The sequence below is a fragment of the Gymnoscopelus braueri genome, assembly GCF_963280865.1.
Source record: "Gymnoscopelus braueri genome assembly, chromosome: 21".
NCBI lineage: Eukaryota > Metazoa > Chordata > Actinopteri > Myctophiformes > Myctophidae > Gymnoscopelus > Gymnoscopelus braueri.
Window position 1 is genome coordinate 38546360 of NC_137623.1, and position 72089 is coordinate 38618448.

Below are 72089 nucleotides of genomic sequence, written 5' to 3' on the forward strand. Positions count from 1 at the left end.
ACAGACAGACAGACAGACAGACAGACAGACAGACAGACAGACAGACAGACAGACAGACACACACACACACACACACACACACACACAGAGACAGGGCAGGGTTCACTTATTACATTAAATTAGATTAGATTGAATTAGAATTAAATTAGAATTAAATTAACACTCAAGACTGTGTAATAAGCAACAAAACACCAGGGCAGTGTATATAGACATTTGAAACACTCGAGGAAGAGGCCCAGCGAGAGGAAGCACAATTTCTTTCATAAATGAATTAATTCATCAGCCAGTGATATCGTGATAAGTCTTACCCAGCTGGATTGTATTGAACGTGGCCGCAAAAGCATTTAATATTGGATACAGTAGCCGACTACGCATAAATAAATGTTACTAAAAATTACAAAAAAGATGCAGGATTTAATTTATAATGCTGTGCACTCATGCTGTACTGGTATTTCTCCAGCTCCAGCAGGCTAACACGGAGAGAATGCCCCATCAATGCACGGCTTCAGAGGCCGAAATGAAGCGCTTTCAGTGTTGGAAGAAGTACTCTAATGTTTTACTTAAGTAAAAGTATTAATACCACAATGTAGAAATACTCTTTTACAAGTACGGTATTCAAATGCACTTGAGTAAAAGTACAAAAGTATTGGCATCAAAATATACTTAAAGTACAAAGAGTACAAGTACTTATTACGCAGAATGTCAAAATTCACACCTTTTCTAAATGTATAGAAATCTACAAGTATCTACACGTTATGAATTTGTAGATTCAAATAGCCGAGGTATATAAAGTGCTGAGTGGTTAATGTATGTTTTGTAATCTAAAGTAAAAATACCTCAAAATTGTACTAGCTAAGAGGGCTAAAAGTTGTATGTTTTAATTTATACACATTAATTTTGGTCATTAAAAGCTGCATTCTACTTGTACGAACGAACACGTATGCGTGTCAGGAGGGTTGGTCCTGAAAAGCAGGGGGGGAAAGTATAAGGAGCCAAGTGCATATTTTCCCAACGTACAGTCATGTCAGTGTGCGTGTAAGTGTGAAGGTATGGTAGAATGGTGGTTTGGCAAGAGACCTCACCTCACTAGACCCGGTCTGCATTAGTCATTGACATACATTAGAACATTGGTTCTCAAAGTGGGGTCCGGGGACCCCAGGGGTCCTTGGGGGGGTACCAGGGGGTCCCCAGCAAAATGTGTTAATATAGTGTCACAATCATTTGAACCACTTTAATCATATGTTATATTTCGGCTATTCAAAAATAGCAGATATACAAGTTCATAGCGCGTCACTTCATGCCGTGCTATGAGCTTGTAGATCTGCTATTTTTGAAGAATCTTGAAAATGTGTGCAAATCTTTGAATATTCATTTTTAAAAGTGAATTTCTTTTGAACACAAATCTTTGTTTCTGGGGGTCCCTGGCACAAAACCTTTTTCAGATGGGGGTCTGCGGCCAAATACAGACCAAACTGGGGGTCCTTGACTTGAAAAAGTTTGTAAACCACTGCATTAGAAACCCAGTTAACTCTCTTCTGACATCTTCTGGCCACTGTGAGTTACTGCGGGCATGTTCAAACAGGAGGAATTTCAGTTGGCGGTTGCTCTGTGTGTCTATGGGTTTACACACAGTATCACAAAAGAAGAAACAGTGTCAGTACTAAACAGAAAACAAAACAACATAATATGAAGTTTGGGACACCCTGACAGCTGCTCATTTAACATGTCAACCAGACAACAACCACATATCACAGCTTTCCAGATATTTTTATGCTTAATTTATGCTCCATTGTACGACAGTGTCACATGCTGAAAATAGCAGATCTACAAGCTTACAGCGTGTTGCATCCACGACAAGTTTTGAGCTTAATTGTACGTATTTTCGGCACACAACGCTGCATAATGACGGAACAAAATTGTGAAAATTGATCGTTGCATATTTACAAGGTCTGGGAAAAAAAATGACACATGGAATAATACACAGGAATTCACATATTCTAATCTACAGGATATCTCTAGCCTGGATCCAGCCACTGAATTGCTAGCCACACCCATTTAAAAGATTTATGGGCGTTTTATCTCTCTCTGCGCCCCCACCAATCTGTAGCTGTGATGATAACATCTCTAAAACCTCTTTGTTTTGCAGGCCTGAATACTGTTAGAAAAACCTCTCTAGGGGCTGAGATGAGATGTCCAGATGAACGCCATGGCTTGTTCCTCAGCGTTAGAGATGTTGTGATATAGACCAGTACAAATGGCTCTATTTTAATTTTGCGAATACTTTCGAGATTTTCAAGTGGGCCCTGATCCAGAAAAGGTTGAGAAACACTGTTCTAGATAATGAGCTATATTACATCCCTGTCCCTTTGGGGTTTGCCACAAAAGGCTGAAATTGGGACACGTGTCATAATAGTTTGATAGAATTCTGAGTTGAAATGTGAGGTCAAACACACACGTACTGTACTGCACCATTGGAAATGACTCCACACTGTTTGTGTGTGTGTGTGTGTGTGTGTGTGTGTGTGTGTGTGTGTGTGTGTGTGTGTGTGTGTGTGTGTGTGTGTGTGTGTGTGTGTGTGTGTGTGTGTGTGTGGTGTGGGTGTGTGCGCTCAGAATCAGAATCAGTTTTATTGTCACATCACAGGTTTACAAGGTAAAAAAGTGGGTGAAATTCTTTTTTGTACATCGTTCCCATCGCAACGTTAGTTTCCATAGAAAGAAGAGGGGGGGGGGGGGAGAAGAAGATGGTGGGGGGCAGGTGGGAAGGAGATCAAAACAAGAGAGCAACAGAAGGCCAGACAAGTTATCTACATATTTACAAATTACCTGAGATAATAAAAAAAAAACTAAACAAACTAAACTAAGGTGCCTGAGCATAGCAGCAATGTATTGTATACTGTGCATGTTATACTTATACTGTGCATGATAGACAATGGACGTTAAGGTGCTTAGAGGAAAAGGAGCACAATAAAAAAAGACCCAAAAAAAGTCAGTGCGTTATACAAGGGATTAAGGTGCAAAAGGTCAGTGCGTGTCCACCTAGAGTGGACTGACCCTAGTATAATCCGCAAGTAGCTCCATGAGGGAGTGCAACAAAAAGTCATTAGTACCTGGTGTAGTCCACAGGTGTGTCCGAGGGGGGGGCTAAAGTCCAAGTCATTGTCCCTGGTATAATCCACAGGTGTGTTCAGGAAGAGCCAGAAAAGTCTGCGCCGCCTGCTGTCAGGCTGCTGAACTCATCCAGGCTTATGCCCCATTCAGCATTCTGACAGCAGCTGGATTGAAACTACACCAAAACCTGGTGGTGGAACTCTTGATACTGCGGTAGAGCCCCTTGCCCGGTCGCGGTCGTTGTAGGGGGTTGAACAGTCTGTGACTTGGGTGGTGCTTGTCCTTGATGATGCGCTTGGCTTTGACCACGCACCGCTTTTTGTACAGTTCCTGGAGCGCTGGGAGCTCGATTCCCATTATCCGCTCTGCCGATCGCACTACTCGTTGTAGGCTGATCTTTTCTCGGGCAGTGCAGTTCCCGTACCAGGCCGTGACACAGCCTGTTAGGATGCCTTCAACAGAACTGTTGTAGTATAGCCTGAGGATGCGACGTCCTACTCCGAGCTTCTTCAGGCGGCGGAGCCAGTACAGTCGCTGCTGAGCCTTTTTCCTCACGTGTGTGGAGTGCGTCTCCCATTTGAGGTCCTCCTCGATGTGTACTCCGAGGAACTTGAACTCGCTGACCCTTTCCACTGCAGCACCGTCGATGAGGATGGGCGCATGGTCTCTCCGCGGCCTCCTGAAGTCCACGATCAGTTCTTTGGTCTTGTCGACGTTAAGAGAGAGGTTGTTCTCGCGGCACCAGTGTGCCAGTGATTTGATCTCCTCTCTGTAGTCAGACTCGTCGTTGTTGACGATTCGGCCTATCACTGTCGTGTCGTCCGCGTACTTTATGATGGTGTTGGAGACATGTGTGGCTATGCAGTCATACGTGTACAGGGAGTAGAGGAGAGGGCTCAGCACGCATCCCTGGGGTGCTCCGGTGTTGAGGGTCAGGGGGTCGGATGTGATGCTGCCCATTCTCACCACCTGATGTCGGTTGGACAAGAAGTCCTGTATCCAGTCGCACATGCTTGTGTTTAGCCCTAGGTGTCTGAGCTTTTTGTCAAGTATTGCTGGGACAATGGTGTTGAATGCTGAGCTGTAGTCCACGAACAGCATACGTACATATTTGTCCTTCAGCAGCTTGTTGTCCATGTGCGAGAGGACGGTGTGGAGAGTCATGGCAATAGCGTCGTCGGTGGATCTGTTTTTGCGGTATGCATACTGCCACGGATCCAGCGAGGCAGGTAGCGTGGAGCTGATGTATTCCCTCACCAGTTTCTCGAAACACTTGCTGACGATCGGGGTGAGAGCAACAGGTCTCCAGTCGTTCAGGCATGTCACTTTGGCCTTTTTGGGAATGGGCACAATGGTTGACATTTTGAACCCTGCAGGGACCACAGCCAGGGAGAGGGAGAGGTTAAAGATGTCAGCGAAGACACCCGCCAGCTGGTCTGCACATGTCTTAAGGACCCGGCCTGGAATCCCATCAGGTCCGGCTGCCTTGTGGATGTTGACCCGTGTGAAGGCTGTACGCACTTCTCTCTCCGAGATGGTTAGAGGGTTCTTCTCTGCTGGTGCTGCTGATGGCCCCGCTTGGCTGCCGCGGTTGGAGCTGATCTCAAACCGGCCGTAGAAAGTGTTCAGTTCGTTGGGGAGGGAGGCAGGCGGGTTCACCTCGCTTCTGGTTCTTGTTTTGCAGTCTGTCAAGGTGTGTACTGCCTGCCATGTGCTCCTGATGTCGCCATTGCTGAGTTTGTCTTGCATCTTTTTTGTGTAGGCCTTTTTCGCCTTCCTGATGGCGCTGTTTAGGGCCGCGCGCGTCGTGTTGCGCGTTTCCACGTCGCCAGATTTGAAACCAGCATCCCGTTCATGCAGATGTGCACGTACTCCGCTGTCCATCCATGGTTTCTGATTGGGATAGATCCGAACTGTCTTTTTTGGGACTATGTCATCTATGCACTTGCTGATAAAGCCAGTGACTGAGTCTGAGAGTTCGTTGATGTTATTCCCAGCGGCGTTCTTAAACATCCCCCAGTCAGTCTGGTAGAAGCAGGATTGTAGCATAGCGTCTGTGTCCTCAGACCAGATTCGGATTTCCTTCTCAACGACCGGCTCCCTTTTTAGCCTCTGTTTGTAGGCAGGTAGCAGCTGGATGGCGTCGTGGTCAGAGCTTCCTAGCGGTGGGCGGCGGAGAGCTTTGTATCCATCCTTGAAGGGCGTGTAGCAGTGGTCAAGAATATTGTCACCACGGGTACTGCAGGCGACATGCTGGTGGAATTTGGGAAAGACCTTTTTTAGGTCTGTCCGGTTGAAGTCGCCTAGGCAGATGACTGCGCAGTCCGGGTGGCGATTTTCTTGTGCACTGATCGCCTGGTGTAATTCCCTCATAGCTGTGTCCTTATTAGCTCCAGGATGAATGTAAACAACGGCTACAATCACAATGCTGAAGTCGCGTGGTAGGTAGAAAGGACGGCAGGCTATGATTAAAAGTTCAAGGTCTGGTGAGCAGTGACTATCTAGGATTTTAACATCTTTGCACCAGTTGTTGTTGATCAAGGCACAAACTCCCCCCCCACGTTTCTTACCGCTCAGTACAGGGTCTCTGTCCTTCCTATACGCGGTGAAGCCAGGAGGAGTGATAGAAGAATCAGATGCTAACTCCGTTAGCCACGTCTCTGTTAGAACAACAATGGACGTGTTCCTTGTCTCACTGTTATACTTTTACGCGCGCTAGTAAGTCGTCCATAGTGGCTCGGGCGCGTGTGTGTGTTATTAGACCCTGTCTTGTTGTATCAACTTTCCATTCAGCTTTTCAAATGTGAAATGTGTCGCAACAATGATAGAAAATCAGGTAGCCATGGGAATATGGATAGTAAATAAAGGATTGTGTCTTGTGTGTGTGTTCCTCTACAGTGCAGCGGGCGGTGAGATCTACTTCCAGTGTGTGGCAGACCGAGGCGACGAGGAGGCCTTCAGTGAGAAGGAGGTGAAGAGGTTAATGAGACAGATTCTGGAGGGAGTGGACTTCCTGCACCGCAACAATGTGGTCCACCTCGACCTCAAGGTGTGTTGAGGTCACACACACACACACACACACACACACACACACACACACACACACACACACACACACACACACACACACACACACACACACACACACACACACACACACACACACAGTAATGACATTCCTGCAGCTGTGGGCAGTAATGTGTTATGTGTAATGTGTGCAAAGATTAATGATTTTTCTCCACTTGTGTGTGTCAGCCTCAGAACATTCTGCTGACCAGCGACGCTCCTGTGGGAGACATTAAGATTGTGGACTTTGGTTTGTCCAGAATGGTTAACAATCACAAAGAACTCCGAGAGATCATGGGCACCCCAGAGTATGTGGGTGAGTAACACAATTAACTCTAGTCAGTCTGTCTGTCTGTCTGTCTGTCTGTCTGTCTGTCTGTCTGTCTGTAATTAGCACCACTGGATTCCTTGGTCCTGAAAATGTAGGTTTCTCTTCCAGAATTATGACTCTTTTTTATCTGTAAGCTGAGATTTGGGAAATGTTAATAATCACCTATACCGGTGTGATAATGATCAATAAGAGGGTAGATGTGTTCATCTGGCGTTCTACAACTGTTAAAGTGATTTGACTTTAGTTGATATTGGTCACAAAATGGTGGGAAATACAATTGTAAGTTGTGTCTGTCATCCATGTAGAGGAAACATGGAGATACTGAACTTTTCCCGTGGTATTTGACTTTTCCCTGTCCACTTACAGGCGAATAGATAAAAAGAATGAGGCGTGTAGGCAGATTTTGGAGGCTGTTGGAATCCCTGATGAATCTACTCATGTAAACTGATGTAGATTCTCTATTTGAACAGTTCATCTGGTTTGAATGGTAACAGACGGACAGCAACACCCGCGGGCAACAGCTAAACAAGGCCTTGACATTGTCATAATAACCTAGAGCCCTGTTGTTAGCTGCACTAAAAACTATCTTAGGTTACAGTATGTGTTTGACGTGTTGTTTTCTTTTTCTATTTTTCACAGCTCCAGAAATCCTGAATTATGAACCCATCAGCACAGCAACAGATATGTGGTAAGGCTGGTTTCACCACTAAACATGACTGTTCAAATCAGTCAAACGGAACTAAAACGCTAGAATTCGGCTGAAGATGAGTCGAATGGCATGAAATAAAGTCTTGGCTTTCATTGTGTGTTAATATCGTCAGCCTGTATGGACAAGAAATGTCATTTTGAATCTTGTAAATGTAGGGTAGCATGAAAGTGTTCAGAAATGTGTTCAATGACAAATTATTTGGACTACTACTTGAGTTGTGCAAGTAAAATATTATTCAATTCAACATTCAATGAAACATTGGCCAAATTGTCAAATATTATTAGAGGAAAAATAGACGATCTACAAGCACACTGCGAGGCGTTGTGTGCTTGTAGATATTTATCTGTTGTACCGAGTCAAACTAAATGTTATGCCTCAACTCCTACAATTCCAGGTGCTGGTCAGGGTGCGGGTCCACAGGTCAAATATGATTCTTTTGGGGGCCACGGCCTGGAAAGGTGGAGAACCACTGGTCTAAAGTGACTAAAAGTGTCTGTCTCCTCTGTTGCGTGTTTACAGGAGCATCGGGGTGTTGGCCTACGTCATGCTGACGGGCATCTCTCCGTTCCTGGGCGAGGACAAGCAGGAGACCTTCCTCAACATCTCCCAGCTCAACGTCAGCTACACAGACGAAGAGCTGCAGCACCTGGACAGGCCTGCTCTGTCCTTCATGCAAGCTCTGCTCCGAAAGAAGCCACAGTGAGTTCCACATTCTTTTCTTTTCTGTCCTTGTCAGCTAAATATGATTAACATCTAATAAACTACAGCAGTGGCTCTCAAACTTTTTTTGTGCCAAGGACCCCTAAAATTGTATATCTAGCTGCGGACCCCCATCTGAGAACGTTTTGTGCCAGGGACCCCCAGAAGAGAAAACTTTTTTTTAAATATATTTTTCAAATATTTTCAAAAATAACAGGTGTACAAACTTGCAGCGCAGCACGAAGTGACGCGCTGTGAGCTTGTAGATCTGCTATTTTTAAATAGCCAACATATAAATGGATAAAGTGGTTAAAAGGATTATAAAGGACCCCTTTGAGAACCACTGATCTAACAGTACTTCATCATCCCAGTTCGACGAGGAAAACTATATTCACACCGTTGAAAAGCTGAGGCCTAATTACTGAAATACTGAGTTTGGTCAATAGTAAACAAGTGTACGGAATATTGTTTTTGTGCTCTCTATCCAGTGACATATTTAAACACGCACATTTAAAAAAAATGCTTTTCCATTCTTAAATAAATGGAAAGATTGTATGTATCTCTAGCTGCACAACGTTGCCGATCTACAAGCGAACGTGGCGTGTTGTGAGCTTGTAGCTCAGCTATTTTCACCAAATGTTTGCCCCAGAATAGGGACGATATATTTCATGCATATTTAATCCATTAAAACTGGGAAAGCATCTGTGTCATCTTAGATTTTTGCATTGGCTATTCAAAAATAACTGATTTACAAGCTCACAGCGCATCACTTTGTGCTGCGCTGCAAGCTTGTACATCTGCTATTTTTGAAACATTTTCGAAAACTCTTGAAAGTGTGAGAACTACTGATTTAGCAGGCATTTGAGACATTTCTCACACTCCGTCTCTCTCTGTCTCTTCTCCCCACCAGGGAGAGGGCCACGGCAGAGCAGTGTCTCCATCACCCCTGGCTCCAGACGCAGGACGGCCAACCCGCCGCGGAGCTCCAAGAAGCATCCGCTTCCAGCATCACCCACAACAGCCTGGAGTCTCCAGCCAAGGAGGAGGAAGAGGAAGCAGCAGAAGAAGCAGAAGAAGAAGAGGCGCACGAGGAGCTGATGGTCATGGCCGCCTACACGCTGGGGCAGTGCCGTCACACCTCCTCCGAGAAGGAGGTCCTGGCCGCCGCGGTGGCCGCCGCCGGCCAGCAGAAAGCCATCTCCAAGCGCTTCAAGTTCGAGGAGCCCTTCGGCGGCCTGCAGGAGATCCCCGGGGAGTTCATCTGCTGACCTCGCCCTTGACCCCCACTGACAGCCCCGCCGTCCAATAGGGGGGAAAGCGTGAAGCTGGACCCCACCTGCAAATCAACTCCTCACTTTTTAGATGTGTTTTAAAGGGAAAGTTCACCCAAATAAAATCTTTTTTTCCTATCGAGACTTGAATTCATGGATTTTTTTTGTTTTTTGTCGCATTCCTAAGGCAATAATTTGATGACCAGCGGACCGGGTAGGCAGCGGTTCCGGTAGGAGACACAAATGAGACTCTTTGTGTCTCCTACCGGAACCGCATCATCAAATTATTGGCTTAGGAATGCGACAAAAAACTTCAAAAAATCCATGAAATAAAGTCTCCATGGGGTGACTAATCGATAGGAAAAAAAGTCATTTTGGGGGTGAACTATCCCTTTAACCACATGAAACCTACAGCGTCACCTATTCTGGGGTGAACGTTCTTGCGAAAATTGCCGTTCGATAAGCCCACAACGCGTTGCAACGCAACGCGTTGTGAGCTTATCGATCGGCTATTTTCTGGCTAAGCTTTCCCCACAATAGGGATGCCGTGGTTTAAGTGGTTATGTGGTTAAATGTGTGATGGAGTTACTTAAGTTAAAGGAGTCATTCTTGGACTCTAATGCTGACATCTTTCAGCCTGCTATACAGACTACAGCTACAGACTCTTTATGCACTCGTCTCCATTTTTGCAACTAACGTCCGTTCGACGTGACGGGGATGGAAGCTGACATCCTTGAACGACTTCACTCAATGTGAGTGAGTGGGGGGGATAGGAGAAGATTTTTTGGAATATGTGAAGGAGGCTTGTTCCAGGTAAACAAGGTGTTTAGTTGCTATCTAAGAAGACTGAATCATTTCTTTTTGGAGCATTTCTGCTTTGGTCCTGGGGGAAAAAAAGGCTCAGTGCTTATTTTTATTAATTGGTGAAAGGAGACGTATTGACAACATGGCTTTAGCCACTTAAAACCCTAGTGTCTCTATTTTGGGGCAAACATTAAGCCAAAATAGCAGATCTAAAAACTCACAGTGTGTTGTGCTGCGACTCGTTGTGAGTTTGTAGATAGGCTATTTTCGTCAAAGGTATTTAGTATAGCAAAATAAAGGGGGGTTCTTAATATAGAGTAAAATTTCAGTAGCACTCTATACCTCTGGAGCTCATAGATTCCGCAGGGTTGGGTTGGTGTGCTTACAGCTAACTGCATGTCAGCTAATATGTCAACAGCTGAGCATTGTCTGTACAAAGTGAAATCATGGCTTGTTAATAAAGATGCATATCCACCCGTCATACATCTGCAAATATATCTACAAGTAAAGGAGCTGATTTGCACTTGGAACAGTCTGTAGTACTTCTCACAGTATACGAAATAAAAGTGAACGAAACAGACATCTCTCATTCTCTTACCAGTGTCAAAACACATAACACAAAAAGCCAAACCATCTTTCTTTTTTGTCCATTTTTCTCTCTGTGCTGCTTCAGAAACCAGATCCTCGTACAAAAGACGTGTGTGGTTCCTTTTCTTCCATTTCATTTTTTATTTTTATTTTTATTTCATTTTCTCTTGGTGCCATGCTTGGAGAAAAGGGCAATGATTTGTGGGCCATAAGTGGAATTGCATTACTATTTTTTTATTTTTGTTTATTTGTTATATATTATAGATCTTGTTTAAGACCAAGTTTTCTAATTCAAATGTACTATATGAAGCAAATTTTTAATTCTTAAGACTTTTATGTTTGTCTGTATAATATAAGAAGCCATGCCATTCAGTGCAGAACAAGGATTCATTTGTAAAAAAAAAGAAAAGAAAAAGAAGTAATGAATCGCAGATCATTTTTCACTTGTCTAAGTAGAGAGAAAGCGCTTATCTGACCTATAAACCTACCCATTGAATCCTTACTGTACATTTTGTCTTTACTGTGTCTCCAAAATGCTAAGCTACTTTATTATGGAAACAACTGTACATGAATGTACTGATATTGTAAATAAATGTCTAAAAGTGATTATGGAGTCCAGAGCATTATTTTTTTGTATATGCCTATCATTGTAATCATAATCTTCAAGGTTGAACGTTTTTACATTAACACTAACGATGTGTGTTTTGGTAATTGTATGGAGGAGAAGGTCAATTATTCGAATTTGTATGTACCCCCCCGCCCATAAAATAATATTAATAATCAATTATTCATCTTTAAAATTCTAACTTTATGTTTTCTTTAATCAATATAGCAACAATGTTACATTGTTAATATTAAAAGTGGGATATAGTATACTATCCCCTTTATTTACCTTTAGAAAAAGACAAGCAACAACTATTTATTTTTACGGGTATATTATTTAAAAACGAGCACAAACAGACAGACAGACAGACAGACAGACAGACAGACAGTGGTGTAAAGTTACTAAACATTTACTCAAGCACTGTACTTAGTACAATGTTGAGGTATTTTTTTACTTAACTGGAGTATTTCCAGTTTTCAGTACTTTTACTTCTACTCCACTACATCTCAGAGGCAAATATTATACTTTTACTCCACTACATTTATTTGAAAACTTTAGTTACTAGTTACTTTGCAGATTTTGATTATTATTACAAAACATACATTAACCACTTCAGCCCTATATACATTGCAGCCATTTGAAACTAGCCAATCTACAAGCTCACCTTGCGTCACGATGCGACGCATTGTGAGCTTGTAGATCTGCTGTTTTCAAAAACGTTTTTTAAACATTTTAGACATTTGAAAACTTGTGAAATGGGACATTCTGCATAATGAGTACTTTCTACTTTTGGTACTTTAAGTACATTTTGATACCAATACTTTTCTACTTTTACTCAAGTCAATTTTGAATTCTGGACTTTTACTTGTAACAGAGTAATTCTACATTGTGGTATTGAAATGCGAGTACTTTTTCCGCAGACAGACAGACAGACAGACAGACAGACAGACAGACAGACAGACAGACAGACAGACAGACAGGATAGATCATAGACATCTATGGGATAGATTTCCAAAGGTTTCTGTAATAATGTGAACCTAGAATGTTTATTGGTTACCCTGCCTGCCCACCAGAGGGCAGTTCAGTCCTACTTTGAAGTGATCAGCCAACACAGAAGAAATACAGGAAGTCAGACAGTTACCAGCTCAGGCAAAGGTTGTTAAAGGAGGAGTTCACCCAAAAAATTACTTATTTTCTAACAATTACACACCCTATGAAGCCTTGAATCCATGGATTCTTTTTCGTTTTTGTCGCATTCCTAAGCTAATAATTTGATTCCCGTCTCCTACCGGCTAATGTATCCGGTAGGAGACACAAAGTAGATTATTTGTGTCTCCTACCGGAAATACACACGGTCATCACATTATTGTCTTAGGAATGCCACAAAAACAAAAAAAAAATCCATGAAATCAAGGCTTCATGGGGTGTGTAATTGATACAAAATAAGTCATTTTTTGGGTGAACTCCTCCTTTAATATAGGAAGATACACAATCTCCATTGGAGCCACTATGGCAAAATAGTACACAAATCCTACAAATGGTCTCCTAAGTAGGCGTGGTTTGCTTCTCCCCCGACCATCCCACCACCCTGTTTGTTCAGTAACAGGAGTCTCTCCGTCTCTCCAGCTCTTTAATAAACAGAAAATACACGTGACAAAGATTAAGACGAGACCAGATCAAGTTGAGACCGCGTCTACTGTTGTCCTAGTAACAGCAGATCGTCCACGGTGAAAGAACACGTAGCTGTCCTCGTCAATGCCTGTTGTTTTTTGTTTTCATATCACAATGTCAAAACATACCGATCTGATTCTTGTTTGGATGAAGAAACGTCAGACAGACGAACACTCACGTTGCGTTGGGCGCTGGCTCTCCGTTGGTTTTGTTGTTGTTGAGAAACAGGAAGACTCTTTCCTGTGTCAGTCTCTCTAACAATAGATTTAAACGTTTTATAAATGCTACTATTCGCCATTGGAGTCATTGTGTGTAAGGTACAATATCTATTCAGCCCATTTAAAGCGTGGAAATAAACGCATCAATGAATACATAAATAAATAAATAATTGTTTATCCCCTCGGGGATTCGAACCACTCCCAATGTCAGCATAAATTCACCAGACAGGTGCTTACACCAGTGAGCCATTCTTCTCACAACAATTGCGTACCGTTAACAACTCATACAGTATACAACCAGCCATTAAAAAAACAAAACAGACATGGTCGCCAGATCAACTTGAGACCTCAAGTCACCACACTGATTTTATTTTACTGGTCTCTAACACACGGCTGTTTAGTACAGATTTGTTTCTCAAATATCTCACCATGATCATCTATTATTCATTATGTTATAGGCTACTTAGAAATAGTAAATATGACGCATGATAGGTTAGATAAACTGTTCGTTTATGATCAATGGTAGGCCTAATGATCAATGGTTATTTATATTGACCAGATCTGTAGAGGGCGCAGGTGAGTAATTTAATACTCACCTGCAATACATATTTTATTTTCTCTGCACAAAAAGTGTATTATACAGAGAAGGTGGTGTGCTGAGATGTAACCCACCGTGGAGAATAGTTTTTCAGCAACACAAAACAGCCTTTGTTTCGATGAGTAGCAAAATCGTTTTCTTTAGTTTTACTACAGTTGGAGACCTCGCACGGTAGTGGAATTTGCAGTCAATGGGAGGAGCACCGCTCCTAACGGAGACCAGAGCTCTAAATGGACATGCCTTGAAATGCCATTTTCTGTGCAGCGACTGCAACTGTATCTTAAACATACTATTTCCAGGTGATTAGATTACATAAACATTAGCTTCAATAATTTGTAGGACATTTAAAATTGACTGGTCAATAATCACGTCACTGTAATGTGGGGTTTCAGACACTTTTGGCCATATTTTCTCTATAATTGGTCATGTTATAAACAGTTTATCTAACCTATATCATGCGTCATATTTACTATTTCTAAGTAGCCTATAACATAATGAATAATAGATGATCATGGTGAGATATTTTAGAAACAAATCTGTAGTAAACAGCCGTGTTGGAGACCAGTAAAATAAAATCAGTGTGGTGACTGAGGTCTCAAGTTAATCTGTGACCATGTCTGTTTTGTTTTTTAATGGCTGGTTGTATACTCTATGATTTGTTTATGGTACCTATTTGTTGTGAAAAGAATGGCGCACCGGAGTAAGCGCCTCTCTGGTGTATTTATGCTGACATTGGGAAGAGTTCGAATCCCAGGAGGGAATGAACATTTATTTATATATTTATTAATTCATTGATGCGTTTATTTGCACGCTTTGAATGGGCTGAATAGTGATTGTACCTTACACATGTTGACTCCGACTCCAATGGCAAATAGTTGCATTTATAAAACGTGTAAATCTATTGTTAGAGAGACTGACACAGGAAGTGGTTGTCTTCCTTTTCCTCAACAACAACAACAAAACCAACGGAGAGCCGTCCACAACGCAACGTGAGTGTTCGTCTGTCTGGCGTTTCTTCACCCAAACAAGAATCAGATCGGTATGTTTTGACATTGTGATATGAAAAAAAAACGGCATTGACGAGGACAGCTACGTGTTTTTTTCACCGGGGACAACATCTGCTGTTACTAGGACGACAGTAGACGCGGTCTCAACTTGATCTGGTCTCCTTACAATTTGAAACACCGGTAGGTGTCAAAATCTCAGCCAATCAGGGGAAAGTACCCATTTTTAAGCTTCATTTTGATAGTGTTCCAGTTCCAATTTTGCCTGCTCATTTCTTAGTGTCATCACTTCCAATTTCACTTGTTTAATCTATATCCTGATTGAGTTCTCTATCCTGATTGGATCAAATTGGAAATGAAACTGTCTGAAACTGAAACGAAAATGCATTTTCTGTTTAATAAAGAGCTGGAGAGACAAGGAGACTCCTTTTACTAAACAAACACTCTATAGCAATGAGTACTATCAGAATATAGAGCTATTTAACACTTATTTTAACCAAAGAAAATCACTTACCATACCTTTTAATGTTATTTTCATATAAAACAACAGCAGAACAGTGACTCCATTATGAGACCACATATGTACGGTAAGTTTTGATACTTTGTTAACTTTTAATATGTTTAATAATTCATAATGATCCTCAGAGCTCTATAGATCTATAATGCCATACATTGTCCTGTATGTCATTGAGCTTAAAGCTGTAAATGTTCACATTAAAGAATAAAAGTGTTGCTTTGTTTACTTTGTTGCTGTAGTTAGCCTAGCCGTTAGCCTAGCTGTGAGGAGAGGAGGAGAACAAAACTAAAACGTGTGGAGTTGCTTTTGGAGGGAAGCAGATCTACAAGCTCACAGTGAGCTTGTAGATCTGCTATATTATAGGCTTACTGCTATATTCTAGGCTAGCATATTGAACATTTCTGTCTGTCTGACTGACTGACTGGGGAGTGGCATAAGTGTGTGTGACTTGTAGATCTGCTCATGTTGTCAGTTCAGTGACTTGTAGATCTGCTCATGTTGTCAGTTCAGTGACTTGTAGATCTGCTCATGTTGTCAATTCAGTGACTTGCCATGTGGTCGGCCCGTTGTCATGGAAACATGTGGTTGTGGTGGAGGAGGGTTACTTCCTGTCTATTCAGACAAAAACAATAAACTGATGCTAGTCTCTGATTCACCATAAAGTGTTTTATCGTGACCCATGTGACCCGTTGTGAACTTGTAGATCTGCTATTTTCAATCCTTTTCTATGACACATGGAAATCAGAGGTTTGTGTCTGACAGCAGCGTTGTGCAACTTTATTTGATGATTTACACACTGTGCACAACACACACACACACACACACACACACACACACACACACACACACACACACACACACACACACACACACACACACACACACACACACACACACACACACACACACACACACACACACACACACACACACACACACACACACACACACCCTGGATGGATGTAGGATACCCTGCTGAAAAAAACAGCACAAACCAGCTTATGATGGTTGCTGGTTTTAGCTGGTATTGGCTGGTCTTAAGCTGGTTTAGATGGCATACCAGGCTGGACAAGCTGGTCAGGCTGGTCAGGCTGGTTTGTCAGTGTAGTTGGTTAGCTGGTCACTAAGCTGGATTCTGCTGGTCTTTGCTGGTCAGCCAGCTGGCTGGCTGGACTGACCAGCAAAGCCAAGCTGGTAGCTGGTCTTTGCTGGTCAAATGGGTGGACTGACCAGCAAAGACCAGCTTACCAGCTGGACTTAGCTGGTCAGATGGCTGGACACTGGACAGACCAGCAAAGACCAGCTTAGCAGCTGGACTTAGCTGGTCAGATGGCTGGACACTGGACAGACCAGCAAAGACCAGCTTAGCAGCTGGACTTAACTGGTCAGATGGCTGGACAGCCCAGCAAAGTCCAGCTGATAATCTGGTCAAGTTTGGTTAGATCAGTGGTTCTCAACGTGTGGGTCGGGACCCCCGGTGGGGTCCCCACATGATTTGGGGTGGCCCCCAGATGACAGTGAAGTGACAATTTAAAGACCTTTAAGACCTTTTTAATACCTAAAAAAAGACCATTACTGCATCAAAAGTAATCAACAAATTATACTATAAAAATTGTCAAACATTGGCCAAATTGTCTAACAATAATAATAATATAAGAAAACATTTTGAAAATTGCAGATCTACAAGCTCACAACACCTTCCTTGTGAGGTGTTGTGAGCTTGAAGATCTGCTATTTTCACAATAGAGTCAAACTAATGCACCAACTCCTACATTCCAAGTGCTTATCAGGGTGGGGGATCCCCAGTTCAAATATGATTATTTTGGGGTGTCTCTGCCTGAAAGGGTTGAGAACCACTGGGTTAGATCACTGTTTCCCAAACAGTGGGTCGGGACCCATTTTTATGGGTCATGAGGAAAGATCCCTTTTTTTGTTTCCTACAAAAATATATTATTAGATATTATTTCAAAACATTTCCCACCCAAAAATCTAAAATCTTCATCAATAAAAAAACAAAAATCAAAGATTTCTCAAAACAATTTAATTAATAAATAAAAAATCTATGAAATTCCACCAATTAATGGAAAAAAAACCACACAGTGAAAATAGCAGATCTACAAGCGTTGTGAGCTTGCAGATCTGCTATTTTAACTAGTTTGGATCCCGGGGAGACATCATACCTGCCATTAGACTGTGAAGATTTTCTTCTGTTACAATTGCCCCCCCCCCCCCCCCCAGTATATATACATTATATATCATTTAATTTAATTTAATTTAATTTAATTTGATTTAATCATTTTTTAATTTATTTGATTTTACGTTTCTTGTCCTTTTCTTGTGATAAATAAATAATATATTTAATAATAATAATAATAATAATAATAATAATAATAACAATAATAATAATAATAATAAACATAATAATATATTATTATTATTATCATGACAACATTCATCCAAACTTATTTACTTAATATGGCAATTGGCAAATAATATGCTAGTTTAATTCTAAATAACACTTATTTTTGTTATGGTTACCAAAATGAACAGATCTACAGATCTACATCTTGTCGCAATTCGACGCGTTGTGAGCTTGTAGATCTGTTTTGACAGAGAAGTGCATTGTGGGCCGTGAGCAGTGTTGCCATATCTGCTTATTATAAGCGATTTTGGGCTTGTTTTTCTGTAAAGTTGCTTGTAAATATTGGTGAAATATTTCACTTCTTTTTGAAAATAGCAGATCTACAAGCTCACAATGCGTTGCAAATGCGACGCACTGTGAGCTTGTAGATCGGCAATTTTCAAATAGCCATTTATATAGGTGTGGCTGCCGCACTATGTTTCTTTTGACTTTATTTGTTGTTTTCTCTGTGTAATAAAGTTGCCAATTTACGTCATTTCCTGCCGGAACATTATTTTGGAAAGTGTTTCCACACGGCTGGGTATTGCGCTTCCTGCTACAGTCTTGTCGTGTCTCCGCAGAGCGGAGGCATGAATTGTTTGTTCCGTGTGTTGGCCGGTGACATCTAAAGGTGCGTTTTTGGTTCATGTTTTGTATTTTCATTTGTAATTTTGGGTTCTTTGTCTAATTTCATTATAAGTTTCATTCATTGGTTGTTCGTATGATTTTCAGTTGTTTTGTTGGGAAACCTGGACTCCCTTCTTCCCCCCGTGCATTCCTTTTCATACCTACATGCAGCCAGAAAGGTGATTTGTTTTCTATTGTTTTCTTTTTGTTACTCGTTATGGTTTGGTTTGGTGTTTATGTTATATGTTTACTTTGCTTGTTTATTTTCGATCTGCTTGTTAATCTGCTTAACGAATTAACGATCTGCCTCATTATTGCGACTGGGAAGGAGTGACAGTCAAACTTTATGCATAATCCATCGGGGAGTCCAGGCCATCACCACCACCAGCCTGCGGCAGCGTGTCTACCAGCGGCAGTGGAGCGACGCCCAGCAGCAGAACCGGCATCAAGTGGCGGCGTCGCTAGCGCTGCTAGTCCGTAGCTAGACGCTGCAGTGCAGAGGCAACTTCACGCCCCCCCTCCCCCCCAACAAACACTACTCACTATTGCGTGCGCGTCAACCAGGCAACACACGTTTTCGCTTGGTCATCAAAGAGGCACAAAGGTTAGTAGTCTACACTACACTGGTGTTCCAAAGGAACTGTGAGGCTACTTTGTGAGGTGCAAGGAAGAGACATTAAAGAGACATTTCTGAGGAAAATCGCATCGTTTACATTCATATGCAAATGGCACATTGAGTGCAACACTTTCAGTCCTTTATTCATGTCGACAATGGGTTGGTCTATGCATTTGCCAAATGGCTCTTTTTGGTTTAATTAAATGCCTGCGCATTCAACACTTTGTTTATGAGGCTCTTGAAATGGTTTAGGTGAATTTTAAGGTATAAGTGCTTGGTTTATATTGTTGGTAAAGTGTTTGGGTCATATTGAGAATGTCACTGCCGACATCTAAAGGGCCGTCACAGCCAAAAGAAACTGCACAACCTATATTGCCAATTACACAAATGGAACCATTGCAATCAAAGGAATCGGGGCCATCCAAATCAAGGGCATCCATTGTGGTTAAAGATGCTGGTACAGATACTGAGAAACAGGCTCTGGAGCCTCGTAGAGGAGAGAGAGAGCGCAGACCAACTGAGAAAGGGAAAGGTTTTCAAGCCAACAAATTACATGCATTATTGGGTAAATTTGACCGTGTCTACGAACACTGGAAGGTCGAGGCTAAAAATACAAAGAAGGGTATTGTTAATGACGCTGCCCTTGAAACCTTGCAAGATAATGTTGATGCGTTGGAAAATTATTTAAAAGACCTAAATGAAAGGTATAATGAATATCGAAAAATGGAAATTCCAACACACAATTTTCGTCGTAGAATTGACAAGTGTAATGAGGTCACATCAAATCTTGTCCATAATGCGAAAACACTGATTCAACAAACTGGGGAAGAGCTATTAGACTGGCCAGAAGTCAGCTCTATATTTGACAGCAGTGCCACGTCAAGCGTATCCTTGCCGGCTTCGAATCGAACATTTCCACAGCAAACTCAACCTAAGGATCTCAACAATACTGCATCAGAATTTATAGCCACAAAAGCTTTTCTACGGATAATGGCCGAACAGGAGAAGCAGCAGCGACGGCTCAACCAGCTTGAAGAAGAAGACCTCAAAAACAAAAGAGCTATGGAGGAAATAAAAAAGGAACAAGATCGTTTGGAAAGGCAAAAAAGGCTATGTGCAGCTAAAGCAAATATCCCAGTGTACAATGAAAATGGTGAACCTCTGATTTCTGCAGAAAGTAACGTGCAATACCAACCATCATCACAAGAGGTCACAATTGCACCTGAAAATGACATCCTAAAGCTGGTTAAAGTGCTCTCTGAAGCCATTACATCTAATAGGCTACCTATACCGGAGCCCAACGTTTTCACCAATGATCCATTAAAATATAACCTATGGAAAACATCATTTCAAACTCTAATTGAAAGGAAAAACGTCCCAACAGTGGAAAAGATGTATTTCCTGCAAAGATATATTGGAGGAGCAGCCAGGGAGGCTATAGAGGGATATTTTTTAATGGACACAGAGGACTCCTATTTCTCTGCATGGAATGTATTGGATGAGCGATTTGGAGATCCATTTATTATTGCGAAGGCATATCGGGATAAATTGCACAGTTGGCCAAAAATAATACAGAAGGATGGAGTGGAACTGCGCAAATTTGCTGATTTTCTCAGGAGTTGTGAATCAGCTATTGCTCACAACACACATTTAAGGATCTTGGATGATGCTATGGAAAATCAAAGGCTTGCAAGCAAATTGCCAGATTGGCTAATTTCAGGATGGAATCGCGCAGCTACAACATACCAGCTACAACATGGACAGTTTCCTAATTTCAGTTATTTTGTAACTTACCTCAATTTCGAATCCAGCATTGCCTGCAACCCGATAACTTCATACAGTGCACTGAAACAACTTGAATCTGATGGACACAGTAAATCCAGAAATCAAGTTGCTGGTTCATACAGGGATCAAATGGCAAAAACATTCAACACAAACACTACCTTTGAAAGGCAATCGAACACCTGTCTCCTCTGCAATAAACAAGGACACGGACTGCACAACTGTCACAATTTTTCAGCCAAGTCACTCGCTGACAGAGTGCAGTATGTGCAAAGAGAGAAGCTTTGTTTTGCCTGCTTGACACCTGGGCACCAATCAAGAGGATGCAGAGACAGATTGACATGTGATACTTGCAACAGACGCCACCCTACCTGTCTTCACGATGAAGATCGTGTGAAGCCACAACCCAAAAGGGAATTCAGTTTCACTGAGGATAAAGGACAGGCAACACCAAGTCAATCAAACGCTAAGATATCACACCGTGTTGTGCAAGAAGGAACGAGCATTCAAACATCATCCATTGTACCGGTGTATGTTTCTACATCAGAACATGCCGATAAAGAAGTGCTCGTATATGCGATGCTCGACACTATGAGCGATTCTTCTTTTATCCTTGAAGACGTTGCAGATATTTTAAAGGCCTCCGTCGAACCTGTTAACATCAAGCTGTCGACCATGTCCTCTAAGGGTACACTAGTACCATGTAAGAAAATCTCAGGTCTCCAAGTGAGGGGTTTCTTCTCAGATACCAAGGTCACAATACCGACAATATTCACTCGTGAATTTATTCCTGCAATGAAATCTCATATCCCAACTCCTGAGACAGTCAAGTCCTGGCCTCATTTACATCATCTTGCAGACCATATCGCACCATACCAGGAATGTGAAATTGCACTTCTAATTGGCTACAATTGCCCACGGGCTCTTATGCCCAGAGAAGTTGTGCAAGGTGAAGGAAAGCAGCCGTTTGCCCAAAGGACTGATCTGGGATGGAGCGTCATAGGCTATGGGAAACCCTGTGAGTATTATGGAGATGCTATAGGGATAAGTCATCGCATCATGGTAAAACAAGTTATCCCTGAAATCAACCCAACAGTTAACCTTAAAGAGGAAGTGCATTATGTTTGCAGAAGTCAAGTCAAAGAAATGATTGTCCCAAACGACATCATCAAAGTATTGGAGTCTGATTTTAACGACAGGAGTGGAGAAGATGTGATGGTTTCTCAAGAAGATCTGCTTTTCATGACAAGGTTGAAGGATGGAATCAAACACAAGTCAGATGGCCATTTTGAAATGCCTTTGCCCTTTAAGAAGGAACGTCCGAATCTACCAAATAATAAAGTCTGTGCACTTCAACGTCTCTCTGGCTTGGAACGGAAATTTAAGAGAAACCAGAAATATTATGACGATTATGTGACATTTATGGAGGACATTATCTCTCGTGGTGATGCTGAAAGGGTCCCAGAAGAAGAGCTACAGAGTCTACCTGCTTGGTATATTCCTCACCATGGGGTTTATCACCCAAAAAAGCCTGGTAAAATACGTGTGGTCTTTGATTGCTCTGCAAGGTTTCGAGACACAGCCTTGAACGACCATCTGCTGACTGGTCCAGAGCTCACAAATTCCTTGGTGGGAGTCCTTTGTAGATTTCGCAAGGGTCCTATAGCCATCATGTGTGATGTTGAGCGAATGTTTCACCAATTCCATGTGAAACAAGAAGACCAGGATTATTTAAGATTCCTATGGTGGGAGAAAGGCAATCTTACATGTCCACCATCAGTCTTTCGTATGAAGGTACATCTTTTTGGGGCAGCTTCCTCACCTGGTTGTGCCAACTTCGGCCTTAAACACCTAGCCGCTGAAGGTCAGGAGCAGTTCGATCAAGCCACTGTCCAGTTCATACAGAGGAACTTTTATGTTGATGATGGACTGTTGAGTGTACCAACTGAAGCAGAAGCTGTCAAGCTCATTCAATCAGCAAGAGCTCTTTGTCGCACAGGTCAACTAAGACTACACAAGTTTGTTTCAAACAGCACCAATGTGTTAAAGTCAATACCTAAGGAAGAATGTGCTGCAAGTGTTAAGAACTTGGAAATGGATTTTGGAGAACCACTAATGGAGAGAGCTCTCGGGGTTCAGTGGTGTCTATCCTCCGATGACTTTCAATTTAAGGTCACTATTCAAGCAGGCCCTCTGACCAGAAGAGGCATACTTTCGACTGTCGCCTCGATCTTTGATCCGTTGGGGTTCTTGTCTCCTTTTATACTCTTGGGCAAGCTGATCTTACAACAGATGTGCAGAGAGAAACTTAATTGGGACGATCCACTCCCAGAAAGCCTCAGAAGTCAATGGGAGTTATGGCTTCAAGATCTTAAGACCCTGTCTACTGTAAAGATCAAGCGATGTTACATTCCATCGGATTTTGCTGCCCATCAGTACGAGCTTCATCATTTTTCAGACGCTAGTGTGGTTGGGTATGGTGAATGCACGTACCTTAGAGCCATTAACATCCATGGGGACATCCATTGTTCTCTAGTTATGGGAAAGGCACGTGTTGCTCCCTCTAAGATAACCACTGTACCAAGGCTGGAGTTATCTGCTGCAGTTGTTTCTGCAGGGATCAGCGCCATGCTCAGGAATGAGCTTGAGTTGGACAACCTCCAAGAGTACTTTTGGACAGACTCCAAAGTTGTCCTTGGCTATCTGAATAACGACGCTCGGCGTTTCCATGTGTTCGTTGCCAACAGAATACAAAAAATCCAGTCTTTAACTGATCCAAAGCAGTGGCACTTTGTTCCGACAGACTCTAATCCAGCAGATCATGCGTCAAGAGGCTTAACAGCAGATCAGCTCATAACATCAAATTGGTTTACGGGCCCAGACTTTCTATGGCAAAGAGAGCTACCCCAAGAAGGAGAAATCATGGTGGGAGAGGTCACTGATGATCCGGAACTTCGTAAGGCTCAAGTGTACAATGTACAAGCAATGGAAGTGAGGACAATTTTGGACCGTCTCAAAAGGTTCTCCGATTGGAAAAGGGCTGTCAAGGCCATTGCATGTTTAAGGCGCCATGCTCAGAAATTAAAGGGTTCTCCACGTCAAGATGGAACCACAAGTATTGAGCAACATAAGGAAGCAGAGCTGTTCATAATTAAGTTGGCCCAGAAGGATGCATTCAAAAATGAACTTGACAGTATCAAGCTCCGCAAGGTGATTAAACCTAAGGATAAGAGGAACAAGTTGCACACTTTGGATCCATTTATTGATGATGATGGTGTTCTACGGGTTGGAGGACGGTTGACGAGGTCAAGTCTTCACCCTCATGTCAAGCATCCAGCTATTTTGCCTAGAACAAGTCACATATCTGCACTACTTATCAAGTATTATCATGAGAGGGTACATCATCAAGGAAGAGGACTTACTGTGAACGAATTAAGATCAAACGGAATTTGGATAACAGGATGTAGCAACGCTGTTGCCTCTCATATTTACAAGTGCACGAAATGCCGGAAGTATAGGAGGTCAACTCAGGAGCCAAAAATGGCAGATCTACCATTGGAAAGAGTGGAGACGACCCCTCCCTTCACTTATTGTGGAATAGACTGTTTCGGGCCTTTCTATGTGAAAGAAGCAAGAAAGGAATTGAAGAAATATGGCTTGCTGTTTACTTGTCTGTGCTGTAGAGCAATTCACATTGAGATGCTGGATGACCTTACTACAGACGCATTCATGAATGCTTTGAGAACACTGATTTCCATTCGTGGAAACGTCAGACAATTAAGATGCGACCAAGGGACTAATTTTGTTGGAGCAAGAGGAGAATTTATGGAGGCTATGAAAGGGCTCAATGAAGAACAACTGAAAGAATATGGCTGCGAATTTCTGATGAATGTGCCAGCTTCCAGTCATATGGGAGGAGTCTGGGAGCGGCAGATTCTAACAGTGAGAAATGTCTTAACTGCCATTCTAGATCGGTCGTCCCAGCGTCTGGACAGTACGTCACTGAGGACCTTCTTTTATGAGGCGATGGCAATCGTGAATAGCAGACCTCTCACAACAGAACATTTGAATGATCCCACGAGTTTGGAGCCTTTAACACCCAACCACATACTCACGATGAAGTCCAGCATTGTCATGCCACCTCCGGGTCAGTTCATCAGCCAAGACGTATATCTACGCAAGCGATGGCGTCAAGTCCAGTTTCTGGCCAATGAATTCTGGTTTCGATGGAAAAGGGAGTATCTCCTCAATTTACAACAGAGGCAAGTCTGGCAGAAAGACCGACGGAACACTAAAGTCGACGACATTGTCATTCTACAGGAAGATAAATCACCACGAAATCGTTGGAAAATGGCACGAGTTGTAGAAGTTTACCCCAGTCCTGATGGGAGGGTCAGGAAGGTGAAACTTTTGATCTGTGACTCTACCTTGGATGACCAAGGAAAGCGAAGATCGAACCCAGTCTATTTGGATAGACCTGTACATAAAATTGTTGTACTGCTGGAAGCAGAAACTTGGCACGGTCAAGATTGATTTGTTTTTTTTGTTATGAAATCCATGTGTTTCACATGATTTGGTGGGAGTGTGGCTGCCGCACTATGTTTCTTTTGACTTTATTTGTTGTTTTCTCTGTGTAATAAAGTTGCCAATTTACGTCATTTCCTGCCGGAACATTATTTTGGAAAGTGTTTCCACACGGCTGGGTATTGCGCTTCCTGCTACAGTCTTGTCGTGTCTCCGCAGAGCGGAGGCATGAATTGTTTGTTCCGTGTGTTGGCCGGTGACATCTAAAGGTGCGTTTTTGGTTCATGTTTTGTATTTTCATTTGTAATTTTGGGTTCTTTGTCTAATTTCATTATAAGTTTCATTCATTGGTTGTTCGTATGATTTTCAGTTGTTTTGTTGGGAAACCTGGACTCCCTTCTTCCCCCCGTGCATTCCTTTTCATACCTACATGCAGCCAGAAAGGTGATTTGTTTTCTATTGTTTTCTTTTTGTTACTCGTTATGGTTTGGTTTGGTGTTTATGTTTACTTTGCTTGTTTATTTTCTATGACAGTTTGACGGTGTTTAATAAACATCTGTAATCCGAACGATCTGCCTCATTATTGCGACTGGGAAGGAGTGACAATAGGTTTAAAGTGCAAATGTCTCTTCTTTTGGGCTTAATTGTTTTCACAGACCTGGCTGCTTATTTCTCTCACATAATCTGGCAACAGTGTGTCAGCAGGCTTGCGCTATTATACCTCTATGGGCTTGCGACGTGCGGGGTCATCTGAGTTCCCAGAAGTTTTCGCCTACGGGCGGGGAGAATGGGTGCGTTCGAAAATACAGCACTGAGCGCGCACTGGCCAATACAAACTAATAGGCGAGTGTGCTCCGGTGCGTAATTTTCGAACGCGCCCCTTGTCTCGAGCTGCCTGCAGCTCTCACTTCAATAGAAAGTTAGATAAATTGCGTTGCTTTGGATTCATCAAAATAATTATAAACCGGCTTCAGACAAAATAAAAGAAAGAAGAAGCGGCGGACATTTTAGGTGAGTGTTGACACACACAAATACTATTTATGTAGGCTTTTTAGCCTACTATTATAAGTGCGTAGGCTGCATGTCTGGATGTTTTTGAAGTCAATCACAAGTCATCATGACCCAACTCTATGGTCACGACACATTGTTTAGTTATTTAATTTGTCTTGATAAAGGGATTATGACAATAATTACAAGAATTGATAGTGGGATATACAGATATAGTCAATAGAGCGTGCGTGCCAACAGACACTTGACGCCCCTTTCAGGAATTTTGGCACGCTCTATGGCTACTGTCTGTATTTCTTGCCTGTGTGCTGTTCAAAACTAAATTCAGAATCGACGTGTGTGTGTGTGTGTGTGTGGGGGGGGGGGGGGGGGGGTGGGGACACTCTTTCAGTGATGAAGCTACAGAGTGTTTTAATAGCCTATCCCGTGAGCTCTGAATGATTCGCTTATCTGTGTGTGTGTGTGTGTGTGTGTGTGTGTGTGTGTGTGTGTGTGCGTGCGTGCGTGTGTTGTGCACAGTGTGTAAATATTATTGTGTTGTTGTTGTTTAAATAAATTACAGAATGAGGCTTTAATGTTTAATGAAACATCCTGTAGCCTTTAGACCCTTAAAGCCTCAATACACTGTACTTGGTCTGCTCTTTTAGACTGTAGGGTCATTTAACCCTTAAAGCCTCAATACACTGTACACTTCACCAAGGCTCTGTACTTGGTCTGCTCTTTTTATCCCTCTACGTCAAACCTCTTTGCCAAAAAGAGCAGATCTACAAGCTCACAATGCTTGTGAGCTTGTAGATCTGCTCTTTTCTGGCTGCCCCTCAGAATAGGAGATGCTGGGGTTCAAATGGTTAATGTGAAATAATAAAAGGTCCTTTCACACAAATATATGGTGGACCCCCTTGTAGTGACTCTGAGGACCCTCTAGGGGTCCCTGACCCCCTTGTAGTGACTCTGAGGACCCTCTAGGGGTCCCTGACCCCCTTGTAGTGACTCTGAGGACCCTTTTAGGGGTCCCTGACCCCCTTGTAGTAACTCTGAGGACCCTTGATTTCTGTTGAAGACCCCTGATTGAAACCCTGTATACTTAGTTAGATCTACAAGCTCACATTGTGATGCATTGTGAGCTTGTAGATCTGCTATTATAACGTGTCAGAACAGGGAGGTTCATGTGGTTTAGAGACCAGAGAAATATTATGATAAAAATAGCAGATCTACAAGTTGTGAGCTTGTAGATCTGCTATTGTCAGTGTGTGTGTGTGTGTGTGTGTGTGTGTGTGTGTGTGTGTGTGTGTGTGTGTGTGTGTGTGTGTGTGTGTGTGTGTGTGTGTGTGTGTGTGTGTGTGAGAACATGTAAAGACTCATTTCATTGCAAAACATTTCCTTCCATATTCTTCTGCTTTCTACTTCTAACCCCTCCCCCTTCTGACTGTCTGTCTGTCTGTCTCTGTCTCTCTCTCTCTCCGAGGGGAGTGGTTTAGGGAAAGTACTACTCAGATGTGTGTGGGAGGAGGGGAGTGGGTTAATAATGACATCATGCAGGTGTGTGTGTGTCAGGGAGTGGTGTATGAAGTAAATACATTTCACAATAACAGCAGAACAGTGAGTCCATTATGAGACGACATATGTACGGTACGTTTACATACTTTCATTAGTTTCAGTGGTGGAGAAAGTACTCAAATGTTTTACTTAAGTAAAAGTATCAATAGTGCAATGTAGAAATACTCTGTTACAAGTAAAAGTTTTGATACTTTGATTAGTTTTACATGTGGAGTTGCATTGGAAGGAAGCAGATCTACAAGCTCACAACACGTCACCTTGCAACACGTTGTGAGTTTGTAGATCAGTTGTTTTTGGCGCACAGCCACGTATAAATCGCCTTTCAGACGAGACAAGGAAGCTTTGAAGTATTTAAGCTTTGAAGTTGTGTAGTTTTGTTGATGTTGTGTAGTTGTGTTGTAGTTGTGTGGTTGTGTTGATGTTGTGTGGTTGTGTTGATGTTGTGTAGTTGTGTTGTGGTTGTGTTGTGTTGATGTTTTGTAGTTGTGTTGTAGTTGTGTGTTGATGTTGAGTAGAAGCAGATGTACAAGCTCTCAGTGAGCTTGTAGATCTGTTATATTCTAGGCTCAACACCATCGTATGAAGGAGCATACAGCTGTGAATGTGTTGGTTTGTGTTGTTGTGGTTAGCCTAGCCGTTAGCTCACACTGCATTGACTGTATAGAGGAGGGGAGCAGATGTACAAGCTCACAACATCAAATCAAATCAAACTTTATCTATATAGCACATTTACAACAGCCAATGCCGACCAAAGTGCTGAACATGGTTAAAACGGTAATTCAGACACACAGAAGCATCAACAAAAATATATAGCCTACACAGGGCAAAAACAAAAGAGAAACAAGACAATGCAGAGTTAGGACAGAACAGGATAGCTAAATACGACTAAAAGCAAGAGAGAATAAGTGAGTTTTTAGTAAGGTTTTAAAAGCCCCAATCGACTTAGTCCATGAGCCAGACAAGATTTCATTATCGAAAGAGTGGGCATCATATTCATTATCGAAAGAGTGGGCAAAACCATACCTATATTAAATTGTTCATAGGGTCAATACGAGTAAATAAATATATGATAACCTTTCCATAGGAGCAGCTTTTTCATGGTTATCACACATTTTGTTATTTTCCCCATACGTACATGACAGGTGAAAAAATGACAACATTTAAAAAAGAGTTATCATAATGAAACTTCCTGAGTTGATTACTTACATGAAGACAATGATTTATCGTATTACAAGTTTTCTGAAATTGTATATTTAAATATACAAATTAGGCATTACGAAAATATGCCCGAATTTGTATAACTTTCCAGAATCAACATTGGAACATTGGACAAAGCCAGAGTCAACATTCTTATTTCATTTTGTTAAGATGTTGGAGTCAAAGGTTTTTAACGAGGGAATATTCAATATCTGGCTCAATTTTGGGGCTCTGGCTCATGGACTAAATGCCTAATTTGCATATTTAAATATACAATTTCAGAAAACTTGTAATACGATAAATCATTGTCTTCATGCAAGTAATCAACTCAGGAAGTTTCATTATTATAACTATTTTTTTAATTTTGTCATTTTTTCACCTGTCATGTATGTATGGGGAATATAACAAAATGTGTGATAACCATGAAAAAGCTGCTCCTGTGGAAAGGTTATCATATATTTGTGTTGATACTTGTCTTGACAACAGAGCTGATGTGCTTGTCAAGTTTAAAATTATTATCAAAAATAAAACCAAGGTTTTTGGCAGAGGAATGGATATTTGAATTTAAAATGCCCAGGGAGTTGGAGGGTGGGACAGGATGGTGGCCAAAAATTAAAAATTCGGTTTTGTTTTCATTGAGGGTGAGAAAATTGGCGTCCATCCAGGCCTTGACATCGTGGAAACAGGTGAGAAATGGCTGGAATGGATCATTGGAGTCAGTTTTTAGCGGAAAATAAATTTGTACATCATCTGCATAACAGTGAAAGGGCATATTGTGCTTTGCAAAAATTGAACCAAGAGGTAATATGTAAAGGAGAAATAGAATCGGACCTAGTATGGAGACAGAGACAGAACAAGGTCCAGTGTGTGGCCCTTTTCATGTGTGGGGCCGGTAATAGATCTGGTGAGATAAAAAAAAGTCTTTAACTAGGGGTCGAGATTCACAGCAGACGTGAATATTCATGTCCCCACAAATTATGATGTGATCGTATTTTATCATTATCCCGGATAGAAAGTCTCCAAATTCGTTAATAAAATCCTTGGATTTTGGGGGGCGATAGACCAGGGCAAAGAGCACAGGGGAGGATAGATTTAGCTCAAACAGTTGGAGTTCAAAGCTGGAATAGCCTGTGGCTGGAGTCAATCGACATGATACAGTAGGTGGGATTTATAGACTGTAGCTAGACCACCACCTATGCCTAGGGGCCTCGGGGAATTAAAAAAGGAGCAGTCACGCTGCAACACGTTGAGAGCTTGTAGATCGGCAACACCGGCCCGCAGCCATGTATAAATCATCTGTGTTGATGACGCTAACACAGGGGGAGGAGTTAAAGTGTGTGTGTGTGTGTGTGTGTGTTTCATGACACTGTGTGGTGAAGGGGTTAATATGTTTAATCATTACATAATAAGTCTTTAATTAATTAATGAGCCTCAGAGACAGTAGAACCTCCCACTCCATTATGAGACAATATATGGAGGGTAAGTTTAGGTTCATTTTATTATTTTAATGTTCATTAATTACATAATGATCCTCAGAGCGCTATAGTTTTATAGTTCTATAGCTCTATAGTTTTATATAGTTCTATAGTTCTAAAGATGTATAGATCCATACATTGTCCTGTATGTTATTGAGCTTAAAGCTGTAAATGTTCACATTAAAGGATAGTTTGGAGGGAGTTGCATTTGGAGGGAAGCAGATCTACAAGCTCACAACATGACACCCTGCAACACGTTGTGAGCTTTTAGATCGGCTGTTTTCGGCGCACAGCCAAGTATAAATCACCTTTCAGACAAGACGAGAAAGTATTTAAGCTTTGAAGCTTTGGATGTTTGGAGGCTCTGTTGTTGAAATGTTATGTTGTGTAGTTGTGTTGATGTTGTGTAGTTGTGTAGTTGTGTTGATGTTGATGTTGTGTGGTTGTGTTGATAGTGTAGCAGATCTACAAGCTCACAGTGAGCTTGTAGATCTGCCAGCCAGCCATATCAAAGGCCTTGAAGGGCGGATCCATTAGCCTTGCGCTCGGTACCAGCGCCGCTTCCTATTGCTTCACCAATCTATGTCCCCGCCTCCCCTCCCCCCCGGCCACGGAACACGCTGACGTCACCAAATTTAGAGCAACGCCCATCTGCACTCTGATTGGTTAGGAGATAACAAGGTTCACTCCCACTCAGAAACCACCGTTCATGCTTGGTTCTCCCAGGCTTTTTTTCTTTTGAAACAAAAAAAAAGGCATGGGTTTCCGAGGCTACTGAGTGACTGACTGACTGGCTGGCTCACTTTTTCATTTTCTCAAAAATAGCAAAACTATCAGATCTACAAGGTCACATCGTGTTACTATGCAACACATTAATACCATGTAGATCTGCTAATGTGTGTGTGTGTGTGTGTGTGTGTGTGTGTGTGTGTGTGTGTGTGTGTGTGTGTGTGTGTGTGTGTGTGTGTGTGTGTGTGTGTGTGTGTGTGTGTGTGTGTGTGTGTGTGTGTGTGTGGAAGCGTACGCTCAAAAAAGCAACATAACAACATTAGCAGCCCCTCACCCTATTCTGTGTTGTAGCCAACCACAGAAAGTCGCCTTTGTTTTCAAATCGGGTTTGTTTGCATTCGCCGAATTGTTAATGAGTGGCCATTAAAAACCGGTTTCCCTGTCAAACCCGTTCTCTTGCCAGGTAAACAGTATAAAGAGGGGACAGAAATAGCTCCACATTTCATTATTGTTGTGACTTAAGAATCTGGCCCGGTCAACGTTAGAACCGTGTGTGTGTGTGTGTGTGTGTGTGTGTGTGTGTGTGTGTGTGTGTGGCCGGCACATGTAGTATATCCTGTTTTCTGATCTATTTCATTGACTGTAACCCCGACAGGTTTAATAAAGACCTAAAGATGAGTGAGTGTGTGGAGAGAGAGGAGGAGGGACCTGACAAACATCACATCCACAGACCAGAGTCTCCAACACTGAAGAGTGACTGGACTAAAGAAATGCCTTCAGAACCTGGACCTCCACACACACAGTATGTCTCTGTAATGTTTATCTATCGATTATAAGTTACAGTTTGTGAATGAAGTTGTACAAATCACAATGTGAGGTTCAGTGGTGAAGCTGCTCTATACAGACTGAATGTCTGCATTTTATTGTTGCAGCAATGTCCAGGAGTTGAAACCCCAAAACATCTACTCTGCTATACTTTCGTAATGTGAAGAAACTTGAACACATAATAATAACTGTATAAATATTTGTATGATTCCAGAAGTGTTCACCACAGACCAGAGTCTCCAACACCCAGCTGTGTGTCTATGAAGAGTGACACGTCTAAAGGACAAAATCCTAACTTCAGTAATGAACCTGGACCTCCACACACTAAGTATGTGAATCCTCCTATACAATAATCACCAGGCATGCACACATACACATCAAAGGGGGTTTAAGTCCCTTCCCTTTTACCCGTCTGTAAATAGTGCCTTCTCTACAGACCATGAATGCAGCAGTTACTATGGTGAAAGAACCCCCCCCCCCCTCCCATGCCATGTAACCGAGGCATGGAGTGGTGGCTTTCCTTAACTCGAGTGAAGCATTTCATGTTGAAATAATTGCCCTCTGTATAATAAATCCATGCCGTACGCCGCACCTTGATCTTACTTAATTGGGTGCTGTGTCGTGCACCGGAAATAGCTGATCTACAAGCTCACAACGCTTCGCAGCATGACGTGTTGTGAGCTTGTAGATCGGCTATTTTTTGTGCACGATACCGCGCACTAGGCCTGTCTCCGACGAAGGATTTGTATAGTCGAATCTGATTGGCGACTAATTACCAATAGTCGTCTGGCAGTCGACTAAGGACACACCCCCATGATTCGACTGAGATTGTCAGTCGAATCAGTCTGATTCGACTGACAATCTCTCTGTGTGGAGTTGTTCTCGATGTTCTCCCCGTATCTCCTAGGGTAGTTAATACCCTCACAAAAACATGTAGTAATCCTGGTCGCTATACCGCCTCCCCATGACAGCCGGGGCGCCTGATGAAGGGGTAGGGAACTGGTTGGAATAACGTGTTCCTTCCACGCGCTACGTCCTACCAGGGAAACTCTCCCCTGTCAGGTGACAAGAAGGTCAGTTGGCTCTCATGTATTGAAGGAAGCATGAGCTCGGCCCTGGCCTCCCTTGCTGTGGGGGACTGGTGTAGCGCTGGTGTAGCGCCCAGGATCACTTAGGAAATTGGCACCGGGTGAAAAAAATGGGTTACAAAAATTGCGGGATAAAAATATGAAAAAAAAAAACTCTCAGTCAAATCATGCAAAAAATATGTTATGCAAGAGAGGAGCATTCCATTTGGGCTGTAGGGGTGCTTAGTGTCTGATTTAACATAATACTATTGGTTTCTCCCAATAAATCATGATGTATATCCTATTTTTGGCTTACTATTAGTTAATTAATATAAAACACTAGGCCAATCTCTCAGTCGAATAATTGAATAAAAAAAATAATAATAATAATTCGACTAAGAGACACGCAGTCGACTCGGACCCCCCGCGACTAATTAGTTGACTATTCGACTAGTCGAGGTCAGGCCTACCGCGCACAATGAAATATTTCGGAAATCTAAATCAGGCTGTGCACGCACATGTCCACTCACCGAGCCCAATCGCACAGAGACGCAGACACAAAGAGAGGTCCATCTTCATTTATGCTTAAGGCATTACATGAGAAAACTGACCTAATAACTGCAACTGCTAATTTCACTTTGATAGTTAACCATTAATTCTACTGGATTGTTATGGTAGGATGTGATATCCCAGGCTCAAGAGCCACATGCATACCTTTTGGGTAGTTGTATGGAAGTGAGAGAAAAGGAGAAAATATTGATTGAACTGAAGTCCAACTTTTAATCTTTAGTTACACTTTGAATTCAGCAGCAATTTAATTTTCATGGCCTGTGAGGTGGTTCTGTTTTTATGAAGTCATGCTTGACCTTCAGCCACACTGTAACAAATGACTAGGAATATCTATACAAAAAACAGACCTTTTCATTCACCTGATAATTTTATAAACATTTATATGATTCCAGAAGTGTTCACCACAGACCAGAGTCTCCAACACCCAGCTGTGTGTCTTTGAAGAGTGACCGGTCTAAAGGAATGTCTCCTCTTAACTTCAGTAATGAACCTGGACCTGAACACACAGAGTAAGATCACTGATCTCTGTGAACTCCAACTATCTGCTCACAGATGTAGACAGTAGTAGAGTATCTCACTGTCAGCTGTAGTGATCTTTGATTCACTGATTCTTAGTTTATCTTGGACATTCACCGCGGTTCCTCAGGGCTCCCTACTTGGTCCAAAAATTGCCGATCTACAAGCTCACAACGTGTGAAGTCGTGAGCTTGTAGATCTGCTATTTTGTCTGAATGTTCAACCAGATGTGGTTAAATAATCAGATCTCATCGCCCTGTCACATTTATATTTACATAAAAAGATGGGCGGGGGCAGGGAGCAGAGGCCACTCCCACAGGGCTCTTTCTGTGGATCCCGGTGAAGGAGTGAGTTGTTTGATTCTCTGGGGGCAAGATGGTAGAGGATATAATTCTAAGTCCTATTGTAATTTGAGGACAGCCATGTTTGCCATGTTTTCTTTCATTTTTTTCCACTGTGGATAGGGAATCAGGACATTTAATGACTGTTGGTAGGGCATTCCACATTTTGGTGGCAGTATTGCAGAAATATTTTTTTCCATAATCTCGGGGGAACTAGGTCAGAGTATCTCTCACTGTAGAAAAGTAGTTAGGTACATGGACACTGGCCCTCATTTATCAACGCAGTGCAGCCCAAATAATGGGCGAGATCACCGCACCTTTCGGCATTTATCAATATATCCTGACGTGGGCTTCATCCTACCGTACACTGAGATCTCACGTCTGGTCGAGACCAGTTGTTGACGTTGGCTGCGCCCGTTTATTCCATTCTAGACCTGCGGAGCAGCATTGTCTGACTGTCTGACAGGCATCTGGACACATAATCCACTCCTAAATGTATATCTACACTAATAAATAATCCCTGTGAAAATATAACATTTTATAAAGTAATTTAAATAAACTGCTTTAACAGTCATTCAGTTGTATTGGCTATTTTAAAATAGCAGATCTGCAAGCTCAAAAACGGGTCGCATCGCGACGGCTGTGAGCTTGTAGATCTGCTATTTTCAAAATATACAGCGCTTCTGCGAGTGCATTTTCGGGACTCCCGACGATCTTTTCATGGACAGTGAGGTGTACAAATGTACAGTAGCTTGTCCTATGTTATGGAGTTATGTCATAGAGAGTTTTGAAGACTACAACCTGGCTGGGTTAAGGATATAAACCCGACGCTCCAATCTCTTATTAACGTGGCGGCACGGTGACGAATCACTGCCGCCCGTCTGAGTCTCACGGGGAATATCCTACATGACTGCTTGTGCACTGCTCGTATGGGTTAAATAAATTAATATACAAACGTATTCCATTCATGGCGATGTGATTGGTATCATAATATGTCATTCATGTAGGCTACAAGCCTACGTGACAAAGATTGGTGTACGGCCGAATATATGGAAAAATATAAGCTGGTTTATACGCTCCGTTGATAAATGAGGGCCACTGTTCCTCTGAATATCTTAAAGACCAGACCCATTGTTCCTCTGAATATCTTACAGACCAGGCTCATTGCAAGTTGCTATACTCTGTCTTCTACCTTGAGCCATCCTAGCGTTGCAAAGTGAGCTGGGGTCAGGTGAGACCATTTGAATAATCCTCTCTTTCTCTCAGGGTCCATCAGCGGAGAGCAGGGTCTCCTGTACCAAGCTGTGTCTCCATGAAGAGTGACACGTCCATGCATAAATATATTTACTTCAAAGATGAACACCAGTCTACTGATCACAGGTCAGAATGTACAACACACAGAAAACACATGATTTAGTTATCAAACTAAACTCTGCTGAGGAGTATAAATGGTCTGGTTATTAATACACTGATGATTTAGTGTTGTAGTATGGTTATGACAGTATTAATAACCTTTGTTTTCAGTTATTAATAATCTCATCATACTGTCCAAAGTTCATGAGATACATCTAGTCATGAGATACATCTAGTTCTGATTTAATGTTATCAGATTGATTCATTGATAGAAATTATTATTATTATTATTATTTTACAACTTACGGTTAACACGTTGTAGAGGCCAAAACGTGAAGCAGCCTGCTATAGCGCCACCATGAGGCAACAGTGTCCGAAATTAGCTGTTCACAGACAGACTCACAGACAGATTCAAGTAAGTGAAAACATAATCTGTCATGGCAGGCAGTGCCTGCCATTTGGCAGAGTTAATTTCCACGTTGTTTTTCATTGGCTGAGTGCTGTTAGGACTACAGCATGATTTATACTTCCTCGTACTATGGTGTTGCATGCCAAAAATAACGATTTACAAGCTAACATCGTCACGGTGCGTTTTGAGCTTGTAGATCTGCTATTTTTGCTATAGAACTATGGGATATCTGTTTCTCTATGAACTGATATTGAACTGCATTTTTGCATTAGAATGTTATTTACAGTTTATATTGTTATTTATTTTATTGCATTTTGTTTATCCTGTTGAAACCTAAGAAGTATTACTCTTTTATACTTGTATAATGGGATATAACACAAAATACCTTTTCATTCACATGATAATTGTACAAACATGTATTATGATATATCCCATGTATTTTGTACACGGATGACTGTCGCAGTAATCACGACAACCGTTTTATTATAAAATACGCGGATGACTCAGTCATTGTCAGCCTTCTAGACAATGACGAGGTCGGACATGGTCAGGTCACAGAGGACTTCTTGTCCTGCTGTAGTGACGCGTTCCTTGAATTGAACATCTCAAAAACAAAAGAGCTCTGTATTGACTTCAGACGTGGTCCCCATCCCACCCAGAACACTGATACATTTGCCCGATATGCCCCCTATTCCCGCATATCTGAGTAAATACCTCCAAAAGTTTAGCGACACCCACAGTCAAAATACCAGAGGGAGCGTTAACAACAATTTGGTACCACCCACCCATAAATCAAACATGGGCAAATTCTCACACACACACAAATTCTCCTTCTACAGCACTGCCACCCAGGATTGGAATAGTCTAACTCCATCCCTCAAAAAATGCAGTTCGCTGGGCTCATTTAAAAGAGCCTTAAAAAAATCACCTTTCAGGAGGCCAAAGGAGGAGGTAGTACCATTTCCCGTTAGACAGCAGACACCCCCCCCCTGTTCTTGTACATATTTTTTTTCCCCCTCTTTTAATTTTTTTTGTTGTACATAGTGTTATATATTTTTTGCTGTTTATTTTGTAATGATATTTGAACTGTGGTGCCACTATATATGCCTATGAATTGAATACCAAGGCCCTCATTGGAAACAAGTCCGCAAGGACTTTTATGAACAGACCTGTTAGACAAAGTATTTTAAATGTAACTGTGCTGTTTTAATTTTTTTTGCCTAATAAAATATTCAATCAATCAATCAATATCTGTGGCCAGCCGGTGGAAATCGTACCCAGTTACAAATACCTGGGCACGATTATTGACAGCAAACTGAAATTTGATGTAAATACTGACATGCTGTGTAAGAAGGGACAGCAACGCCTTTTCTGCCTAAGGAAATTAGCCAGATTTAATGTTGACAGAGACTTGATGAAATTGTTTTACAGTGCCTATGTACACTCTGTTATCTCCTTCTCTATCATCTTGTTGGTATGGTAACCTCGCCATTAAGGATAAAAAATCTTTAGGAAGGATAGTGAAAACTGCCTCCAAAATCACTGGCATCCAACTGGAGAGCCTCGACCCCTTCTATAGCAGACAACTGCTCTTGAAGACCAGGTCCATTCGACAAGATAGTGCACACCCACTCGAGCCAGAGTACATGCTGTTGCCATCGGGCCGTCGTCTGAGTGCCCCCGGTGTCAAAAACAATAGATACAAGCACTCATTTGTTCCTGCCTCAATTCGGGCAATCAATGTTGCCAGGGACCGATAGAGGATAATGTTACTGATGGTGATGGTGATGATGAAACAAGCACTTTATGCAGGCACCTTATATTTCTGAATGTAGCCCTTTATTTATCTTACATCTTGCACTTTACTGTGATGATGATGATGATAATGATGAAACAAGCACTTTATCTCTTTATCTCTTGCACTTTACTGTGATGATGATGGTGATGCTGATGAAACAAGCACTTTATGCCGGCACTTTATAATTCCTTGCACTAGATGCGCCCAGACCTATGTTTTTATGCTATGGTGTTTCATGTCTGCTGTTGTCCTGTACTGTCTGTATGTTTTAAACCACTACTCTGGCTGTAAACCCAATTGCCCTTCTGGGACATTAATAAACTTGAACCTTGAACCTTGAAGTGTTCACCACAGACCAGAGTCTCCAACACCCAGCTGTGTGTCTCTGAAGAGTGACCGGTTTAAAGGAAACCCACCTGACTTCAGTAATGAACCTGGACCTCCACACACACAGTATGTGACTCCTCCTATACAATATACACAACACTATAACATTATGTGTATTTTTTACAACTTATGGTTAACAAGTTGTAGAGGCCAAAACGTGAAGCAGCCTGCTATAGTGCCACCATGAGGCAACAGCGTCCAACATTAGCTGTTCACAGACTCAGACAGATCCACGCAAGTGAAAACATAATCCCTGCCCTCGGCTGCAGTTCTGGCCTGGCCTCTATATATCTATGTAACAAACTATGGAATATCTATCTATATATCTATGTAACACACTATGGAATATCTATCTATATATCTATTTAACACACTATGGAATATCTATTAACTCTAGTCTACAGTGATAGAGTTTGGAGTGGAGTGAGGGGATAATTACGGCTGCAGAAGCATATCTCACGTGACTGAGAACGGTAGATACCGCAAACTGTACAGTAAAATAGGGCATGCATTAGTTTATAATCTAATACGAAAGATTGATATTTTGTGATAAGTGTGGAGTGGAATGAAGAGATTTTAGGCTGCAGAACAGCTCTGTTTACCCCAGCATCCTACTGCACACATGCACAAGTAGTAGTGTTTTTTTTAAGTGTCCTGACTGTGTGGCATAACATACAGCCAGGCCCACCATATACACTATGCTCTATAGATACATAACATACAGCCAGGCCCACCATATACACTATGCTCTATAGATTCATAACATACAGCCAGGCCCACCTATACACTATGCTCTAATTATAACATAATGCATCATTCTCTTACTATACTATACCGTCCCTGGCTGTCGCACTAACAAATGCATCACAACAATGCGGAGCCGCCGAGCTAAATGAGATGAATCTGACACATAAAAAATTGCTCTCTGTGGTTCTATATGGGCTGTGGCAATAATCTTGACAACGTATTGAAAAAAAAAAAACTATAAACTAGTTAATTTTTGGAACCATGAACTTTAGTTCAACATTTTGAATTATTAACTATGAACTGAACTAGTTGATTTTAAAATTTATGAACTGAACTTTGAACTAGTTCATGTAGAAAGTGAACTTCCCCAAAAATGTGAGAAAAGACTGTAAAACACATTGTATTAACTACTCATTCTTTATCTCTCTCCCTCTCCCTCTCTCTCTCTCTCTTGAATGGTTGTCTCATTTCAGTGTCTTCATCATGCTCTTCAATGCTGTCATCATCGTCATCATCTTCATCAGCACCATTGCTCTCATCAGCACCATGGACAGAGGCTTCCTCCTCCTCTGTATCACCACCATCGCTGTCATCATCATCATGAACAGAGCTGGAGCCATGATGACTGTCTTCACCACAAACAGAGATGTAGCCACCAACCACAGCTGTGTAATGTTAAATGGATTGTAAGCAAGTTCAGAGATAAACAAAGAAAAAAACTCCAGAAGTTCGTTTCCCCGACCACCAGGGGGTGACGCAGGGAGGACTTCCATAGAGTTAAGGGGACTTCTAAACGGGCCATGCCGAATATAGGTTGCTTTATTCGGATACAATTCGCGGAACTGCCCGCCCCTGCCGGTTCTCTGAATTTTTATTTTTAAATAGGCTCTTTCATGATAAATTGACCACAACTAAATTCTATCCAAACGCTATCTTAAAAGTAAATTCTGTGCCTCAAAAAATAAGTTTGAGAGCGTTTTAAAACCGAAAGTAAAAAGTTCACACGGACACGGACGCGCACGGATGCGCACATGCGTGCGTTAATTTACGCCCCGGACAAACATAAACAGTAGGGAAAATACGGATTTCAGAAAGAGGACTGTGTTTCAATGCAGGAAAACACCCCAGCATCATTATATAGTGGCTGATAGAGTGGGAAAAATGCAAAATATATATATATATATATAAATATTTTTCAAATTTGGGCTTAATGTTGCCTACAATCCCTTTAACACTATATCACCACCTACAGTAATGTTAACATTACTCTAGGTGATATAGTGTTAACACTATATCACCTACAGTAATATTAACACTATATCACCTACAGTAATGTTAACACTATATCACCTACAGTAATATTAACACTATCACCTACAGTAATGTTAACACAAATGTTGACACATGTTAACTATGTACAACTATTACCTCTAGTCTACAGTGATAAGAACACATGTTAACTACAACTATTACCTCTAGTCTACAGTGATATAAGAACACATGTTAACTATGTACAACTATTATCTCTAGTCTACAGTGATATAAGAACACATGTTAACTATGTACAACTATTACCTCTAGTCCAGTGTTTATCAACCTTTTTTGTGCCAAGGCACACCTGGCATAGCCAAAAGATCCCAGGGCACACCTAGATGTACGGCAGGGGTGTCAAACTCATTTTGGTGTCCGGGCAAGATTGGTCAAATGGTGACTTGAGGTGGGCAGACTGGGCACGCAGACACGGAGACACGCATGCACGCTCATGCACATTCAGTTATACATCATTGTTTTTCAGTCTGTTGTCTCAGTCACTGCTATAACTACAGCATATCACTTTAAAAAATGTTATGAAGATTATATACAAATTAATTATGAATTAATTAATTGCACGTCCCACTGGAAGGAGACCCCGGGGCAGACCAAGGACCAGATGGGGGGATTACATCTCCACACTGGCCTGGGAACGCCTCGGGATCTGTTGCCCCCGCGACCCGGCTCCGGATAAGCGTTTGAAGAATCGATGGATGGATTATAAAAAAATGATAAATATTTTCAGTAAATAGCTACAGTACACAAAATATTTTTTTTTGAGGCCTACTATCAGCAATGCAACTCAGACAATGAACTCAGTTCAGTCGTTTTTATTGAACAATAACGAAAATTCAGAAAATGTCAATGAATCAAAATAATGACACTCAAGGTTTTTTTTCGGTTTTAGAATAGAAATAACCCTAACAGTAAAAGCTCAGGTCAAAACAACATCATTTTCTTTTCTTTTTTTTTTACAAAAAAAATTATGTACCTGACATCTCTTTGCTTTAACTGACCTGTCAACATCAGGGACCAGGTTCTGAGCGGTAGTAACTTTCATAATGTAATAATTACTATAAAATCTCCATGTCTCTTCAGCTCTTTATAAACAAAAAATGCATATTTATTTTTTCTATTCTTTTGTCTTTGTTTTAGCCAAAATGTATCACTTGCACTACATTTTAAGTGACCTTTTTACTTTTGGAAAATAATATTGAAGAAACTGTTAACTGGTTAATGTGTGTACTGTCACTTTAAAAGCGCAATTTATACTTCATCGTACAACAGTGTCACGCACCAAACATGGCCGATCTCCAAGCTCACACCGCGTCTGTTCGCACCACGTTGTGAGCTTGTAGATCAGCCATTTTCGGCAACGATAGACTGAGAAGACAGCGCACATTAAATATGTCACACTAGGCGACACTAGTCATTCATTCGCGTTTTTAAGAGTTTCCTAAACAGATTATTATCATTTGGATTATTAAAATTGTCAACGGAGACAGAGGACGAGTGAAACTTTTGAGCGTTTCACTCGTAACGGCCGTTATTCCACCGCACATGTAAACACAACGACGCAACCACCCGTACAAATGGAACCAAATGGACCCTTACGTCCCCTTAAAGAAGCGATGTTACGATGTATCCAATAGTGAGCCAATAAAATTCCTCGTCCTTGTTTCCCTGGGCAGCGCTGGTTAGCAGGGATCTATACACTTTTAGACTGACATGTTTGTGCCAGCGTGGGTGATTAGATTGATTTCTTGATCTCCACTTGTCTTGATTGTTTAGAAATGACTTGGCCATTGTTCTCACAAAACAAGTTTGGCCACTATTAGACCTTCGCAGTCAGAGGCAAGGGGGGTTGGGGGGGGATAACTGCCTGCCGGCTCCGCCATTTTTTGTCTTTTTTTTCTCTCTCGTTTTTTTTCCATTAGAGCTAGTATGAAAAGGTGTTTTTTTCAAATCACTTCGCGGGCCGCAATGGACCTTTCCGCGGGCCGCAAAATGCCCGCGGGCCGCGAGTTTGACAAGCCTGATGTACGGTATATATATATATATAATTATATATATATATATATATATATACGGTATATATATATACACACACACTAGGGGTGTTTTTTCATTTCATGAAACGATACGATACGATATTGGGCACACAACTTCGATACGATACGATACGCACTTTTTTATTATGAAAATATATGGGGGAGAAAAAAAGCAAATGCAAACAAATATTTCTGTTTTTGCATTATTCAGACATGCAAACTTGTAGCTTTTCAGCTTCCACTAGCCGTTTTGAATCCAAATAGGGCAATAGTGTGACAACTGACCCGAAAAAAAAACAGCATGTTGTCACCCTTTTCACCTCGGGGCTGTTTCTATGCCTGATTATTATTATTGTATTTTTTTATTTTTCTTTCAAAATTATATTTTTTCAAACCTTTTTCAAACCTTCCTCAAACGGCGCGGCACACCTCAGCAGTAGCCCCGGCCCAAAATTGGGACGTTGCCAGGGTTGATAAACACTGCTCTAGTCTACAGTGATATAAGAACACATGTTAACTATGTACAACTATTACCTCTAGTCTACAGTGATATAAGAACACATGTTAACTATGTACAACTATTACCTCTAGTCTACATTGATATAAGAACACATGTTAACTATGTACAACTATTACCTCTAGTCTACAGTGATATAAGAACACATGTTAACTATGTACAACTATTACCTCTAGTCTAGTGATATAAGAACACATGTTAACTATGTACAACTATTACCTCTAGTTTACAGTGATATAAGAACACATGTTAACTATGTACACCTATTACCTCTAGTTTACAGTGATATAAGAACACATGTTGACTATGTAACACCTACAGTAATGTTAACACTTTATCACCTACAGTAATATTAACACTATATCACCTACAGTAATATTAACACTATATCACCTACAGTAATGTTAACACAAATGTTGACACATGTTAACTATGTACAACTATTACCTCTAGTCTACAGTGATATAAGAACACATGTTGACTATGTACAACTATTACCTCTAGTCTACAGTGATATAAGAACACATGTTAACTATATACAACTATTACCTCTAGTCTACAGTGATATAAGAACACATGTTAACTATGTGCAATTAATACCTCTAGTCTACAGTGATATAAGAACACATGTTAACTATGTACAACTATTATCTCTAGTCTACAGTGATATAAGAACACATGTTAACTATGTACAACTATTACCTCTAGTTTACAGTGATATAAGAACATAAGAACACATGTTGATCATGTTCAATTGGACCGTGTGTTTTTATCATGTAGGCCAGGTGATGTCTATATCTATCTGTTATTTTTAAAAACATAGCGAAAAGAGCAGATCTACAAGCTCACAACACATGGCATCACAACACTTCATGAGCTTGTACAGTATATCAGCGCTATTCCTTGTAAAGTATGTAGTTCTTAAGTGGTTAATTACTGTAAATAATATAAGATTATATATTAAACTATCTGTTATCTAAATTATATTGTCTTCATCTCCACAGAGAGGGATCCAGAACCACACATGAAATGGAGACATCCAGTCAAACCACAAGTGAACAAAGTAAGACTGGACACATTTTACACTAATGAACATTTCATATCAAGTACTGAAATGTTTAAATAACAGAAGACATCATCAGACTAGAATTGTACTCCTGAATCAACGTCCAAATACTGATGCTAAACATATGTGACCGTTTTTGACGGGCGGGCTCATTTTCCAGCAGAGCTGAAATGAGCAAATGAAAAAAAAAATGTCTAAAATATTCTAAACCCACTATAGCAATCTGGTAATATCAGGCTACATATCACTTAAATGTCAGAGCTTAACTCGACATGTAAATATGATAAATTAGTCAATGAAAACAAGCCCAAAGATTTAAGTGACTATTAGGCTACATGAGCACTTTAAATCTATATGCATCGGCTATTTGAAAATAGACGATTTGGAAACAGCCGATCTACAAGCTCACAACTAAATAATAATAACAAATAAAAACCAATATGTACAAGCAACTTTACAGAAAACGAGGTCGCTTATAATTAGTGTGTGTGTGTGTGTGTGTGTGTGTGTGTGTGTGTGTGTGTGTGTGTGTGTGTGTGTGTGTGTGTGTGTGTGTGTGTGTGTGTGTGTGTGTGTGTGTGTGTGTGTGTGTGTGTGTGTGTGTGTGTGTGTGTGTGTGTGTGTGTGTGGGGAATGCGAAACAAGTGTTTTTTTGCAAACAAACACATTTACACTAGCGTGTGTGTCACCTACATAGTCAATCTATATACCATTTTAAAGGTACAGGCCTTGGGATTAAAATGATGCAAACCATTCCAAGATTGATGATGATTTTAGCATCAAAACTGACGCTAAAATCAGCGTAACACAAAACATGTTTCATGAAAATAGCATATCTACAAGCTCACAACGCGTCGCCGCCTTGTGAGCTTGTAGATCTGCTATTTTGCTGCTATATTTTGTTCACGTAAGCCAGTAGTGAAAAGGGCAAACTTGCATTTAACACCTAATCTGCCAGAATTATTTCAGATTTTTTGCTGTAGACTGCCAGAGATTTTTCATTGAAAAAAAAAGTACTCGGGAGCCGAGATACAGAATTTTTAAGTTTTAAGTTAACAAGGAAGTGGATAGGAGTTTAAATCTTCGATAAATCATATCTCCTTGGTCTTTGGGTAAAAAAAAAAAAGAAAAAAAAGACTTTTTTTTTTTTTTTTTATTATTTTTTAGAACGCAGATCTGCGTCTTTGGCAGCCAGGCGAGAAATTAATTAGAACGCAGATATGCGTCTTTGGCAGCCAATGTGTTAACAACTCAAGCCCTGTTTCAAACAGTGAAATTAGAAGACAAGTTGTGAGCTTTTATAAAGGCTAAATAATAATAATAATAACTTTAGTGTCAGCTGTATTCTTGACTGGTTATGCAGGAATGCACTAGTACTTAGTGACTAAGTACTAGTGCAGATAAAAGCTATCAAGTTTCAAAGCCCCCCCCCTGATTTGATAACAATGCACCCTGGGACAGCAGATGGCCCCCCTCAGACCCCCACCTTTCAGCAATGCATGCTGGGATAGGTGTTAACATCTCACAGATCACAGAAGAGACACTTTGAGGCCTGTTTTCTCAGTTCATAGAATCTCACTGAAATTCTACAAGGCATCATTCTATAAGCCATATCTCGAAAACTGGTGGGTCAAACTGCACAAGCAATATGTCAATTTGTAGCTATGATTCCCTGCTTTCATATGACATGAAAAAACGAAGATGAAAAATGCCTAGAAGACTTATCGGTTATCGTGGGGGGTCACATATACTTTAGGCAAATTTAGCCAATGTTATTTATTTGGCCCGTTTTCTATCTATTTTATTTCTATTAATTTTTATTTTTGGACAAATTGTAGTTTTTATGAAGGGCATTTAAGACACCGTTTTAATGATATTGTATATTAGATATAAATTAGCCTGAATGTTTAAAATGTCATTTTGTTCTCATAGCATCTGTCAGTCTGCAGGAGGATTTAAAGGATTATAAGATCAGTTTGAACAGACTTGATCGTGTGACATACGTCACTGAAGTGCCCTCCCTCACCAGCATCTACACAGAGCTCTACATCACAGTGGGAGAGAGTGAAGGGATTAATAACCAACATGAGGTCTGGCAGCTTGAGACAGCTTCCAAGATGAAGACCCTCCATGATGAACCAATAAAGTGCTGTGACATCTTTAAGCCCCTCCTCCTTGGCAGAGAGAAACCCAACAGAAGAGTTCTGACCAAGGGCATCGCTGGCATTGGAAAAACATTCTCTGTGCGTAAGTTCACACTGGACTGGGCAAAGGGTTTGGAGAATCAAGACGTCATTCTCCTGATTCCCTTTTCATTCCGGGAGCTGAACTTGGTAAGCGATGAGCAGTACAGTCTTCTCAACCTGATCCATGTTTTCCACCCAACATTAAAGAAGGTCACAGCAGAGCAGCTCGCTGTCTGGAAAGTTGGCTTCATCTTTGATGGTCTGGATGAAAGCAGGTTTTCAATGAACTTCCACAACAATGACATTGTTTCTGATGTCACAGTGACATCATCAGTGGACGTGTTGTTGACAAACCTCATCAAGGGGAATATGCTTCCCTCAGCACTCCTGTGGATAACTACCAGACCTGCAGCAGCCAATCAGATCCCTCCTGCATGTGTTGACATGGTGACAGAAGTACGAGGGTTCACAGACCCCCAGAAGGAAGAGTTCTTCAGGAAGAGATTCAGTGATGAGAAGCTGGCCAGCACAATCATCTCCCACATGAAGACATCAATGAGCATCCACATCATGTGTCACATCCCAGTCTTCTGTTGGATAACTGCTACCGTTCTGGAGGACATGGTGAAGACAGACGAGACAGGACAAGTGCCTAAGAACCTGACTGCGATGTACAGCCACTTCCTGTTGGTCCAGACAAAGAGGAAGAAACTGAAGTATGATGAGACACATCCTATGAAGGCGAAGATGATGAACATGGAGACCTGGTTGAAGAACAAGTCACAAAGACTGCTGGGAGTTAGTGGAGCAACTAGCAATCTTCCAATGTCCAACACTGACATGAAAATTCTTCTGGAGCTGGGCAGGCTGGCGTTTGAACATCTGGAGAAAGGTAACATCATGTTCTACCGAGAAGACCTGGAAGAGTGTGGTCTTGATGTGAAAGACGCCTCGCTGTACTCAGGAGTGTGCACGGAGATCTTCAAAGAAGAGACAGTGCAATCTCAGAAAACGGTCTACAGCTTTGTTCATCTGAGCATCCAGGAGTTTATGGCTGCAGTCTACCTGTTCCACTGTTTCACAGAGAAGAATATGAAGGTACTGAATACATTCCTGGGAGTTGATGTCAGTTCCCTGGATGGCTTCCTGCAGAGAGCCATGGAAAAAGCCCTGAAGAGTAAGAATGGCCACCTGGACCTATTTGTCCGCTTCCTTCATGGCCTCTCAATGGAGTCCAACCAGAGCCTGTTAGGAGGCCTGCTGGGTCAGACAGTGAACAGTCCAGAGAGCATCCAGAAAGTAATCAACAACCTGAAGAAGATGGAAAAAAAGGATGATTCTCTCTCTGCTGATAGATGTGTCAACATCTTCCACTGTTTGATGGAGATGAACGACCACTCAGTACATCAGGAGATCCAACAGTACCTGAAGTCAGGGGACAGATCAAAGACCAAACTGTCTGAGTCCCAGTGTTCAGCTCTGGCCTTCATGCTGCAGACGTCAGAGGAGGTTCTGGATGAGTTGGACCTGCACAAATACAACACATCACCATGGGGCCTTTTCAGACTTATCCCAGCTGTGAGGAACAGCAGAAAGGCTCGGTTAGTAGTCATGTGAATTGAAAACGTATTAGTAGAGAATCAATCTACCATCACACCTAAAACTATAAGTAGAAATGATGGTTAACGTAAAATATCCAATAATAATCAGGTCTGAAATAGTAACTGGTGGTATTGTGTGTATGTGCAAATTAGGCTGTATGGAATTTTACATTACGGTACAATATGTAGGACAATACCGTGGGATACGGTATGTCACGGTATATACAGTATAAATATTATTATTTGTTGTTCGTGTTTTAATCATTAATATTTATAAGGCATGTTTGCCAAAATGAAACTGACACACTATGAATTGAGTAAAATATCAAGTTAGGATTTTAAAGCTTATTGTTATTCATTCATACATATCTGATACAAAATAATTATGGGTTTAAACAATATGTGACTGAATACAATGAGACCTTCCCCAAGTCGCTTTTGTGGAAACAGAGTGAAAATGTGAATTTAGCTTCGTTTTTTTTTTTTGTGTTTTTTTTTTTTTTTCATATTTACACAGTTCGAATGTTAAAGAAGGTTTCTATTGCAAAATATAGTCGTGGGAGAATCATTAAATGGTTACATTTGTAGGGTAAAGTAGGCTCTACTATGCTGCTTTTGAGCCAGTCTCTGTGTTACTTTGGGGGGTGGAGAGACACTACTTGGCCGAGATTTGCATAGAGTTTCGATTGGTCACTAGCTAGGCATTGTACTCCGGTTTCACTGAGCCTATGGTCTGAGCACCGCAAGAGCCGGTGTTGCCAGGTATTGTTATTATAAGTTAGCCCCCAAGATTTTATTTGAAAATAGCAGATCTATAAGCTCACAGTGCGTCGCTCACGATGCGACGCGTTGTGAGCTTGTAGATCTGCTATTTTCAAATAGCTGATGCATACAGTAGGGTTAAAATGCTCATGTGGCCCATAGTCGCTTTATTTTGGGCTTTTTTCCCTTGTATACCTGGTTGCTTATTTCTCTCATACAATCTGGCAACACTGGTCTCTGTCTGAAGCGTTGTTATTTAACTTTCGGCGCAGAACGAAAGTTGCTCTGATCTGCTAGGACTATTCATTCATTTTCCTCCGTGTGTTTGATGACCCCCCCATTTTGAGCTATACCAACCTTTCAGCTAAACAGGCCGCTCAACGTTCGTTTGAATGGAAGTATTTCACTGTATTCCACAACGTGTAGCTAGGCTAGCTAGCATAGCCTCGTTAGCTCGTTGTGGCGAGTGTCTTTTACAGCCCGTACATCTACATAAACGTTCAGATTTCAAATATAAAGTGCTTAACCCATGGCCACGGATGTTACAATTATGTACGGGCCCACATAAGTACACGTATCTTCCGTATTGTTCAATAAAAAGCATTTTAATCCGATCGGTGGCCACTTTATCCATTCGCTTTCAACTACGCGACCGCATCGGTTGGGAGGTGTATTGCATAAATTATAACTATGAAAAAATGGCCGCTGATCGGATTAAAATGCTTTTTATTGAACAATGCTGAAGATACGGGTACTTATACTCACCCGAAGTGAATTGTAACATCTGTGGCCATGGGGTAAGCACTTTATATTTGAAATCTGAACGTTTATGTAGATGTACAGGCTGTAAATGAACAAAGTGCAAACACCATGTTGGCTTCTTTTCATAGACCTCGTAGCTTGTTTCTCTCACAGAACAACACCAGCACTGGATTTATCAATACATTTACATACATTGGCTATTTGAAAATTGCCGATCTACAAGCATGCATTGTGAGCTTGTAGATCTGCTATTTTCAAATAAATATTTGATCAAATCTATTATGATGATGATTACTTAAAATGCCTATTTTTTTACAACACAGATCCTCTATGGGGGTCCCTGGCACTAAATAGAGTGGACACAGCTGACTGAAAGGTGTCAATGGGGGAGTGATTAGAGGAGTGGCTAGGCTGAATAAATTACCCATTGTTCACGCCCATTACCTGGAGCTGAGAGGTGCTAGAAGTGACAATTCTTTGGAAGGGATTATCTCAGATTGCACTATTATAGATAACCAGATTCAAATGAGCACATCTTCTTCAAATGTGTTCCGATTTCAATGAATGATACATCATATGAAAGCTTATATTCTGTACTTTTATAATCTGTAAAAAAACAAAAATGAAAAATGCCAACTTGCGGCATAAAGCATTGTACCCAGTCACATATCCTCCTATAATTTGACAAACCTCTGTTATGTAGTGCGTGGTGTAGTGGTGAGGCCAAAATTGTTCTGCCCGTTTTTCCTCAGTGGCTGGAGTAGGCCTGTCCCCGACTAAGGATTTGTTTAGTCGAATCTAATTGGCGACTAATTGCCAATAGTCGACTGGCAGTCGACTAATATAAAAAAAGCAGAGTTTCTAGTGTCTCTATCTCTCTCTGGAAGAGGTTGCACATGAACTCTGCAGCCGCACTGAGGCGCTCCAACACAAACAATACTAGACTGGAGCAATTGATCTGAATTTGCACACAGCCATTGACCATTACCATGTGCAAAGCCCGTTTTCCGATTACACGAAATCTCAGCTGATTATTGCGTTTTTGTGTTCGCTGGCTCCCGGGTTGCCAGATCATGTGCGCATATCCCCCCACGGGTATGGTCTAGTATAGTCAATTTATCAGAGGGGTGTGTAAACTGTTGTGGGTGAACGCCACTGCAATGCATTGCGATGTGACGATGAAGAGACTTGTAGATCTGCCCTTTTGGACAGCACTGCCGTACTACAGAGAATAATGTTCGTGGCGACATGATGACAGCTTGTATTCTCGCTCTTTTGAACGAGAAACCATCGCACAATAAATGAGTTATGTTAGTTAATCTTACCTTGTCTTTAAAAAATTGTGCAGGGTTAATATGGCATGTGGAACCACGGAGATGAATGATGTATTCTCTCTGGCAACCATATTAACTTCAACAATATTAACTTCAACAATATTAACTTCAACAATATTAACTCCAACAATATTAACTTCAACTTGGAGCTGTTATCAACACGCCGCTCAAAGAGGTGGTCCAGTTGTCAATACAGAATGCATACCTATTTTTGTGAGATTTGGACACAATCTGTAGGATAAAAAGAAAATAATACAATACGATGACTACGTTAATTCAAAGATCCATGCAAAGCTACACACTGTAGTACGGTATACAGATTATGTCTTTCACTTTTATGTTTTCTGGTTCCCTGTTCTTATGACCTGTTAATGTCTAGTTAACTAGATGGATATTCTCTTAGGTAATTTCCTTGAACATGATCTAATCTGTGTTGATAATCTCTGATTTTACATAATCTACATTTACAGACTTGTTGGCTGTCAACTCAAAAAGCCAGACTTTGAAATTGTGGCTTCAGCTCTCAGCTCTAATCCTTCACCTCTAAGAGAATTGGACCTCAGCTATAATAACATGATGGAGGATTCATCTATCTTCGCTGCATTGAAGAGTCCACATTGTAGACTGGAGATACTAAGGTCAGATTAATTAACCAGCATTATTTCAATTACTTCTGTTTTATATTTTATTGTTTGATTATAATAATAAGAGTGTGAATAAAGTTGACATGGTATCCCACACTGACTAGAATCATGATACGGTCTGAGTTTGGCCCGAGTTTGTGTTAGTCCACACTCTTGCATCACATCACAATACGGTACAGTAACTACAATATGTGATCCATCATGGCTGCTATAGGGAATTATCAGGTCCAGTTACACAAACATTGAGTGTCAAACTGGTGTAAACACAGACTGGAAGGATTGCTGGTTCCCCAGCCCACCAGCACCAGCAGTCTCTTCTGTACAGTGATTACAGTATTACAGATTTAAAACATTAATACATACTTTTGATTACAGTACAGTACATTATGAGTTGTTGGATGTGTTAGATCATCCCCTGGTTTTCAATATTATATGTAACTATATTATTAATGCCAACTATTAATAACTAAGAAAATGCCATCAATTCAAACTAGTCAAACAACAAGAACCTCTTAAAATGTGTTGATTATCCATTACCCCAAGAAACTTTGCTCATCCTCCCTTGCCCGGAGGGACTTTACGCTGTTTCATGTCTAGAAACAGAAAAGAAAATTACGTCATCTTTTTACTTACTTTTTAACACACACACACACACACACACACACACACACACACACACACACACACACACACACACACACACACACACACACACACACACAATACAGTATATTATCCTTATCTAGTTGCCTAGTATTACTATCTCGTTTCTGAATAGGTTTCATTGCACTTTCCAAGAAGTGATGTAGGTTAAGATGATTTACTTCACATTATTCCTGCCTGCCTGCTCTTTCCATCTCTTGGGTCTTTACTCCAAAACTCTGATAGTTAATCCAGATATGTAATCTATAATTACAGACTTGTTGGCTGTAACATCACACAGACAGGATTTGAAGTCCTGGACTCAGCTCTCAGCTCTAATCATTCCCATTTGAGAGAATTGGACCTCAGTTTCATCAGCTTGCAGAAATCACAACTGGACCAGCTCTCTGCTGCACTGAAGAGTCCACATTGTAGACTGCAGATCCTGGGGTAAATAATGTGTTTTCTCTCTCTGTGTATCTCTACTTGAACATCAACTGCAGTTTGTTAAATATATATTTCTCTGCAGGTTGTCAGGCTGTGGGGTCACAGAGGAGGGCTGTTCTTCGCTGGCTTCAGCTCTGACCTTCAACCCCTGCCACCTGAAACAGCTGGACTTGAACTTCAGCCACATAGGAGACTCTGGTCTGAAGAAGCTCTCGGCTGCACTGGAGACTCTCAAGTGAGTAGACTTGGACTGTGTTCATGTTTGTTAGTGCAGTGTTTATCTTAGAATGTTTAACTGGCTGACCAGGCGAACCAATGTGCAGGTGGGAGGGGATGCTTCACCCATAAAGTCCAATGTGCAGTCCACCACAACAATCCTCATCCTTCCATCCCTTCTTTATATGTGACCCCACAGGATTATGAACTAGTCCTCTTGCATCCCGTGATTTTCCAGCAGAGTAGAAAAACGTCACGAAAAAAAATGTCAGTCCAAAATGAGATAATAGCACAGCAATACTCTAGACACACTAGTGTATGTCTGACATGAATTTCAAAGCTTCAATCAACATGTAAATAATGAAAAAATGCATAAAAGCAAGGACACATTCATAGATTTATCTCATTCTAACATACTGTAGTGTGTAATGCATTTACATTTCTCTCTACAGAACTAATACATAAATATATTATGTTTATCTCTATAGAACTAATACATAAATACATTACATTTATCTCATTCTAACATACTGTAGTGTGTAATGCATTTACATTTATCTCTATAGAACTAATACATAAATATATTACATATATCTCATTCTAACATACTGTAGTGTTTAATGCATTTACATTTATCTCTACAGAACTAATACATAAATATATTACATTTATCTCTACAGAACTAATACATAAATATATTACATGTATCTATACAGAACTAATACATAAATGCATTTACATTTCTCTCAGCTGTCTTTGAAAATGAAATCACACTTTTATTTTGATCATTTCATCATTCTATGGTAGGAGAATGAAAATACACTATATAAATGTAAAAACCAAACACATTTCTAAACCCTCTCCGCCAAGCCGGGCCGGATGGACTGCCTGGTCAACATAGGGCGCGTTCGAAAATTACGCACCGGAGCACACTCGCCTATTGGTTTGTATTGGCCAGTGCGCTCAGTGCTGTATTTTCGAACGCACCCATTATGTTAGGAGAAACACTGTATAAATGTAAAAAGATACAACTTTTTCAAGACAAAAAATATATGAAAAAAGCAGTGATGCATAGAAATACAAAGAAATGCATTAAAAAAATAAAATAAAAATAATTTAAAAGAACAAGTAAAACAGGAAGAGAAATGCAGCAATCTAAGTAAAGGTAAAGCTAAAAAGATGTGTTTTAAGATGTATTTAAAAAATTTCCACATATTCAGAGACCCTCAGATCCCCTGGCAGGCTGTTCCAAAGCATGGGACCATAATAGCTAAAAGCTGCTCCTCCATACGTTTTAGTTTTAGTCTGTAGAATGTCTAGGAGACCAGCACTAGAGGATCTAAGGGCCCTGCCGGGCACGTACTTAGGAAGCATTGCTGACAAGTAGGAAGGTGCATTCCCATTAAATGACTTAAAAACCAAAAGGATCTAAAAATCTATTCTAAAACTGACAGGCAGCCAATGCAGGGACTTTAAAATAGGCGTAATGTGTGTCTCCGTTTGGTCTTTGTCAACACACGTGCTGCTGCATTCTGGACAAGTTGTAACCGACCTATAGTTTATTTTGTAAGACCAGACAGGAGAGCATTACAGTAATCAAGCCTGCTAGTGATAAAACACTATTCATTGTTGTTCTACTTCCTACAGTGTGAATCATGGAGGAGAACACTGGATTAAACCTCAACTCCTGACAAGATGTGAGTGTCTGTCAAGCTCACAACGTGCCGCGGTGCGACTCGTGAGCTTGTAGATCGGCTATATTTACTATCGTTGAAATAGGGCTTAAGTGGTTAACCCATTAAGACCTGAGGCTGATTCTACAAATATCTTTACAAATACAATGTATACAAATAACCTTTTCATGTCAAGGACCCCTAAAATTATATGTATTTGGCCGTGGACCAAAATATGTTGTTCCAGGGACCCCAGAAGCAAAGATTTGAGTTAGAAATGTTTACTTTTCTAGCTCTACAAGCTCATAGCTCATAGCTCTACAAGCTCATAGATCGGCACAAAGCGTCACGCTATGAGCTTGTAGATCGGTCTATCCTCCTTTTCCCTCTACACCAAATATGTTAGCCGAAAATAGCCGATCATCAAGCTCCTGCAACATGTTGTGAGCTTGACGATCTGCTATTTTAGAATGATTTTTACAGAATAGGGTCACTAGGGTTCAAGTGGTTAATTAAAGTTACAATCTTGAACTGATTTTAATTAATTAAACATTATTTTAATGATTTTATTCTCTATTTTAAACACTTAAACCCACGTCACTGACTGGAGTTCCTCAGGGCTCTGTTTCCCTCTACACCAAATATGTTTCCTGAAAACTATCAGATCTACAAGCTCACAACCACACATGGTTCCTCGAAGAACCTTATTTGAACCATTAACCACTTAAACCCCTGCATCCCAATGTTGGCCATGTCTTAATACGTGAACATTCATCAAAAATAGCAGATCTACAAGTTCACAATGCAATGCGTTGTGAGCTTGTAGATCTGCTATTTTCGACAGAGATTTGAGTGTGAAGGGGAAGACTAAGCAGACCAAATATAGAGCCCTGGGAGACACCGGTCGATGAAGGGTTAAAAGTGGTTAAGGGTTCTCAAAGTGGGGTCCGGGGACCCCCAGGGGTCCTTGGGGGGGTTCCAGGGGGTCCCCAGCTAAATGTGTTAATACAGCATTTTAACCCCTTGTTTTCCATATTTGACACGTTGGCTAATGAACCCATTCAGACCTGGAAAGCATCTCTGTGTCATTTTACATTTGATCTTTTTATACTGCTCAAAGAAATGTAGGGAACACTTTGATCCCTTAATTATTTTGAGCAGTGTATAATATATATATACCTCTTTGTATTTAGAAACAGCTTTTTCACAAACGTCTGAGGATTTAGAAGAAACCTCTGATCTCCATATTATAACTTTATGAGTTTTTTTGTGACTTTAACCTATTTGTTCATTCTACAGCGTCACAAAAAAACATCAAAAGTAGCAGATCTACAAGCTCGAAACGTGGCGCGAAGCGTCGTGTTTTTAGCTTGTAGATCTGCTACTTTTGATGTTTTATTTTATTTTTATCCTGAAAAGTACCAGTTTTGGAACATATGAGGTTTCCACCTGACAGGTGATTTGTAGAATCAGCCTCAGATCTAAATGAGTTACAATTAGCAGATCTACAAGCTCACAGTGCATCACTTCATGCCGTGCTGCGAGCTTGTACATCTGCTATTTTTGAAAAAGAAATTGGAAAGTGTGTGTGTGTGTGTGTGTGTGTGTGTGTGTGTGTGTGTGTGTGTGTGTGTGTGTGTGTGTGTGTGTGTGTGTGTGTGTGTGTGTGTGTGTGTGTGTGTGTGTGTGTGTGTGTGTGTGTGTGTGTGTGTGTGTGTGCAGGGGTGTAGTGGAGGGGGGACGCAGGGGAGCGGCGTTCCCTCACTGCACGCTCCCCCACTTCCAAATTTAGCACTACAACACTGTGTGTGTGTGTGTGTGTGTGTGTGTCACTCAGTGAATGGATGTGTTTAATTTGTATTGTGTTGTTTTCTCATCAGATGTCTCTCATCTCACTCTGGACACAAACACAGCAAACCCATACCTCTCTCTGTCTGAGAACAACATGAAGGTGGTACGGATGAAAGAGAGTCAGCGTCCTCCTGATCATCCTGACAGGTTTGATAGAAAGGTCCATGTTCTGTGTTCAGAGGGTCTGACTGGACACTGTTACTGGGAGGTAGAGTGGAGTGGAAGGGTTGATATAGCAGTGACTTACAGAGGAATCAACAGGAAAGGAACGGGTGAGGACTGTCAGCTTGGATTCAATGACAAGTCCTGGAGTATGGTCTGTAGAGATGGTCACAATGGTAACAGTTACATTGTCTCACACAATAGTAAGCACACTCACCTTCCTGTCCGTCCCTCTGACTCCAACAGAGTAGCAGTGTATGTAGACTGTTCTGCTGGGTCTCTGTCTTTTTACAGAGTGTTAGAGGACACTCTGACACACCTTTACACCTTCAAGAACACATTCACTGAACCTCTCTATGCTGGGTTTGGGCTTAACCCTGGCTCCTCTGTGTCTCTGTGTGAGGACAGACAGGGTGATGTATCATAATGTAATAATCAGGAACAGGTGTGGTGGTGGGGGGGGGCTCTGTGTGTCTAACACATTTAAACATGAATATTGTATAGATGTATAGATCCATGAATTCAGTGGTTCTCAATGTGGGGTCCGGGGACCCCCAGGCGTCCTTGAGGGGGTTCCAGGGGGTCCTCAGGGACATTCATGTATATAGTAGACCCTCCAGAAAAATGCGATTATTCGATCGCAGAATTTACCGCATAATCAGTAAAATGGCGCATAATTATGCGGGGGTAACGTTTTTTCAAAAAGCCTGCATCGCATCGCATAATATGCGCATCGCATCGCATAATATGCACTTCGCATCGCATTTTTCGCAACTTTTCACATATTTTGCATTTTTCGCAGATCGCATATAGCCGCATATTTCACAACTTTCCGCATATTTCGCAACTTCCCGCAATTTAACCGCAAAATCAAGGATTTTAGCCCGCATAATCAAGAGTTTTAGCCCGCATAATCTAGGATTATCGTGTTTTTCTGGAGGGTCTAATATAGCATCAAAATCAGTGTAACCACCTTAACCATAATTATATACATTGACTATTTGAAAATAGCAGATCTACAAGGTCACAACGCGTCGCGCCGTGTTGTAAGCTTGTAGATCAACCTGTGGGTCTGGACCCCCAAGGGGGTCCCCACATGATTTTGAGGGGGTCCCCAGATGACAGTGAAGTGACAATTTAAGGACTTTTAAGACCTTTTTAATACCTAAAAAAAAGAGCATTACTGCATCAATAGTAAACAAACTATAAACTGGTCAAACGGACAAATTGTCAAATAATATATTGAAAAAAAGAAAAAAATATTCCGCCGGATCCTATTGGTTCACCGATCTGTCCGTCAGCCCCAGCCCCGCCTCGCGCCCCCCCCCCCCCCTCCTCCCCAATGTGTAGCATTGAGAGCCCTGACGTCACAACGTTTGGAGCGACGCCCACTGCACTCTGGTTGGTTGGGGAAATGAAACACTTCCTATACCCGGAACATCAACTGGTTGGTCCAGGCTTTTATTTTTTAGCAAAAAAGCCTGGAGATCGAGGCTGAACTAAAGGGTAATGCCTCAACTCCTACCATTCCAAGTGCTTGTCAGGGCGGGGGGTCCCCAGTTCAATTATGATTATTTTGGGGGGTCCCCAGTTCAATTAATGATTATTTTGGGGGGTCCCCAGTTCAAATATGATTATTTTGGGGGGTCCACAGTTCAAATATGATTATTTTGGGGGGTCCACAGTTCAAGCTCTGGTCTAGAACATTTAAACATGAATATTGTAAAGTTGTATTAAAAATGGAAAAATGAACATTTAATCCAATGAAGGGTTTTGAAAATCATTGTATTTTAACTTTAAAATATAATTTCACATTTATTTTGAACCTTTCATGTATATTTTCTCATATCTTCATTAAAAATGAAACCAATGCTATTGTATCTACACTGAGCTGATGTTACATTCATTAATACTATTGTGTTAATAAAAACTACAAGAAAGAAAAACATTAGGATGTCATTTATTTACAGTGTACTGAGATCACACACACACACACACACACACACACACACACACACACACACACACACACACACACACACACACACACACACACACACACACACACAGTATATCCAATTGTCTATACTTTTACTTCTACTCCACTACATCTCAGAGGCAAATATTGTACTTTTACTCCACTACAATTATTTGTAAACTTTAGTTACTGGTTACTTTGCAGATATAAATTATTACATTACTAGACCATACCCGTGGGGGGATATCCGCACATGATTTGTCAACCCGGGAGCCAGCGAACACAAAAACGCTAATAAACAGCTGAGATTTGGTGAAATGGAAAAACGGGCTTGGTTTAGGTGCACATGGTACTGGTGAATGGCTGTGTGCAAATTCAGATCAATTGCTCCAGCCACTGAGGAGAACCGGGCAGAACCACGCACGCACTACGCACTGCACCACCACTACAGAGCTTTGAGAAATTATAGGAGGATGAAACATACATTAATCACTTTATTCCTATTTTATACCTAGGCTATTTGAAAATAGCAGATCTACAAGCTCACAAGGCGTCGCATCACAACGTGTTGTGAGCTTGTTGATCTGCTATTTTCAAACATTTTAGTACTTTTACTTTTGGTACTTAAAGTACATTTTGATACCACTACTTTATACTTTTACTCAAGTAAATTTTGAATTCGGGACTTTTACTTGTAACAGTATTTCTACATTGACTATTTGAAAATAGCAGATCTACAAGCTCACAACGCGTCGCGCCGCGTTGTAAGCTTGTAGATCTGCTATTTTCAAAGAAAGGAATCTTGTAAAAATGGGGTCTCTGGCACAAAGTCTTTTCAGATGGGGGTCCTTGACATGAAAACGTTTGTGAACCACTGGTCTAGCACAGTAATTCTCAACCTGTGGGTCTGGACCCTCAAGGGGGTCCCCACATGATTTTGGGGGGGTCAATTACTGTTATTTCTCCAGCTCCAGCAGGCTAACCCAGAGAGAATGCCCCATCAATGCTTCAGAGGCCGAAATGAAGCACTTTCAGTGTTGGAAGAAGTACTCAAATTTTTTACTTAAGTAAAAGTATTAATACCACAATGTAGAAATACTCTGTTACAAGTACGGTATTCAAATTCACTTGAGTAAAAGTACAAAAGTATTGGCATCAAAATATACTTAAAGTACAAAAAGTACAAGTACTCATTACGCAGAATGTCAAAATTCACACCTTTTCTAAATGTATAGAAATCTACAAGTAGATCTACAAGATCTCAACATGTCGCATTCGCGACACGTTGTGAACTTGTAGATTCAACCAGGGGGTCCCCAGCAAAATGTGTTAATATAGTGTCACAATCATTTTAACCACTTTAATCATATGTTATATTTCGGCTATTCAAAAATAGCAGATATACAAGTTCATAGCGAGTCACTTCGTGCCGTGCTATGAGCTTGTCTGCTATTTTTGAAGAATCTTGAAAATGTGTACAAATCTTTGAATATTCATTTTAAAAAGTGAATTTATTTTAACACAAATCTTTGCTTCTGGGGGTCCCTGGCACAAAACCTTTTCAGATGGGGGTCTGCGGCCAAATACAGACCAAACTGGGGGTCCTCGACTTGAAAAAGTTTGAAAAGCACTGCATTAGAAACCCAGTTAACTCTCGCCTGACATCTTCTGGCCACTGTGAGTTACTGCGGGCATGTTCAAAAAGGAGGAATTTCAGTTGGCGGTTGCTCTATGTGTGTATGGGTTTACACACAGTATCACAAAAGAAGAAACAGTGTCAGTACTAATACTTCTATAACAGAAAACAAAACAACATAATATGAAGTTTGGGACACCCTGACAGCTGCTCATTTAACATGTCAACCAGACAACCACATATCACAGCTTTCCAGATATTTTTATGCTTAATTTATGCTCCATTGTACGACAGTGTCACATGCTGAAAATAGCAGATCTACAAGCTTACGGCGCGTTGCATCCACGACAAGTTTTGAGCTTAATTGTTGTTTACGTATTTTCGGCACACAACGCTGCATAATGACGGAACAAAATTGTGAAAATTGATCGTTGCATATTTACAAGGTCTGGTAAAAAAAAATGACACATGGAATAATACACAGGAATTCACATATTCTAATCTACAGGATATCTCTAGCCTGGATCCAGCCCCTGAATTGCTAGCCACACCCATTTAAAAGATTTATGGGCGTTTTATCTCTCTCTCTGCCCCCACCAATCTGTAACTGTGATGATAACATCTCTAAAAACCTCTTTGTTGTGCAGGCCTAGAAAAACTCTCTAGGGCTGAGATGAGATGTCCAGATGAACGCCATGGCTTGTTCATCAGCGTTAGAGATGTTGTGATATAGACCAGTACAAATGGCTCTATTTTAATTTGCGAATACTTTTGAGATTTTCAAGTGGGCCCTGATCCAGAAAAGGTTGACAACCACTGTTCTAGATAATGAGCTATATTACATCCCTGTTCCTTTGGGGTTTGCCACAAAAGGCTGAAATTGGGACACGTGTCATAATAGTTTGATAGAGTTCTGAGTTGAAATGGGAGGTCAAACCACACATACTGTACTGCACCATTGGAAATGACTCCACACTGTGTGTGGGTGTGTGCGCGCGCGCGCGCGCGTGTGTTATTAGACCCCGTCTTGTTGTATCAACTTTCCATTCAGCTTTTCAAATGTGAAATGTGTCGCAACAATGATAGAAAATCAGGTAGCCATGGAAATATGGCTAGTAAATAAAGGATTGTGTCTTGTGTGTGTGTTCCTCTACAGTGCAGCGGGCGGTGAGATCTACTTCCAGTGTGTGGCAGACCGAGGCGACGAGGAGGCCTTCAGTGAGAAGGAGGTGAAGAGGTTAATGAGACAGATTCTGGAGGGAGTGGACTTCCTGCACCGCAACAATGTGGTCCACCTCGACCTCAAGGTGTGTTGAGGTCACACACACACACACACACACACACACACACACACACACACACACACACACACACACACACACACACACACACACACAGTAATGACATTCCTGCAGCTGTGGGCAGTAACGTGTAATGTGTGCAAAGATTAATGATTTTTTTCCACTTGTGTGTGTGTCAGCCTCAGAACATTCTGCTGACCAGTGACGCTCCTGTGGGAGACATTAAGATTGTGGACTTTGGTTTGTCCAGAATGGTTAACAATCACAAAGAACTCCGAGAGATCATGGGCACCCCAGAGTATGTGGGTGAGTAACACGATTAACCCCTGTCTGTCTGTCTGTCTGTCTGTCTGTCTGTCTGTCTGTCTGTCTGTAATTAGCACCACTGGATTAATTGGCCCTGAAAATGTAGGTTTCTCTTCCAGAATTATGACTATTTTTTTTATCTGTAAGCTGAGATTTGGGAAATGCTAATAATCACCTATACCGGTGTGATGATGGCCAATAAAAGGGTAGATGTGTTCATCTGGCGTTCTACCACTGTTAAAATGATTTGACTTTGGTTGATATTGGTCACAAAATGGTGGGAAAGACAATCGTAAGTTGTGTCTGTCATCCATGTAGAGGAAACATGGAGATACTGAACTTTTCCCGTGGTGTTTGACTTTTCCCTGTCCACTTACAGGCGAATCCCTGATGAATCTACTCGTAATGTAGATTCTCTATTTGAACAGTTCATCTGGTTTGAATGGTAACAGACGGACAGCAACACCCGCGGGCAACAGCTAAACAAGGCCTTGACATTGTCATAATAACCTAGAGCCCTGCTGTTAGCTGCACTAAAAACGATCTTAGGTTACAGTCCGTGTTTGACGTGTTGTTTTCTTTTTCTATTTTTCACAGCTCCAGAAATCCTGAATTATGAACCCATCAGCACAGCAACAGATATGTGGTAAGGCTGGTTTCACCACTAAACATGACTGTTCAAATCAGTCAAACGGAACTAAAACACTAGAATTCGGCTGAAGATGAGTCGAATGGCATGAAACAAAGTCTTGGCTTTCATTGTGTGTTAATATTATCGTCAGCCTGTATGGACAAGAAATGTCATTTTGAAGCTTGTAAATGTAGGGTAGCATGAAAGTGTTCAGAAATGTGTTCAATGACAAATTATTTTGACTACTACTTGAGTAGTGCAAGTAAAATATTATTCAATTCAACATTCAATGAAACATTGGCCAAATTGTCAAATATTATTAGAGGCAAAACAGGTCCACAGGTCAAATATGATTATTTTGGGGGTCACGGCCTGGAAAGGTCGAGAACCACTGGTCTAAAGTGACTAAAAGTGTCTTGTCTCCTCTGTTGCGTGTTCACAGGAGCATCGGGGTGTTGGCCTACGTCATGCTGACGGGCATCTCTCCGTTCCTGGGCGAGGACAAGCAGGAGACCTTCCTCAACATCTCCCAGCTCAACGTCAGCTACACAGACGAAGAGCTGCAGCATCTGGACAGGCCTGCTCTGTCCTTCATGCAAGCTCTGCTCCGAAAGAAGCCACAGTGAGTTCCACATTCTGTCCTTTTCTGTCCTTGTCAGCTAAATATGATTAACATCTAATCAGTGGTGGAAAAAGTACTCAAATTCTTTACTTAAGTAAAAGTACCAATACTGCAATATAAAAATACTTTGTTACAAGTAAAAGTCCAGAAAAAAAAATTACTTGAGTAAAAGTACAAAAGTATTGGCATCAAAATGTACCAAAAATGGTACCAAAAGTACTAAATATTTGAAAATAGCAGATCTACAAGCTCACAACGCGTCGCATCGCGACGCGTTGTGAGCTTGTAGATCGGCTATTTTCAAATAGCCCATGTATAAAATAGGGCTAAAGTGGTTAATGTATGTTTTATTATATCATAGTTTATATCTGAAAAGTAACTAGTAACTAAAGTTTATAAGTAAATGTAGTGGAGTAAAAGTAAAATATTTGCCTCTGAGATGTAGTGGAGTAGAAGTAAAAGTATTGGAAATTGGAAATACTCAAGTAAAGTACAAATACCTCAAAATTGTACTTAAGTACAGTACTTAAGTAAATGTACTTAGTTACTTTCCACCACTGCATCTAATAATCTACAGCAGTGGCTCTCAAAAAAAATGTTGTGCCAAGGACCCCTAAAATTATATATCTAGCTGCGGACCCCCATCTGAGAATGTTTTGTGCCAGGGACCCACAGAAGAGAAGAAAAAAAACATTTTTGATATTTTTCAAATATTTTCAAAAATAACAGATGTACAAACTTGCAGCGCAGCACGAAGTGACGCGCTGTGAGCTTGTAGATCTGCTATTTTTAAATAGCCAACATATAAATGGATGAAGTGGTTAAAAGGATTAAGGACCCCTTTGAGAACCACTGATCTAACAAGTACTTCATCATCCCAGTTCGACGAGGAAAACTATATTCACACCGTTGAAAAGCTGAGGCCTAATTACTGAAGTACTGAGTTTGGTCAATAGTAAACAAGTGTACGGAATATTGTATTTGTGCTCTCTATCCAGTGACATATTTAAACACGCACATTTAACTTCGTGCCGCGCTGCAAGCTTGTACATCAGCTATTTTTGAGCATTTTTGAAAACTCTTGAAAGTGTGAGAACTACTGATTTAGCAGGCATTTGAGACATTTCTCACACTCCGTCTCTCTCTGTCTCTTCTCCCCACCAGGGAGAGGGCCACGGCAGAGCAGTGTCTCCATCACCCCTGGCTCCAGACGCAGGACGGCCAGCCCGCGGCGGAGCTCCAAGAAGCATCCGCTTCCAGCATCACCCACAGCAGCCTGGAGTCTCCAGCCAAGGAGGAGGAAGAAGAAGCAGCAGAAGAAGATGAAGTAGAAGAGGTGCACGAGGAGCTGATGGTCATGGCCGCCTACACGCTGGGGCAGTGCCGTCACACCTCCTCCGAGAAGGAGGTCCTGGCCGCCGTGGTGGCCGCCGGCGGCCAGCAGAAAGCCATCTCCAAGCGCTTCAAGTTCGAGGAGCCCTTCGGCGGCCTGCAGGAGATCCCCGGGGAGTTCATCTGCTGACCTCGCCCTTGACCCCCACTGACAGCCCCGCCGTCCAATAGGGGGGAAAGCGTAAAGCTGGACCCCACCTGCAAATCAACTCCTCACTTTTTAGATGTGTTTTAAAAGGGAGAGTTCACCCAAATAAAATATCTTTTCCTATCGATTAGTCACCCCATGGGGACTTGAATTCATGGATATTTTTTAGTTTTTTGTCGCATTCCTAAGCCAATAATTATGATGATCAGCGGAACGGTAGGCAGCGGTTCCGGTAGGAGACACAAATGAGACTCTTTGTGTCTCCTACCGGAAACGGAACAACAAATTATTGAAATGCGACAAAAACAAAACAATATCCATGAATTCAAGTCTCCATGGGGTGACTAATCGATAGAAAATTTTTGGAGGTGAACTATCCCTTTAACCACATGAAACCTACAGCGTCGCCTATTCTGGGGTGAACGTTCTTGCAAAAATTGCCGATCGATAAGCTCACAACGCGTTGCGATCTGCTATTTTCTGGCAAAGCTTTCCCCACAATAGGGATGCCGTGGTTTAAGTGGTTATGTGGTTAAATGTGTGATGGAGTTACTTAAGTTAAAGGAGTCATTCTTGGACTCTAATGCTGACATCTTTCAGCCTGCTATACAGACTACAGCTACAGACTCTTTATGCACTCGTCTCCATTTTTGCAACTAACGTCCGTTCGACGTGACGGGGATGGAAGCTGACATCCTTGAACGACTTCACTCAATGTGAGTGAGTGGGGGGGATAGGAGAAGATTTTTTGGAATATGTGAAGGAGGCTTGTTCCAGGTAAACAAGGTGTTTAGTTGCTATCTAAGAAGACTGAATAATTTCTTTTTGGAGCATTTCTGCTTTGGTCCTGGGGGAAAAAAAGGCTCAGTGCTTATTTTTATTAATTGGTGAAAGGAGACGTATTGACAACATGGCTTTAGCCACTTAAAACCCTAGTGTCTCTATTCTGGGGCAAACATTAAGCCAAAATAGCAGATCTAAAAGCTCACAGTGTGTTGTGCTGCGACTCGTTGTGAGTTTGTAGATAGGCTATTTTCGTCAAAGGTATTTAGTATAGCAAAAAAAAGGGGGGTTCTTAATATAGAGTAAAATTTCAGTAGCACTCTATACCTCTGGAGCTCATAGATTCCGCAGGGTTGGGTTGGTGTGCTTACAGCTAACTGCATGTCAGCTAATATGTCAACAGCTGGGCATTGTCTGTACAAAGTGAAATCATGGCTTGTTAATAAAGATGCATATCCACCCGTCATACATCTGCAAATATATCTACAAGTAAAGGAGCTGATTTGCACTTGGAACAGTCTGTAGTACTTCTCACAGTATACGAAATAAAAGTGAACGAAACAGACATCTCTCATTCTCTTACCAGTGTCAAAACACATAACACAAAAAGCCAAACCATCTTTCTTTTTTGTCCATTTTTCTCTCTGTGCTGCTTCAGAAACCAGATCCTCGTACAAAAAGATGTGTGTGGTTCCTTTTCTTCCATTTCATTTTTTTTTATTTTTTTATTTCATTTTCTCTTGGTGCCATGCTTGGAGAAAAGGGCAATGATTTGTGGGCCATAAGTGGAATTGCATTACTATTTTTTAATTTTTGTTTATTTGTTATATATTATAGATCTTGTTTAAGACCAAGGGGTTTGGAGTTTTCTAATTCAAATGTACTATATGAAGCAAATTTTTAATTCTTAAGACTTTTATGTTTGTCTGTATAATATAAGAAGCCATGCCATTCAGTGCAGAACAAGGATTCATTTGTAAAAAAAGAAAATAAAAATAAGTAATGAATCGCAGATCATTTTTCACTTGTCTAAGTAGAGAGAAAGCGCTTATTCTGACCTATAAACCTACCCATTGAATCCTTACTGTACATTTTGTCTTAACTGTGTCTCCAAAATGCTAAGCTACTTTATTATGGAAACAACTGTACATGAATGTACTGATATTGTAAATAAATGTCTAAAAGTGATTATGGAGTCCAGAGCATATTTTTTTTGTATATGCCTATCATTGTAATCATAATCTTCAAGGTTGAACGTTTTTACATTAACGCTAACGATGTGTGTTTTGGTAATTGTATGGAGGAGAAGGTCAATTATTCAAATTTGTATGTATGTACCCCCCCCCCCCGCCCATAAAATAATATTAATAATCAATTATTCATCTTTAAAATTCTAACTTTATGTTTTCTTTAATCAATATAGCAACAATGTTACATTGTTAATATTAAAAGTGGGATATAGTATACTATCCCCTTTATTTACCTTTAGAAAAAGACAAGCAACAACTATTTATTTTTACGGGTATATTATTTAAAAACGAGCACAAACAGACAGACAGACAGACAGACAGACAGACAGTGGTGTAAAGTAACTAAACATTTACTCAAGCACTGTACTTAGTACAATGTTGAGGTATTTTTTACTTAACTGGAGTATTTCCAGTTTTCAGTACTTTTACTTCTACTCCACTACATCTCAGAGGCAAATATTATACTTTTACTCCACTACATTTATTTGAAAACTTTAGTTACTAGTTACTTTGCAGATTTGGATTATTATTACAAAACATACATTAACCACTTCAGCCCTATAGATGGGTTTCCGCGCGACGTCATCACAGAGCAGAGTGTGCGATCTGCGCATGCGGGAGGTAGAACGACCCGGAAGTGCCATTCACTCTATTGTTATTTTCGGGATTTAGATAGGCATAATGCTGCTATTATAGGCATAATAGGCATAATGCTGCTATTATATACAGACAGATCCAACTTCCGACAAATCATTTTTATTGAGTAAAGAAGATATTACAAACTGCATCATTTAATCTACTTTCATTAAACCCGGTGAAGACCATTTATTTTATCAATGTGCAATGGCCAGAGCTGCTGCGGGTAATAGCGCCCTCTACAGGCTCTTCCCTCCACTGCGCGCGCATCATCCTCTCATGTTTACCAACGGGAAACCCATCTATATACATTGCAGCCATTTGAAACTAGCCAATCTACAAGCTCACCTTGCGTCACGATGCGACACATTGTGAGCTTGTAGATCTGCTTTTTATACATTTGAAAACTTGTGAAATGGGACATTCTGCATAATGAGTACTTTCTACTTTTGGTACTTTAAGTACATTTTGATACCAATACTTTTCTACTTTTACTCAAGTCAATTTTGAATTCTGGACTTTTACTTGTAAGAGAGTATTTCTACATTGTGGTATTGATACTTTAAAAATGTGAGTACTTTTTCCACAGACAGACAGACAGACAGACAGACAGACAGACAGGATAGATCATAGACATCTATGGGATAGATTTCCAAAGGTTTCTGTAATAATGTGAACCTAGAATGTTTATTGGTTACCCTGCCTGCCCACCAGAGGGCAGTTCAGTCCTACTTTGAAGTGATCAGCCAACACAGAAGAAATACAGGAAGTCAGATTGATTGATTGAATACTTTATTTAGAAAGACATTGGTAACAGTACATGGAAGTACAATTCACAATACAATGTCCTCTAAACGGGATCGCTCATAAAAGCACTTGGCTTATTTAAAATCCGATCCCCGTGCACTCAAATCATGATGACATTTAAGAAGACATACAAATATACACTACTATGCAGAACGTCATACGTGATCATGATTTGTGTGCATGGGGTTCTCATCTTAAACAAGCTGCGTGCTTAACTGAATCTTCCAGTTTAGTAGACCTTGTATTGTGAATTTGTACTTCCATGTACTGTGATTCTCATGTCTTACTAAAGAAAAGTACATCAATCAATCATACAATCCGTTTACAGGTTACTGGTATGAAAAACAAGAAATATGCACAATAGACAGTTTTAGGATGAGGGGGGGGGGGTAAGCTGGTTGAGAAGCTGAATAAATATCCACGTTAGAAACAACCGAGTTGTCCTGTGAAGTTACTACAGTTTCCATTCAAAATGAACCAGTAAGATCCGGTCAATAATAATAATTTGATAATAACTTTGGAAATAATGTCTTGGGGTTTGCTTTCTTTGGCAATGAAAAGTAATCAATTAAGCATACATTGAAACTTGTGGCTATGTAAATGTTTCTCTGACCATGGCCCATCATCATCATCTAGGTGTCTTTTGTTATGGGTCTTTCACATTGAAATGGACCCTGACTGCAGTTAACTGGAGGAGAGGTGGGAGGAGCTCCAAGACAAAAGGGAGGAGTTACTGCTTTACTACATCAACACAACACAGACGGTCGGACCCCAGAAAACACACAGATACACACAGAGAAGACACCATTATTACCTCAGTTAAACTTTCAGACTGCACTCTTCTTCAAAGTGACCTTCTGAGAAAACATTGGTGTAAGATAAGATAAGGATGGTAATAAACCCTATGATGTACACACCAGATATATTAAGCATATGCTCTGTGGCTTAAACATTTGTGACACTGCTGCTAAAAATATGTTATGTCATTAAGATGTTTATTATACTGCTGTTCTGCCTGCCTCTACCTTTATTTCTCTCAATCAGTGTTGTTTCTTATTTTATAGTATTATCTGGTATTGTATTGTATTGTAACAGTTTCACTGCTTGTACCATGTATGAGTGTGACAAATAAAGATTCTTGATTCTAATTGCTTATTACTTATTTGTACTTCACTGCTTTATTTCAACAACTGATTTCTCGTTGCTATTTATCATCACATTTATTACAAATCGATGAAAACCTCCTAAGTGCAAATTTCATGATTTTCGGATTTCACTGTGGATGAGGACTATAGGCTATGCTGCACATGCTCAGTCTGTCTGCAAGATAGTCCCGCCCCTCATTTTGTCAGAAAAAGTCATTTGACTAAAACCTCCTATCTTGTTCAGTGCCAATTAGTGCTAAAATGTTGAAGCACAAAACCTCTTATCTGCACCAGAACTAGTTGAGCAGCAGACAGAGCTGAAACTTGGGAATTCTATGTTATGTAGACCGTCTAAATGTCTTTCAGTTTGTAGTAATCAATTATTTTCAAAATAAAAAAGTGTCTTCCACCCTTACTAGTTAAGTATTTGTTAGTAACTGTCAAGTTAATTGCATTGCCTTGTTGATTGCTAATGATTAGTGTCAGGTGGTGAAACTTTTATCACACCAAGAGTGTGAGTTGATCAAAAATGTTAATGGTATTACTTGTTACAGTACTGTAGAATGTCTTGATCTCAAAATGAGCATAAAAAAAGCATTATTTAAAGGTAGGGTAAGTGATTTGCAATTTATCAAATAATTGCAAAATGGGTCTATGTTCTGATAGTGCTCGTTACTATAGAGTGTCCTGTCCATATAAGGAGTCTCCATGTCTCTCCAGCTCTTCATAAAACAGAAAATGCATTTTCGTTTCAGTTTCAGTTTCATTTCCAATTTTATCCAATCAGGATAGAGAACTCAATCAGGATATAGATTAAACAAGTGAAATTGGAAGTGATGACACTAAGAAATGAGCAAGCAAAATTAGAACTGGAACACTATAAAATGAAGCTTAAAAATGGGTACTTTCTCCTGATTGGCTGAGATTTTGACACCTACCAAAAAAAATATTTTCTGTTTATTAAAGAGCTGGAGAGACGGGGAGACTCCTGTTACTGAACAAACACTCTATAGCAATGATTACTATCAGAATATAGTGCTTTAACCTTTTAAAAAAATACTTTTTGTTTTAACCCAAAAATATCACTTACCCTACCTTTAACAACATAATGTTTGTTTGTAAGCCTAACTATTTCTAGGTAAAAACCTCCTATGTGCATCTATGTAGATAGGAGGTCATTTTTAGGTATAGATAGGAGGTTTTGGCATTGAACATTTTGAACTTGTGGTTAGAGGTTGTCATTGCTGATTAGATGTGAACGTCCATGTCGTGATTTTTTAATAATTGCAGATCAAAATCACACGTGAACACCGTGGCAGCCAACAAACCTGTGAGAATATTGTGGTGTGTTGGTTGGAGGGTATAGGGTATGGGGGTGGGATGGGGTTTGGAGTTATGGGGTGTGGGAGGTGTGGGGTGGCGGTTGGGGGGTTATGGGGTGGGGGGTGCATGAGGGTTTGGGTGGGTGGAGTTTGGGGGTTGTGGTGTGCTGGTTGGGGGCATGGAGATCGGGGGTTCTGGGAGTGGGGGTAATGGGTTGGGTGGGATTTGGGGGTATGAGGGTATGGAGTGGGATGGGGTTTTGAGTTATGGGGGTTGAGAGGTGTGGGCTGGCAGTTGGGGGGTATGGGATTTGTGGGAGTGGGGGAGTATTGCAGGTGGTGGAGTTGGGGGTATAGGGTATGGGGGGGATTATGTTGAGGGGGGCATAGGCCAGTTAGGCCGGATCATATAGGATTGGGTCTTTGCGATGCGATGCAAGAGTGTGGTCTAGCCAACACCAACTCGGGACTCCTGAAGTGGGATGGGGGTTTGAGTTATGGAGGCGGAGATGTGTGGGCTGGCAGTTGGGGGGATGGGGTTTGTGGGAGTGGGGGAGTATTGCAGGTGGTGGAGTTGGGGGTATAGGGTATGGGGGGGGGGGGTATGGTCTAGCCAACACCAACTCAGGACTCCTGAATCGCTGCCCTCCAAACTCTCCTATCTAGCATCAGGGTCTTGATCAGGGTCTTGAGCTCTACAGTGTTGTTAGCTAAGCTGTTACGCCGAAGTTCATCTACGTAGGGTGGTGCACTTATTGTCTTTCCTGGCTTTGCCCTGGGTTGGCTCCCATAGTGTCAGTTTGCTTGCCACTAGTTATGGGTGCCTGACGCAGTGCCCTGCCTCATCCTTCTCTCTCTGACTTTGTCTGTGACCCATGGTAAGTTACCGTAGAGGACCACATTTCTGATGTGGTCCGTCCATGTGACTAGTGCCATTCGTAGCATTCTTGTGTAGACTCCATCCAAGGCCCTTTCCTGTTGTGCTGTGACGGTCCATGTCTCAGCCCCATACAGCAGTACTGACACTGTAGCTATACGAACAGCCGCCTCTTGAGGTCTTCTCCCATGTCTGATTTCCACACTCTCCTCATCCCATGCAAGGCATTCTAGTCAACTACCCCCTGGACCTTCAGGTCCTATTCCATTGAAGCAGTCCAGGCCCACGTTATTTGAAGTCCTGGACTGCCTCGAGTAGCTTGTCTCCATCATTTGAACCATCTTCTCAGGAACTCAGTAGGCCCAGAGAATGTTCATCAGTTTCCCCCGGTGGATGGTGCCAAAAGCCTTTTGGAAGTCATGAAGGTGATCACCACTGAAAGATTCCGCTCCCTTACTCCTTCCAGTATCCTCCTCAGCACCAGTATCTGCCCGCCTGCTGTTCGCTCCGGGCGGTAGCCGTTCTGCGAGTTTCTCAGTACAGGGTCTGAGATGGGTCTAAAACCTGCGACTTGTGAGCACAGGCTAATGCCTTGGAGGTGTCTGTCTTGGTGAGGTCGCCTGACTTTGGTACTGGATTGATGATCATTTTGCGCCACAGCTTCGGCAGCTCGCTAGACGTGTGTGCTTGATAAAATCCAACACCACCTCGTCTATGGGCACATACATCACTCCATCCTCCCTGCAGCTCTTGCCTCACTTGATAGTAGCCTTGGCCCTCTGGTACTCATCCATGGTGAATGATCTGTCTTCCATGACCTTCCCATACCAGACGGGAACATCGGATCATCCTCTTCTTCGGTTGAAGGAGGATTTCCTAGGAGTGTTTTGAAGTGCTGGTACCATGTTTC

The 72089-nt window shown here is 41.2% G+C and overlaps 3 protein-coding genes across 7 annotated transcripts in view; all 3 read left to right on the top strand.

The window, feature by feature from the left end:
• The window catches only part of stk17a (serine/threonine kinase 17a), a 45799-nt gene extending 36503 nt beyond the window's left edge, over positions 1-9296 (top strand). Inside the window, exons 3-7 of the mRNA XM_080417873.1 lie at positions 6010-6160; positions 6367-6493; positions 7148-7196; positions 7737-7916; positions 8827-9296. Of these exons, the coding sequence (XP_080273999.1) occupies positions 6010-6160; positions 6367-6493; positions 7148-7196; positions 7737-7916; positions 8827-9184 (865 nt within the window). The 3' untranslated portion in view covers positions 9185-9296. The remainder of the gene's footprint in view (positions 1-6009; positions 6161-6366; positions 6494-7147; positions 7197-7736; positions 7917-8826) is intronic.
• A 16779-nt stretch (positions 9297-26075) lies between these two features.
• Positions 26076-58270, top strand: LOC308077510 (NACHT, LRR and PYD domains-containing protein 12-like). Of its 5 annotated transcripts, none has more exons than XM_080418247.1 (14): positions 26076-26152; positions 31763-31909; positions 32147-32260; positions 33962-34078; positions 35693-35806; positions 38329-38439; positions 39594-39806; positions 44004-44062; positions 45998-47852; positions 51181-51348; positions 52273-52446; positions 52526-52678; positions 54307-54356; positions 56213-58270. In XM_080418247.1, exons 2-14 carry the CDS (start codon positions 31782-31784, stop codon positions 56770-56772), a joined length of 3816 nt encoding a protein of 1271 aa, XP_080274373.1. In that variant the 5' UTR covers positions 26076-26152; positions 31763-31781; the 3' UTR covers positions 56773-58270. The 5 variants fall into 5 exon arrangements, with proteins under 5 accessions (XP_080274373.1, XP_080274372.1, XP_080274374.1 ...); XM_080418246.1 differs by lacking the exon at positions 26076-26152 and adding an exon at positions 27659-27778; XM_080418248.1 differs by lacking the exon at positions 26076-26152 and adding an exon at positions 27659-27778 and having other exon boundaries at positions 38341-38439.
• Positions 58271-60654: 2384 nt separating this feature from the next.
• LOC308076991 (serine/threonine-protein kinase 17A-like) lies at positions 60655-64527 on the top strand (the record flags this gene model as incomplete). Its single annotated transcript, XM_080417515.1, has 6 exons — positions 60655-60671; positions 61116-61266; positions 61440-61566; positions 62164-62212; positions 62640-62819; positions 63984-64527. 6 exons carry the CDS (start codon positions 60655-60657, stop codon positions 64339-64341), a joined length of 882 nt encoding a protein of 293 aa, XP_080273641.1. The 3' UTR covers positions 64342-64527.
• Positions 64528-72089: the final 7562 nt, after the last annotated feature.

What these genes read in the sequence shown, in the direction of transcription:
- LOC308077510 (XM_080418247.1), top strand. Translation starts at nt 31,782, where the DNA reads ATGAGTGAGTGTGTGGAGAGAGAGGAGGAGGGACCTGACAAACATCAC. An exon ending in AGGAACAGCAGAAAGGCTCG is followed by an intron (nt 47,853 to 51,180) that starts GTTAGTAGTCAT and finishes CTACATTTACAG; the next exon opens with ACTTGTTGGCTGTCAACTCA. An exon ending in ACCTCAACTCCTGACAAGAT is followed by an intron (nt 54,357 to 56,212) that starts GTGAGTGTCTGT and finishes TTTTCTCATCAG; the next exon opens with ATGTCTCTCATCTCACTCTG.